The 71,640-nt window shown below is 49.3% G+C and overlaps 2 protein-coding genes across 2 annotated transcripts in view; one reads left to right on the top strand and one right to left on the bottom strand.

Moving 5' to 3' along the window:
• The first annotated feature begins 17,177 nt into the window (after window positions 1–17,177).
• FAT2 (FAT atypical cadherin 2) lies at window positions 17,178–63,157 on the top strand. The gene is given in 26 exon segments (XM_086621817.1): window positions 17,178–20,442; window positions 20,865–21,179; window positions 28,315–28,376; window positions 29,239–29,550; window positions 30,208–30,418; window positions 32,847–32,986; window positions 34,760–35,035; window positions 35,495–35,705; window positions 36,707–40,759; window positions 42,947–43,143; window positions 43,775–43,928; window positions 44,694–44,927; window positions 45,735–46,124; window positions 47,461–47,675; window positions 48,310–48,447; window positions 49,058–49,201; window positions 49,897–49,969; window positions 49,972–50,016; window positions 50,019–50,092; window positions 51,178–51,985; window positions 52,769–52,914; window positions 56,253–56,694; window positions 59,200–59,353; window positions 61,200–61,731; window positions 61,733–61,793; window positions 62,625–63,157. Coding segments are annotated over 26 exon segments (13,185 nt in total).
• Window positions 63,158–70,052: 6,895 nt separating this feature from the next.
• Window positions 70,053–71,640, bottom strand: part of LOC104381561 (proton-coupled amino acid transporter 1) — a 16,178-nt gene continuing 14,590 nt past the window's right edge. The window contains exon 10 of the mRNA XM_009989307.2: window positions 70,053–70,321. Within this exon, the coding sequence (XP_009987609.2) occupies window positions 70,053–70,321 (269 nt within the window). The remainder of the gene's footprint in view (window positions 70,322–71,640) is intronic.

Raw genomic sequence — 71,640 nt, 5'->3', positions numbered from 1 at the left:
CCAGCCTCTATCCCCAAAACTAAGTATGATGGGTGGCCTGAGTCAAACCCACCCATCAATGGGCTCCTCTTGGATCTCAGGCCAGCTTAACCTGGAGCTGCTCTAAGGAAATCCCAGTTCAAATTTGTATTGGGTAAAAAGGAGGATGAGTCTGAAGAGTGAGAATCAGGTTTGCACCCAGAGATGTGGTTCAGGGCTTTTGGTTGCCACCTGGAGTGTCCACTGCAAAGGGAGAGATGGATCCACCCTGTGCCCCTTGGGAGGCTTCCAGAGAGATGCAACCCGCCTGTCCCTCTCTGCAGACAGCACCCACCTCGCTCCCCCCGCATGCTCTGCCCGGCTGGGAGCTGCACGGTGGTTTGCAGGCTCCACGGGAACGATCCTGATTCATCGGAGCAGCTTCACGGAGGGTCCTTATCAGCGCCGGTCATGAGGTTGCGGTGCACACACAGGCACAAGGAGCTGATTCCTGCGCAGGGCTGGATCCTCCCCTCCCCCAGAACACACGCTCCCGCTTGTTGGGGAAAACGCGGCTGTTGTTCCCGGCAGATAATCGCCCCTTCCCTTGCAAGTCCCTGCACGCTCCCGTGCAAACATACCCACGGAGCGCTTCAGCGCAGCCCGTGCTGGGGCTCGAGGGCCGGACCTGCAGGTCGGCCCTGCTTTGGCAAAGGGGAAACAAAAGCTGCCTGTCCCTGAGGGAGGCAATTCTCTGCCTGCCTCGGCTCTGCCACGGGGCTGGTCAGATCCCAGCACACCGGTGCGGGGACGTTTGCTGTGGGTTTGGAGGTGTCCTGATAAATCAGGTATCGTGGGAGAGCAGCAGGAGCTGGGGCTGCTTAGGAGGTACCCGCCATGGGCTGGCATGCCCACCCTCGCCGCAGTGGCTGGAGCACTGCAGTTCCCGGCTGGGCAGTGCCAAACCCTCGACAGGGGGATAGAGGGGGTGGCACCATCACGTCTGTTTCTGAGGGCGGGAGGGTTTGGAGAAATACCCCGGCGCCACATCTCAACAGCACTGCCACAACCTCCTGATCCACGGAGGCACTGCTCCAGTGGGGCCAGCTGCAAGCGCCGGCCAAGAAGGGCACACGCTCAGGATAAGCTGGAAGATGGGCCTGCAGGTATGTCTTCAGGAGGCGAGCAGAGCTGGTCGCCAGGGCAGCCAGCGGGTACCGCCATTGGCAGCCCAGCCTCTGTGTTTCTTGTTGGTCCAGAGAGGCCCCTGGTGATTTCCCGTCCCTGGCCTGAACATGCTGCTTCTCTGCAAAACTCTTTGCATGCAGCTAACCCACAGCAGAACGTCTTGACTTTATCAAATGGAGATCTTGGGCGGAACCAGGAAATGAAATCTCTCCCCATGATTAGGGAGAAAGGAGTGTCCTTTCCAGCCAAGTGATGGATGGAACATTCCCCGTGCCCTGGAAAAAAGGGTCCATTGCATCTGACGGGGTGAGATCCTGGCAGCAGGACATGGTGGCAAGAAGTATTGGCACCAGCTTATAGAGTTTTGGGGGCTTGTTTGATTGACTGAGCAGCATGAAACAGCACACAGGGCAAAGACAGGCATCATGAACAGCTCCATTTTCCTTTTTTCTTTCCTCCTGGCGCAGGTCCCTCAGCCAGGCCAATCCTCTCTGCTTGCAATTGCAGGTAATTCTGCAACCCATCCCTTTCTGCAGGAGCAGGAGTTGCTCCTTGGGTCTAACATGACACTTTTCTTCCCATCCAGACCGACTTCAAGTTGAGAAGGAGAGCTGAGAAGGCAGAGAGACAGAGAGACAGTTTTACCAGTCCCAAGCTCTCACCATTGTTAGAGAATTAACAGCTGGACCTCAGGAGAAGTTCTCTTGTGCTTTCCCTTCTTGGATCACTGGGATAGTAACTGATCCAAATGGGCTCCAAGAGCCCATGTTTGCCTTTGAATGGAAGACAAGAGTACATCTTAGCGTCCTAGCCAATTATAGTCTGAGGATTTGGGGTCTCTCTCCACAGCTAGAGTGCTGCTCACCCTGATGTGATGATTTAATCAGAAAATAAGTAATTTTTGTTGAACCATCTGCTACATCTGGAAAAATAGGCAGACTTTCAAAGAATCAAGTCCTCCTTCACTCATGTCCCCAAAAAGCCTATTTTTTTTTTTTCCAACTACACCTGTTTGGCTAATGTGATGTTTCTCTGCTCCATAGCCAGGGAGCAAAGTCTTCTCTAAGAACTGGAACTAAGTCCCCTGTAGCCACCTGCAGCCAACAAGACTGGTACCACACTCTGCCACTGCTGTGGAAAGGAAGATCCAGCATCACAATCTGCTAGCACAAGGTAGAGCCTTTCACAGAATCATAGAATGGTTTGGGTTGGAAGGGGACCTTAAAGACCATCTAGTTCAGCCCCCTGCCACAGGCAGGGACACCTTCCACTAGATCAGGTTGCTCAAAGCTTCATCCATTTGTATGTGTTTTGTAAGGGCATCAGGTAATAACCACCCTTAGCTTATGTCCAACCTTTCTTCTGCAGGGTCTGCCTGATACATGGCTCCTCCATGAGCACCAGCTTCCTCAAACAGCATTTCATTAGCAAAGCACGGTGAAGAAAAGGGACTGAAAGGGTCCTCTGTGACCACTTGGAAGAGCAAGGAGACAGTGGAAAAAGGACAGCTGTCTTATGGGTGGCATGTTAGTCCCTTGCCTTGCTGAAGATCAGCACTGCTAGCCTTGCTACCTGAGAGTTCACACCTTTGCTACACTAGATGAGATCAAGTCCCCAGATTCAATGTCTCCAGGGTTACCCACTGCTTCAGATGCAGGCAGAAGGAGCAAGGCACCTGGCCAGTTGTGAAAGGCTCCAAAGGCAGGGAAATGCTGGTTCTTGTAGCAATCAGCTGATGCCCTGAAGCCAGAGGTTTGCTCACTTGTACCTCGGTATGTCTAAATATAATACAAGCATTGTTCTGAACCGTTCCTCAGCCCCATTGAAATCCAGCCACCAATACCTGATTTTCTCGCCTTCCACGGCTGTGAGAGATGCAGCTGCGTGAGGGAACTTTTCCTTTCGTTCCTCCCAAGTGTGACTCCCATTGCCATTACTGACCAATCACCTGGCCTCCTTTCATGAGACATCTTAAAGAGGAGGATCTGATTTACAATTTCAAGGTATTATTACTTCTGCTATCACTTTTGTATTCCTCAAAACTTCCCTTCAAGTTCCCCTACAAGCCATCTGACCATACCAGCTGGAAAAACAGACAAGCTGCACATGTAAATTCAACTAGATTGATGCCCTCATTCAGTTCAAACTACTTCTGAAAGGCCATGATGAACTTGAAATCAAAGTCATTTTCCAAGTGGAGTCAAGATGCTGTGAGGAGAGCACCCAACATGAACATTTGTAGCACAGGAGCTAGCAGATTAGTTCCCAGCCCAGCACTGTCCCAGGGTGACCCCAGGACATCATTCAGTCTCACCATGCCATGCAAATTTCCTCTCTCATTCTTGGTACTAACTGTTTACTAGATTTAATCTAAAATGCTGAACAATTTTCATTCCATCAAAATGGCATTTTTCTGGTGAATTTACCAGATTGCTCTCACTCACCTCACCAACAACCCCAAATAGTCCAACATATCATGGGTCAACTTCTTCACATCTTTTTAGATTTGCACCATGAAATCACATGGATTTTCACTGTGATTTAACTCAGCAGCATCTAGTTTGAGACAATTTCCAGTCAAAGCTGTCTGTGTATGTGGCTGAAGGATTCATAACCTGCTGTCCTGGGGGATTTGCCGGTAACTAGTAAGGTGCAAGTTTGCACCAATGTCTTCTCCCCAAACAGGACATTAATGAGGTCTGTCTCTCTTCTGTACCCGCTCCTGTGCTTGCTTCCGTCATTGTCATCTGCATGGAGCTTCAAAAGGACCAGTAAGGCATCTATTCTGACTGTTTAAAATTCAAATTGTCCAGTTTTCACATTTGTTACTTGTTTTCATTTTCCTAAAACTATACAGAAAGCTGTCTGGTCATTTCCTCTGCAAAAACACACCACAGCGGGGAAAAGCTTCACCTGAACATTAATTTCCCACATTGAGACCTACTCCTACACCCGTTCAAACTCCACTGCAATCTAAAGGGGGTTTGTTACTATTCACTGAGAGTTGGGGGGAAAAGGAGGAAGGGAGGAGGAAGGGGGCTGGGACAAAGAGGACCGAAGCTATGAGCAGACTTCCCATGCTCTAGCCAATGTGACAAGGAACACCCACAGAAGGGTCCGTGTCCCTTCCCTTTGGTCCAGCCCTCTGTAGCATCCCCAGAGCCAGGATGCTCTTTCTTTGCCAAGAAAAATCCCCCAAAGCTCTGGTATGACGTTTAGTCTCCCTGTGCTGCCATTTCTCCTCGCTGCCTCCCTCTCTTTTTCTCCACCTTGTGCTTTTCAGGACAGGGACCACCTTTCATCCTCTGCCTGTACAGCGCCGAGCACCCTGGGGCTTATTGGCGGTTTCTGGGGGCTCCCCCAACACAAACAACAACAACCTTCAAAGTGCCTCTCTGCACGCAGCTGCTCTGAGGGCAGATTCAGGTTTCCCCCACCCCCTTCTCCCCATCCCTCCTTGCAACACCCACCTGGCAGCTAGTTAAAAACAATCTGTGGGGTTTTTCAGGTGTGTTGGAGGGATTTACCTGACATATTCCCCCCCACACTCCCTCCTTGCAGTTGAAGTCCTGAATTTCATGGCAATGCTCGTTAGTCTAACAGTAAAAAGCTCTGCAATTATTTGGCTCTAAGGCTTGGGTCCTTGCCCAGCTCTGACACACACACAAGTTCACTTCTCCAGCGAGGGAGTGGGCGATGCCTCTCCTCTTCCTCCTCCTCCAGTCTGTCACGGAAGGGCTGGCTCTTCAGCGAGGGAGTTCCACCTCCTGCAACTTTCTCCCTGGCTGCTCTCAACCTGTGCTGCCGGAGTTTCAGCCAGCAAAATCCCTTCTCGCAGGAATTTCTCTGAACCCTGTCCTCTGATTCACAAGTGCCATGGACCCCCGGCAGCCGGCGAGGTGCTGCTGCGGGAGAGGATTTTCAGCGGTGAGAGCAGAGAGGCAGTAAACTTCAGGAGAGGTCTCTCTCCTGTTGCAACAGGTAAGGCACGCTGCTCGCTGGTGTGGGAAGGTGAAGTGACTCAGGGAGCGGTCTGTACAGCATGGATGGAGGAAGGCATGGAGGATGGAGAGGTTTAGTCATGAAACTGCTTTGCATGTGAGTAACTTTTGCTGGAAACAACCTTATCCTAAAGATAGGGTTTTGGGTTGCCTGTTGTCTTTTCCTCCTTCTGGCAGCTCTAGCATGGGGGGTTATGGAAGGAGCCAGGAGAAGCTTCAGACTTTTTTGCATGGAGTTTGAGTCCTGGTCTTAGCTGGGAAACTTAATCACACCACAACCAGTGCAAGCAGGTGGGCTCCAGGTAGCAAACACAAATGCCACACTGAGTGGCACAGGTGAGGAGGGACTGAGCAGAGAAGTGCTTCAGGTGTCTGCACGGGGCAGGATTCCTGCAAGGAGCATGATTGTGCTGGAGTAAATGGATGCGCGGCTGCAGGAGCAGAGATGGCGCCCGGCCGTAGACTCAGATGTACAACCTCACTAACCAGGGTGAGGCGGTACCACTCAGAGATCTGTCTCCTTGTTTCCCATTAAGCTGCTTCCATTGTCAGCTTGAACTTGGCTGTGTCGTGGGTATCCCGGTACATAGATGTGGTGCTGGCATTTCCCAGCCCTACTTCCCTGTGCAATCAGGCAAGAGCTCCTGCCCTGGTCCCGCTCCACGACGGGCAGCAGAAGCGAGAGCCACCATCCCTGCTTCGCACAGGAGCGCACGTATCAACATACGTGCATGGGCATCTGCACAACTTGTTCACCATCCAGTGCCCGATGGCAAAAGGAGATGAAATTCCAGAGAAAATCAAGTCCGAGTTCAGGGCGCGCAGGAATTATTTCACCTGTACGTGTGCGGCGCTGAGAAAAGAGCTGAAAATACGGATAGGGAGGTCTGGGGACTTGGAGCAAACGGGCCCTTCCAAACAGCAGTTATCAGCTAATCAGCCTCCCGGGGGAATTAAAAGCAGACTCAGTAGAGTGCAGCACTCCAGAGGGGCAAAGATCAGCTGTCACACGACAAGGGTTGCTTCAGACAAAACTCTTAAAGAAGCTGGTGCTTACTTGGGTTTGCTGCTGAGAGCTTCCAGGACACGTGGAAAGTCAGGCTGCAGTGGCCAGAGCTGGACAGGCTCTGCCAGGGCAGGCAGGGATGCGGCCGACAGGCTCCTGCTTCGCTGAGGTTGCCCTGGATCTGGGCAGGAGGGCACAGAGCCTGCCGTGTCCTCTGCCCCGGCACTCAGAGGGGCAAAGAGCGGGCATGGGACACACAGGGAGCTGCCGTATGTCTCCAGGCTGGCAGCCAGAGAGACCTGGGAGGTTATCGGAGCCTCGGGAAGGAAAGCAAACAGTCTGTATCGGGCTCCTGAGGAAGGCTGGGCTGTCTGGGTATTCGGGGAGGCAAAAATTTCTGGGCTTGGTATTGTGCACCCTTATCATCTCCTAATATGCAGCGCACCTCAGCTTATCGGGAACGGTTCAGGGACATCCGCCTGTCTGATAAGTGGTCGGGGTTCCTGGGGGACTGAGCAGGCAAGAGGTTCTGAACCCAGCCAGGGGCTTCAGTCTCTCTGCTTCTCCCCATCTGCTTGTCGTGTTCTAACGTGCTCCGTAAGGTTGTAAAAGGGAACCCAACCGCAGCAGGATCAGCTCCTCTCCCGAGCCTTTCCCTTAGCTACAGCTTGCACCACGTATGCGTTTCAAATCCCAACACTCTCAGAAACCAGCGCGTCTCCCAGCCCTCCAAACAAACAAGCAGCGTTCATGCACGAAGGGAGAGTTCAAAGGAGGCGTAACACCTGGAATCAAACATCTGTTAGACACTAATGCATTTTGCATCCTACGCTCCTGCCAACTGCTCCAAGGCAAGTCCTAGAGGATCGTTCCAGCTACCTCCGTGCTACAGAAATGGCATTCCCTGCTCCGCGCTCCTCGCTTTGTTTTTTTGCCACGTGCGGAGCACGCAAGTGCAGCTGCATCTCGAGCAGTAGTGGCTTTCTTCTGTATCGTGCACAAGCATAAGAGGATTAAATGCCCTAGCCCTTTTTTTTTTTTTTCTCCTTTTAAACTGGGTTGGCAACACTGATGCTCCATTGTCTATTAGCAAGCTGATTTGCTGAGCAAGCATTTTTTCTCTCAGCTGCACTTTTTCCTTGGCAATGGGGCAGGTACTGGTTTATTAGCAAAGAAACTTTCTTTCCTAATTCTTGGAAGGAGCTCCAGGGAGGGGCAGGCTGCAAGGGCTGTTAGGAAGGTTTGTAGCTCAGAAAGGAACAAGCAGCAGGTTTGAAACAAACCAAAGGAAGTATTTCTTTTTCCGCACAGAGGGCATAATTAAATTCTAGAACACATTGCCACAGGATATTGCAGAGGCCAGGAGTGTACTTGGCTTCGAACAAGGTTTCGATCCATTTGGGATGGATAGCTCCAGTGGAGGTTACTAAACACAACGGCCCAAGAACAGCCGTGTACTCGCACTGATGCTGGAAAGTGGGAAAAGGAGCATGTTACGTGTGTCTTGTTTCTTACGCTCCTCCACTAACTGGCCATTTTGGAAGAGAGATTACAGAGAGATGGCCAAGCGTGACTATTTTGGTATTCTTATGTTGTGGGACTGTTTTGGACTGACCAGGTTGTACCTTGGATGCATGCCGTGCTTCAGGCAGCCTGGGATATGCTGGTTATGCCATGAATAGATGCTCCATATGGCTCAGGTTGACAGGGACATCGTGTGCCCAGGCTGGTATCTCACTGTTGCAGGTGCTGCGATCAGCACCCGCACACAGCTGCCTGCTCTGCAGAGGTGTTGCAATGGCAAGAGCCTTCAGAAAAGCGTTTCCAGCAGACAGTCCAGAGTGGGAGTCAGCGCCCTTACAAGGACACACTGTGGCAATGAGACCAGCCTGGGCAAACATGCCTGTCTCAGGGGTTAATCTTTTCTCTGGTGAAACCCTGAGCTCCCTAGGCCAGGGACTGGCTTTGCATCAGCTCATATGGCTCAGGGCATGCAGCAGAGGAGGTGGGCTGCTCTAGGAAGACTTCCTGAGGGCAGGCAGGTCTGGGAGCTGAAGGTTTTCCATCAGCTTGCAGGTATCTCTTTGCATTCAATAAATGTCTGCTGCTGGGAATTTCTGTGGCATAGCTACCTGCATCCTCGCCAGCTATCTTTTTATGAGAGAGGATCATGCCCTGAACAACTCATTCATTCTCTGTCCTCTGTGTCCTTACGCTGCCTTGGAACACGGCAGAGATGGGAAGGAGCAGCGCAAGGCAGACAGATGGCAACAGAGTGAAAGAGGCTGCAGGCAGAGTGGAAAGCTGCTCTCTGTGCTCACCTTCAGGCACCAGAAGGGAAAAACCAGCAGGGTGCTGGGCAGGGGAATGAGAAGAACTTCATATCAGTGCAGGGCCAGGTCTGCAGTGAATGAGAATTGCCTGGTAGGAGAGAAAAAATGGTGAGGGAGGAGGTATGGTGGTCAGGGCTGTGCTGCAAGGCAGAGCGAAGCTGAGCAGTCCATGTCCCGCCAAATGCCCAGGCTCCTCAACTGCATCCAGCCAGGCACGTGGTTCCTTGCCCAGCTTTTCATGCCAAGATGCTCTTGGACTCCTTTCCAACAAATTTTATAACAATCATAGGAGAACATGTATGTTGCCCACAGGGAATCACAGAAAGGGCATTGGAGGGCTACTGACACTCAGGTGATGCAGCCAGTGTCCTCCTTGCAAACATCCAGGTCGAGTTAAGGTGCAGATGAGGACTCCTAGGGTCAAACAGCTCAGGGTTAGAGCCCCTTCAAACACTGGGCAGAGTTTCTCCTCTCTCCAGGCTGGGGAGGGAGCTGAGCCCCATCCGGATTCACAGCTCAGGTGGGTCAGATGGGAGTTGTGTACTGGGATCCCAGAAAGGATCTCACAGGCTTTGGAGCACCTAAATAAACAGCTGTTTTGCGAGCAGCAGAATTCATGAAGCTTGGTTGCCTGGGGCGCTCTCTCTTGTGTGGATTCTCTGATGTCTAATAATCGGGTTGGGCTCACATTAGAGCCTTTTCTTCCATCTGGGAGTCCTAATTTGGATTTTTCTCCTCTCTCCTGCTGTTTTTCACAAGTTTATGCAAACCTAACTCATTTCAGGTCTTTACCTATCTGGTTAAGTTCCGCTGAAACTGGCCAGTAGATCCAAAAAGTAGCAGGGAGGACTGACAACACAGTCCCACACACCAGCCTCCCTCAGCACTCTACAGGCAGGGCAGTGATTATCAATGCAAGATAATTTACAATCCCAAACATGAGGAAAATGTGAAAGGCTCACTATGAATTTTGGCAGGAGAAAGCAATCCAGAAAGAGCCCAGGATCCCTTGTGGGCTCTCGCAGCCTGTGCTGGTGGTCACAGCACGCCTGCTCAGCCAGCTAGTTTGCAGTGACCAAGGTATGTGGCCCTTGGCACTAACAGCCTCCATGGGAGCTGAGTCCCAGAGAGCGAGGTGCACAGTCCCAGCAGCAGCAGAGTTGGGGAACGCTCACGTGAGTACCTGGCACGCTACGCTGGCTCTTGTGCCAACACGTTTGGGTTGCTGCACCGTGATGCCCAGCCCCTGGGCCCCTCGCACCTTGCCCGGTAAGCAGCTCCCACCGAGCCCCCTTCCCACCTGCACTGCCCATCTCCAGCCCCTGGGACTCTTTCTTTTCATGGGCAACAGGTACCTTGATCCCAGAGCCACCTCCCGGCTGTCCGAGCTGCCGTCCTTCACCAAGGAGATAGTCACCAGCCCCCAGCACCTCCCTGGTTATCTGTGCAATGGCAGCTTCTGGACCACAGGCAGGATTTACCCCCCTGCTGCCAATAACTGGGGAGAGCAGGAAGGGATCACTGAGGAGAGAAAAGCAGCTGATCTTTTCAGCTGAGAGCAGAGGAAGGGGAGTAGGAATAATGCATAAGGATGCTTCCCCCGGCCCTTGGCACAAGCAAGTCAACCTCCCTGATGTCACACTCTCTCTGGGACAGGAGCCAACAGTAAGGCAGTTGGTAGTTGGAACTGCAAGGTTCCCTCACCCCCCAGGCCCCCGCCAGCAACCCCAGACCCCCACCAAGGGCTCCACAGCTCCCAAGCTGCATGATTAACTCTTGCTCTAGAATGATGTTGCAATGCCAAGACAGATAAAGATCACTGACCCTTATAACTCTACGGGGAATTCAAGCCTGTTCAAGTTCTCCTGTGCCTAGTAAACGAGCTCCTGGAGGCTTACTACAATGACAGAGAAAGCTCAGCTATGTGACATATCTGAGGCAGGCTTAGGTGCTGGTAGCAGTACAAAATCAGGCTCTCCCCGAGTTCCTCACAGAGCATTGGACTGGAGGAGGCCACAATAAATGTCATGGAGGAAAGTGCCTTTAGAGTCAGTCCGGATCTGAGCATCCCACTTGTGAACAGCCTGCATGGTGACAAAGGTGGCAAAAGTGTTCAGCTGTATGGGGAAAGGAGGAGCTGGACAGAGTAATTAAACACTTCCCAGCCTCCCTGCCCATGTGGAAGACCATCCCACTCAACTAACTCATGTCTTCCACATCTCCCTTCACCACACCAGGGACAGTGTCCCACCATGCTCCTGCCATCAGCCCTGAACGGTGGTCCTAGCAGGACCTCTCACAGGTTGGCTGGCTCCAGCAGACTAGACCCAGGGAAGTTAGCACTGTCTCAGACTGAAGGATTTTTTAACAACTCCTGCATCAATGCAGCCTGACTAGAGAATAAGGGTGTCCCAGCACCATGCAGCTCAACCAGCCTGCAGCCCAGATTGTCCCACACAAGTAAATGACTCACAGGCTTCCCCCAGACTCCATCAAGAGAGTCTCTCTTCCTCCAACATCCCTTGGAGGCTGCCAGTCCAAGCTCCCCTGGCCCAGCTGGCAGATGATGGGAGGAGCACCTCCGAGGTGCTCATAGGACTGTACCCTTTCTGCTCATGGACCTGGGTATGACCCCCTGCCACATTGAGCAGTCCAAGCAAGAGTCACTGCTCCACACACCAGCATGATTGCTCATTAATGCCATGGCTTTCCATGGCTCCAAAAAGCCCCTGGTGCAGCCCACCCCATCAGCACACAGCCACTTACCACCAGGAACGGAGCTGAACCATGATATCGTTACGGCGCGGGGTGCGGGCACTGCCCACGGGCCACTCGCTGTGTGACAGGAGCAGCGTTTCACAGGTCACTCTGAGCAAGGGCAGCCCTCGGTCATAAAAGGCATGTGCACCAGGTTTAAACAATCAGCTGCCTTGCTCCAGGCTGTCTAGCAATCCGGAAACAATTTTCAAAGGTCTGTTCAAGCCATTCGGAGATTGGAAAGTCAAGATGTGGAAGGAACAGCCCAACTCTGCCCTGGTGGAATCTGCAAGTCCAGCAGAAAGCTGCACCCACACTGACACAGCCCCCAAGCAGGCTGGTGCAAAACATGGTTCGGCAAACATCAGCCGTAAGAAAACCATCCACAGGCACTGGAAAACCCCTAGATACTTTGAGGAAGGAAATACCATAACTTCAGGGAGTCTTTTCATTAGTTTTCTAGCTTTGTGTAGTACCTCCAGGACGTATTTCTTCTGCTTTGCTGCAAAACCAAGCCGAGACTGCACAACAGAATGCAGGAGCAGGATTTCCAAGGACAGCACCAGCCGCTAGCCGGGATTCAGCATCCCATTCAGAGAAACACTGACGAGATCGTGGCAACAGCTCCATGCCATGGCTTGGGAAGGGATGGGTTGGTTTGTTTTTCAAAGAGCAAGAAAACAGCTCAAAAAATACCTCTTTCCCTACAGAATTCAAACCCCACAGGCCTGGCTGTGTGAGCGACTGGCAGGGAACTCACCAAAACTGAGCAAGGCACCAAATGGAAAAGAATCTAATTCCCATCAGCATTGCTGCGGCAGAGGAGAGGGCAAACATTAACCAAGGAGCCCAGCCCCCACACAGGGTGTACATGGGTTATTTCAGCTCTGGGAATCAAAACATCTCACAGACATGGCTCAACACGTGTACAAGAAGCGTACTTTTTAATCTGTGACTTTCCAACATTAATAACCCAGGGACTGCTTTCTGGTTGATCCTATTGGGCAGGTGGCTATAAGGGTATTGCCCCAACCATGGCTAAACCCCTTCTGCTCAGCTACCACCCAAGCTAGGAGAAGACAGAATCCCAACTCCTATTCACTTTCCCAAAGCCTTGTACCCACCATCTTATATGATTTGCTTCCTTTGTTTTCTGTCTCTATTCCCCAATGACCACTGAAATTCAGACCCACCATTGAACTGCCCCATCATTGACTATTTGAACAACTTCCTTCTCCTCCCCAGCTCCTTGTGCTTGTAGCCTCCAACAAAGATGTTGATGTGCTTGGGGATGGTTTGATCAGTACCATATCAGGGGGGAGACTGTTTCTTGTAGTGAAGAAAAAAACGGGGGCAGGAGAGAGAAAAAGAGAGAGAATGGAAGAGGAAAAAAAAGAAAGTTTGGGATGTGTGCTGTCAAAAAAGCAATAAGGGAAGAGTTGTCCATATTTTCCCATTAAAATGATGATTTTTCTCTAATCCTCTGATCTCAAAGCTTTGGGCCAAGCCCCCACCACAGCTAACGAGGGGAACATTGCTCTTGGTGCACTCAGCACTCATCTTGTTTTGTGTTTTGGGTTTCTATTGCCTTTAAATACTTCTCTTGAAGGGAATCAAAAGGTGGGGCTGGGGCCACACATGTTTCCTGGCAGGCTGCAGCACTTTTCTGCAGTATGGCTGACAACCACAGCAGCCCATACATCACAGGAGACCCCCAGAGGACCCCCCACTCCACCCCAGGCCATGCCCCAGCCACTCACCCCAGCCTGCCAGCGTAGCCATGCCCTGCACCAATCCCCCCCCAAATTACCCATCTCCACAGCCTCCCCACGCACACACTTTGAACCTCAGTGCTATGTTTGTTCCTTCATTTCAAACCAACAGATTTGGACATGCCTTTGACGGAGGATCACAATTTGGATGTTAAATTTAGACGCGCGCTTAGGCTCCGATTAGAGATACACCGAGTGTTTACTTACTCTGCAGGGAGTTTGCATCTACAGGGCTGAGGGCGAAGCCCCTCGAGGCTCTCTGATCCTGGTGATTAGAAGAGGAGACTGAATCACCACATAATGATGCCCTGGTATTTCCCTCAGTCGGGAGCATGCCTTACCTTCCTCACTCCATCCCACCGATGGGCTTTCTCCAACACATCTGCCTCCCCACGTGCAACTAGCTCCAGGAGAGCATCTGTGCCCAGGGGAGCCATGAAAAAGAGAAACAGAGAGCTTCCGGGAGTAGAAATAACTGATCCCATGAGATGAGGGATGAGAGGCAGGTGAGGGTGTTTAAGCATTTAATGGTTGCAGCTGATCTGACAGCCCTGAAGTGGGTAAGGCCCTTGCCATGGGTCCCATGGATCATGCACTAATTACTGTCAGCACAAGGACATGGGATAATGGCACAGATCAGAAAACCAGGAAAAATGGTTTTTTTTAATCTACAGGAAAAATCTGTCGCAGGCACAGTTGATTTCACCCAGTTTCAACATGGAGATCCCTGAACACTATTGCAAGGACCCTGGAGCTCGGCAGCGTTGCCCCTCCTTGGCAGCCATCCACACATGGGATTTTATGGGCTAGTAATTAGATTTTATGCCGTTTTCACATTATACACAGCTTTCCCACCCACAGTACAAGAATCATAGAAACCCACCTCATTTCTGATAGTTCATTGCTGACACCTTCCAGGAGTGGATCCAACGGGGCTTTCCCTGGAGCTGAGCCAAGGCAGTAGTTAACCAGATTTGCCCTCTGTTCAGAGCGCTGTGCCCCATTTTTACGTTGAGCTTCACCAAGGCCTTTGGAAATGTCCCAGTCCCACTTCTGGATGGTTTTGCATTGTGAATGTGGTGTAAATGATCCTAGAAGCAGGAGACAGAGCAGGAGCTGCACAGTTATTTCCTGGGAGATCTAGTACTCTTTAAATTACATTAAGACCATACTGGAGAAAGAGAAACAAGACATCCAGCACGTCATTGTTTCCCAGTGCAACCTACTAAAGAAGAAATTCCAGGCTACAAATAGGTGATGGTTTCCAGTCCTAGGATGGGAAGTTGCGAGCTCTCTTGGGAGCCCCAGGAAACTCAACTGGAATAGGCCAACTCTTGAAGGACACTAGTGTCACCAACCATCTCCATGTCATCCTTTTACCAAAGGATAAAATGAGAGGACGTACATGGGCTTGTGTGGCACTGCTCCAACAGTGCTAGGATTTCCCAGTAATATTGGTATAGCAACTGTCCAAGCAGATGCACGTGCAGTAATAAAGGTGATGAAATAGCATGACTCAGAGCACAGGCAGTTGTCAGGGAACACGATGGGCTCTCTGTGCTAATACTGGGGCTTTGGGCATGGGTCCTGCCACAAAGGAAAAAATATTAGACTTCAGACACTGATAGTGATGCCTCCTAGAAAATTCTCACTAAGTTTTGGCTGTGCCTGTCAAAGTTTCAGATCATTTCCAGAGGAAATGAGGCTTCTGCTTCATGCCCCATGTGTGTCGTTCCTCTTCATCCCTCGTAATAACTGCTGAAGCCATTGATTGCTTTCAGCCTAGCTTGTAATTGAGAGCAAAGCTCTCAGAAATATGAGGTCATGACAGCTTTTGCAAAATAATTAGCTGGACAGAGGAGTAAAACCCTGCTAATACCCCCACAGAGGGAAAAAGAGCATTGTAAGTGAAGCTCTTCTTAGAGGTCAGGAAATCTACAGGCAAGAGTGAGGTTAAGGACATTGCAGGAGAGATTCAGAAGAAAGTTTGCATCTTGTTAAATGCCAGAAAACCCACTCCTTGCTCAAGGTTATCCTCCCATATTGAATTGCTGGTGCCCAAGAAGGCATGTGCTCTAGCTCCAGCTTTTCTTGTGGTTGTGGAGTTCATAACGTCTCTGCCTTGTGGGTTCTCTGATGTCTTATAAGAGATGAGTTCACATTGCCATTTCAGTACAATTCAATTAAAAAGTCAATTAGCCCAGATACAAAGTGATCGGCTTCATTAATTCTGCTGTTCATGGAACAGCACTGGTTTTTGTTGCTGTTTTATTCTGCTGTCTTATTCTACTCTGAATTGTATGTGACTTTTCCTGCTCCACCGTCCTAGTAGACACACGCGCGCGCAGCATGCATACATCTTCTCTCCAGGTTCAGCAGTTGAGAATGTTGGAAGGGAGCAGCTCTAGGCAAGTCCCTACATGCTGCAAAACTCTTAAGCGTTGTTAAGAAACAAGCAGAGCTTTTAAGAACACGGTTTTCAGCTTCTCAGAAGGAACCACACACCTTTCTGGATCACCTAGCCCTGTCCTCCAAGATTTTCTTTTACTTGCCGTGCATTTGAGACTGTGTTGTATTTCCTAGAAGTGAAATGATGTCATAAAAAAAGATGAGTCTGAATTTTGTCAAATGGAAATTGTGTTGACTTCTCTACAAATTCTGGTAGTTTCACTTCAGCTTCAGATCATTTGTTTCAAAAAGGAATGACCACAGCAGGGAGACTGTTGGATGGTTGGCATCTATTTACCAAGGGAAAAGGGATTCAAAGGAAGTATGAATTTTACAACTTTGTATTTATCAGTAATTAGATATCTCAGTGAGAGAATGTGACACATATTGTTAGTTAGACTCCAATAATTTGTTCTTAACATTCAACTTGACATATAAATTGAACTAGTTCTGGCTTTTAAAGAGATGAGTCTTGAAAAAGTGTCTGGAAAAACAAGTCTTCCCTGTTTAAATTAGGAATGTGCCAAATGACTGGCAGGTACTTGATATATAATTTAAATTTAAAAGAGGAAGAAACAGTTCTAGATAATGATCTCCTGGGATATCTAGGGGAAATATATGCACCTATATTTAGCTTATCCCTGGTTTCAACCCCTAAATGCACACACAGCAGCACACACTTAGCTTTTGAAAGGAACAGGCCTTGATCCTTTAACAAGCTCCACAAAACTCACTAATAAAGTTACATCCTTGTTAATCACATACGTGCTCCACAGTTCCTTATAGGATACACCTTGTTCACAGAGATAAATCATGGAGCCGCAGATGTTCTGGAGTCGTTAGAGAAGGAAGTTGATGGCAGGTGGTCATGGATGGCAGATCCTCCACAGGAATCCTGACCCTGGGGCTTTGCCGTGAGAAGGGAGGAACCAGAGAGATTACTCAATGGCTGAGGGTGACATGGTCAAAGTGTCTTCCTAGAAATATGTCCTTTCAAACAACGCAAAGCAGGCAGGCAGGGTCAGACCTGCAAGTTAGAAGAGCTTTGCAGCACCTGAGATGCAACTTGACTAGGGCCCGAGCTAAAGCTGTTGAGAAGGCCACATTGTAGACCTGGCTGTTCAGAAGGAGTTTGCACAACGTAGCAGGACGTCTCTTCTGGTGAAGGAGAACAGATTGCTGTAGCGGGGGGAGAGGAAAGGAAAGACAAGCCATAGGGGAGACACATCAAATCACAGTCTATATATTGACTCTCAAAAAGACTTTGCAAGAACTTGTGTGGAGAGAGAAGTTAAGATAGAGAAGGAAGGATGGAGAAACAAAACAGACGTGAGGTTTGGATTGAGAGTGGAGAGTTCAAATATGCTGTTTGACTAGGGAGAAGCCAGAATGAAGGGATAGGCTTCGCAGAATACAAGCCAGCCTCATCAGAACATTGTGCATGGCTTTTCACATTTTGTCCTCTACAAGGGCAAAAACTGAAGGAGAGAAAGCGAATGGATCTGAGCCAGCATGGGGATGTGGGAGGACAGGTCTCTCACTGGGACAAAGGGAAGAAGAGCTGAGCTAACAACTGCATCAGCAAAGGCCAGGGTAGAGAGAGCAGAGAGGTGAGGCTGAGCCCATGGGGACTTCTACTCTAACACACCCGCCTTATTAGAAATTACCAATGTTCTTCCTTTGACGTTTGCAGTACCGAAGGAGACACCACACCATGGAAGTCACTATCAGGAGGCACGTCCTGAGTTTTGCTGTTTTCCTGTTGCACTGTGTGGTCCGCAAGGCAAGCTGTGAGAAAGGCAACACTTCCCCTCTGCACTTCACCCACTTCTTCTACAATGCCACCATCTACGAGAATTCAGCCCCCAAGACCTACGTGGAGAGCTATGTCAAAATGGGTATTTACAAGACAGATCCTGAGTGGGACATCAGATACAGAATAGCCTCTGGAGACAGCACTGGTCTCTTTAAAACAGAGGAGCACGTGATTGGGGATTTCTGTTTCTTAAGAATAAGAACCAGGAGCAGTAACACAGCACTTTTAAATCGGGAGGTCAAAGACAATTATATGTTAATAATCAAGGCCACAGAGAGCACCTTTGCCTATGAAGCCTGGGCCAAGGTCTTGATCCACATTCTGGACAGAAATGACTTGAAACCTCTCTTTTCACCTCCCTCCTACAAAGTGTTCATCAGAGAAGATACTCCTCTGAAGACGGTGGTCAGCACGCTCAGTGCTACTGATGCTGATGCTGGCCAGAACGCCGAGTTCTACTATGCCCTCAACACCAAGTCCGACCTATTCACCGTTCACCCCACCACAGGAGCAGTTATGACCACAGGTAGGCTGAACAGCACCCATCAAGGCAGGCATCACCTCCAGGTTTTGGCTGTAGACAGAATGAGAAAGATCACGGAGGGGAATGGCTTTGGGAACTTGGCTAGTCTCATGATCCAAGTGGAGCCATCTGCCAGGAAACCCCCCTCTATCTCCTCGGTGAAGGTGACACCACCTGACTCTGCCGAAGACTTTCTCTGTGCAATTCTGTCTGTAGAAAGTGGTGACTCAGAAGCAGGGATAGATTCAGTTGACTTTGTGGATGGAGATCCAGGAAGACACTTCAAAGCCATCAAATCCTACTTTGGGAGCACCGAGTTCATGATTGTGTCAACCAAAGAGATCAACTGGCTACTTTACCCATTTGGTTTCAACCTCAGTCTGCAAGCCAAGGACAAGAGCAAGCCACCACTGTTCTCTCCTATTAGAGTTATCCATATACCTCCCTCCAAGTATGTCTCTGCCAAGTTTGAGAAAGAAGTGTACCGGGTCCAGCTCAGTGAATTTTCCCCAGTCGGAAGCCAAGTTGTTATGGTGAAGATCACACCAGTCTTCCCAAATCTTAAATATATTTTGAAACCTACTCCTAACAGCACAAGCTTTAAAATCAATCCTCACACTGGACTGATAACTACAGTCAGAGCCATGGACTTCCGTGAGCAGTCTCACTTTGAACTTGAAGTTACAACCATTAACAGTTACGCATCCACGATTGTTGTCGTTGACATCACTGACTGCAACAATCATGCTCCAAGTTTTAGTCAGTCTTCATACCGCGGGGCCTTTGATGAAAATGTTCCTCCTGGTACTAGTGTCTTAACAGTAAGGGCTACAGATGAAGATGAAGGAGACAACGGCTTTGTCACCTACACCATAGCCAACCAGAAATCGGTTCCCTTTGTCATTGACCCTTATTCTGGCATCATTTCCACCTCCAAGACAATGGACTATGAGTTGATGCAGAGATGGTATCATTTGCGAGTGTGGGCATCAGATTGGGGCTCACCCTTCCGCCATGAAACAGAGGTGTACGTCTCCCTCATGCTGAGCAATGTCAATGACAATGCTCCAGTGTTTGAGAAGGCAAGCTGCAGTGGCACCATCCCACGGGACTTTCCTGTTGGGAATCCTGTGGCCACAGTTTCTGCAATCGACAGTGATGAGCTGCAACATATCAAGTACGAAATCAAGTCTGGCAACGAGTTACGCCATTTTGAACTGAATCCCATCTCTGGAGTAATATCCCTTAGAATATCTCTGCGAGATCTTCCTTTGGAACAGCCACTTTTCTACTCTTTGAAAATAACTGCAACAGATGGAGAGAACTACGCTTTGCCAACATCTGTAAATATCACTGTGGTCAGCCAAGGTCTCCCCATCAAAATGCAGTGTGAGGAAACAGGAGTCTTGAAACAACTGACAGAAACTATCATACACTCCATTGAGTCTCAGTCTCAAGGCCACGGGCAGGATGATGAAACATCTCCGAACTTGCATCTTGTAAATCATAATGCTCCAAAGTTTGATGACAGCTTTCCACGATCTATTGATATCATAGAGAATGTTCCCATCAACTCAACTATCGCTGATCTTTCAGCTATTGATCCTGATACTGGTTTTAATGGAAAATTGGTCTATGTGATCTCGGATGGAAATGATGACAGTTGCTTTACCATTGACCTGGAACTGGGTCTCCTTCAAGTGCTTTCTCCTCTAGATCATGAACGAACCAGCTTCTACATTCTTAACATTACTGTGTACGACCTTGGCACACCACAAAAATCATCCTGGAAACTCTTGGCTGTGAATGTGTTGGATACCAATGATAACACTCCTAAATTCCCACAAGGTGCCTACTGGGTGGCTATATCAGAACATGTAGCAACAGGGACAACAATAGCTCAAATGAAAGCCGAAGATGCTGATACAGATGACAATGGTAGAGTAAAATATTCTCTCCTAACCCCCACTGATAAGTTTGCCATTAACAGTGTCACTGGAGAAGTGACAGTTACAGGTGCCCTGGACAGAGAATTGTGGCCTTGCTATGTGCTGAAAATAGAAGCTAGGGATCAGGCCAAAACAGGCTACCAGCTGTTCTCCGTTACGGATCTCATTGTGACTCTGGAGGATGTAAATGACAACACCCCGCAATGCCTCCCAGCCCTCAACAGTGTGAAGGTCCCAGAGGACCTACCTGTGGGTACAATTCTCCTGTTTCTGGAGGCATTTGACCCAGACACGGGTTCTGCGGGTGAGGTGAGGTACAGCCTCATTAACGACGAGGAGATGATGTTTCATGTGGATAAGCTGACTGGGGCACTCCGGTTGGAGAAGGAGCTGGACTATGAGAAGAAGGACTCTTACAATCTAACCGTGCAGGTCAGTGACGGTGGGAAGCCCTTCTCTCGCTCTTCCCTCTGCCACCTGGAAGTGAACATCCTTGATGTCAACGAAAACTTGCACCCACCACGCTTTGCCTCCTTTGTCTTCAAAGGCTGGGTGCAGGAGAACAGCCCTGAGGGCACGTCAGTGATGATGGTCACAGCAAAAGATATCGATAAGGGGAAAGATGGAGAGGTTCAATATTTCCTCCGAGAGGGCACCGGCCTGTCCGTCTTCCGCATTGAAAAGGACACAGGTAATGACAGCTTACTTTAATGATGTTCCTTAAAGGCTTAAACTATGTGCTGTGTTTGGCCTGACTTTTTGACCCAATAGTACATTTCTGTATTCTCTCTGTTTACAAAGTTTCAGGCATTCAAATCTTTCTTGCTTGTGCAGGGATGTACAATGTGCATCCCTGTATCTGGGAAGGAGCAAGCAGGGTTTGTCTCCTTAATGGAAAATCAATGTCTGTCCTCCCCCAAAATACTAAGGTCTTCCCTTTCGCTTGTGTACCAAATTACTTTCAGCCCAAGTAAAACCTTACCTTCCATACAATCTCACAGCCAGAGTTTATATCTGCAGTCAAGATCAGGAAGCAGACTAGAGATGGGCATTAAGCACAAAGTGGTATGAGTTCCTTAAATCCCTCACAAGCACTTTCTGTCATTCTTCTAGGCACCATCCAGACCATAGGACCACTTGACCGAGAAGCAGCATCTCACTACTGGCTGACAGTGCTAGCTGTTGACCTGGGAACAATTCCTCTGTCTTCTGTGACTGAAATTTATATTGAAGTCACCGATACCAATGACAACCCACCGCAGATGTCCAGACCTGTCTTCTATGCCTCTGTGATGGAGAATTCCCCACCAAACACATCTGTCCTTCAGCTTGATGCCTTAGATCCAGACTCTAGCTCAGAGGGAAAACTAACTTTTCACATCCTCACTGGAAATCCTCAAGGACTCTTCACCATTAACCTCATTACAGGTAAGACTGACTCAACTCAGCATCTGTTCTTGAGGCTTCCAAGTGCCCAGAGGATGTTACATATTCAACATAAACAGCCTCACAGCTGCCTTTGTCACACCCTCCTTCTGCAGCAAAAGTCCCAGTCTCCAAATACACTGTGTGGGGAGGCTAAAGATTGAAACCCTCAACCTGAGGGCTGTTATTTGCATCCAGATGGCTGTTAGAACGGCACAAATGCGCTACTTTCAAAGCCCTAAACAGAACCGAGCAGTTGCTTTTAATCTTCCCCCTTATAAACAACGGCCCTATTGCACAGCCTGAGCCAGGAAACACCTTTCTGGAGGTGACGATCTGTTCCTGAGACAGACCAAGGCAGGATTAATAAAAGTAAATCACACTGCTTTTAAAGGCTCCACCCATTCTCCAGCACTATTAATGTAGTAAGAGTAGTAAGCCTCTTCTGCCATCTTCCTAGACTGTATCTTTCATCTGAGGATTAATTACCAGATCTTTCAGAGCCATCAAAAACTCGCTGATGTTTTGTGTAAACAGCTTCCTCAAACTATCCCAGCAGAGCTGACATTGGGCCAGTCTGGCAAGGAAAGCTGTGCCGAGCCCTCCATGCCATCAGCTCCTGGGAGAAGAGGGAAGGTAGGGCACAGAGCCCGAGTATGGGAGAGGATTAATTGCATGGCTTTGATCTCCTGCAGATGATAAAAGCAGTTCACCTACTGCAGCGGGATAGAAACCTGCTCTCTGATGAGAGAGGAGCTGGGTGCCTCGAAAAAGGCTAGTGCGGCTCTCAATTACGTGTTGCCTGTGGGGTAAGGGCTCTCTGGCACTCCGCCACAGCTGGCCAACAGTGGGATGTTTAGAAAGAAATTGTTATGCTGAAACACTTAAATCCTTCTGGTTGCATGAGATTCATAGGGTGTCTCTACGTGACACCGTATAGATAGACCTGGAGAGGTCAGCTAACTGGGACCACTGCTACTCCCAGTTGTAGCTGTCTCCACTGTCAGAAGCTTTTTAGCCAGGTCAGGGCATTGCTCTGCATCCAACTTTCTCACATAGTCCAAACAGCTATGCGCAACTCAGCCCCATGGATAGCCTGGACAAACCCTGGGTCCCATGGAAAGGTGCCTTCAGAGGCTTTATTTTAGAAGCCTATTGTCTTTTCGATGGGATGTGGACCCGAAGCAGCTGTCAGGACACCAGGCTACCTCCGCTCATCTGCAGAGCTTCAGCTTGCACCCGTGCACCCTGCTCTGTGCTGCAGGCAGGAGGCAGAACTTCCACCCCAGTGTGAGTACAGCCCTACAAAGCCATGCTCCAAGGCTGTCAGGTTTTATGGTAAAATAAGCTACACCAGCAAAAAAATCAGATCGTTTTCCAATGAGACATCTCACCTCTAAGCTAACCCTTTAATTCCCATTTTAGACAAAAAAATCTCTCAGGTGTGACTCATCTCCTATCCATCTCTCTCTACAGTCAGGTAATTTGCATGTGAAGAGTGAGAAGTTTGTCAGTCCTGTAAGAAACCCACGAGCTGATCTTATCTCTTGGACAGTTGCTGAAGGTCTCTTCTTTAAACCCTGAGCTTGGAGGTTGTTTAAGGACCTGCTTCCAAGCCTGATGAGGATTCATCTATCTGTTGTTTTACTTGCATGTCACCCAAAAGAACAAATAATTACCTGCAAACATTGGCATAAACCGAGCAGTTCCTATCCTCATGCTTACGGTATCTAAAGAGAAGTCATCTGCTACTACTGCCAGAAGGAATATCACAGCTTGTCTAAATCTCAGGGTTGTAGACAGCTTGTTGGAAACCCTGTGATATTTTCATTCTGCAGACAAGGGCATGCTAGTTGCTCCATTAAGTAGAATAAAACTATAATCTTTGGTCTCAGCCTGGTAGTGCAGCATTGGAAGATGAACTGCTGGTCTTTCAGTTGCTGGTCATTCACATCAGTGCAAGGCTGTATTAAAAAAAGGGTTATCCCAGTGCAGTGCAAATCAAATGACTTACATTTGAACAGGAGAAGAGAGAAAACACTGCAAGGATCTGTGCTACTAGACCACTGATGTTTATTCTGGATTTTTAGTTAGGATATATCCTTTGTTTTTCAAATGTATCTCTTCTTTCACTACCTAGAGGAAACTATCACAAAAAGACTCAGAAACATTGCAGTTCTTGAAATGCCAGAGATATATATGATCCAGATTGCCAATACTCCTTCTGTGGTCAATCCCAAATCCTATGACAGCAAAAGAGTTTGAGTAGGCAAAGGTACTTATCTGTGATGAAGCTGAATCTCTGTCACAATGACAAACATTGACGTCTCAAGAGAAAACCATAGAGGCTGCTGCTCTTAGTCATACGATTTGAGCAAAGGACAGGATAATCTGCCTGTGTCAGAAGTTCCTCCAGCACCCAGGTCAGAAGGGGGGCTCCTGCATGCGGAGAAGACTGTGATCGAGTCCTCTCCTCTTCTTCTATCCCACACTGTCATCAAAAGGCAAATAAGTCACATTGGCACTGAAATAAGCCAGAGCAAGAGAGGGTCAGAGGTCAGTCTGGCTCTCTCCTAGGCAAGGCACTCCTGGCCAAAGCCCCTTGGCAGAGGGAGAGGAGGAGGAGGCTTGTTCTCATCCTGTGCTACACCCAGAATAACCCGGCAGAATAGCCCTGGATAATTATTCAGGGCACAGTGCCACACTATTGCAAGTAACCTATTTCTGATCCTGGAGCAGGCTTGTTCTGCATGATGCAGTGTCTCGACACGAGAGTGGGTTGGCCGGTGCAGACATACCCAGCAAGGCCCCTTGACTTCTCCTCCTGAGGCTTTGCAAGGAGACAGGAACAGCCGTGATAACTGTCCCTCGGCAGGGCTGCCTCCTCCAGCATCCCTGAACTACCTCAGAAGGGCTCTAAGCTCTTCCAGCTCTCAGTTCCCCGAAGAGGGTGGAGAAAAAAAGAGGGGAAATAAATGAAAGGCTAATGAGAAGAGGGAATAAAACTGCACAGTGAGATGAAAGCTTTCTGCCATCGGCGATGGAATCTCTCCAGCCCAGCCTGGCAGCTGGTGCAGAGCTGTGTTTGTGGGAGACAGAGAGATAGATAGATACGTGGAGAGATGGGGAGATAGCAGGGTTTGGGGTGTTCTTTTGCTGGAAAGGTTTTCAGCTTGTTTTGTGCAAGGTTTGCAGTCCCTGATGTGAAGTGGATCTCAGTCCAGACAGTCCCGGGAGGAATTGGGAGGCTGTAGCAGGAAGAGTCAGGATGAAGCCATTCATCCCACTGAAAGCCTGTTTGAAGAATCCTTTTACCTTGGACTATTCATCTCCAGCTGTTACTTGGTGCTTGTTCTTCTGTTGCTTCTCCTGCTGTGCCAGTGTCCATGGGTTTCCCCAGGATGCCTGTGATTCCCTGCATTTGTCTGCATGGAAGTACACTCAGACACAGCCTGCTCTTTAAATATGAGGAATGACTGCACCACTGCTCCCCAAGCCAATGTAGTACCACCAGCTCCAGCTAAGGATGGAGCAGCGCAAAGCAGGGTTAGAACAAGAGGGGAGGTGGTAGGAGGAGAAGAAAAGAGAAAGTGAAATGGAAGCAACAGTGGGACAACAGAAAGAGGACTTCAGGAGAACCACCTCTTCCCTTCTCAGGCTCTTTTGAAAGACCAAGTGCCTGCAAACCTGATTCTGGCTATTTTAACTATCTTAGATTTTCCTCCCTGCAGCAAGGGCAAGGGGCCAGCAACCTCCACCCCAGCCTTGCTCTTGCCAGCAGAAGTTATTATTATTTTTCATTCCCTGACAACAATGCACTGTTAATTTTGCTGCTCCTGTTCCAACATGACCCGCTTTCTTCTCTCCCCTTTCCAGGCAGCAAAAGGGAGAATTACAGACAATCCTTTCCCATTACTGTGTGCAGATAGGCAGCAAGAGCAGAGCTTGTGCCTGTCCGTGTGTAAGCAACAGAAGGGACGTTTTCTGGACCTTCAGGTGAACATAGAGCTTGGCTAATTGGCCAAGTGCAATTAGGACCTTTGACAGTTTTGTTCAGTCCCTAAGACTCAGCAGAGAACTTCAGGGCCACGTACAAGTACACAAATGAAGGAGACCCACTTGATCACAAGTCCCATGGGACAGGCTGGCTGGCGTTTCCAGAGAGGCAGGGACCACATGGATAACTCACACATGTGCACACAAAACACTTTCATTAAAAATTAAACGTGCACTTCCCAGGTCCTTGTAGGGGGCAATGGAAAGAACCAAGGAACTCTTTCCCTAGACCACAAAAGCTGATGGCAGTTCCCCTTTAATAGTAGTTTCCACATCCATTTTAGCCCTCTGGCTTCACAGGCTGTATAACCAAGTAGCAACAAATAAAAATATGCATTAATTCCAGCTGGCTTCTCTCGAGTACCACGTTCGATCCCCGTCTCCCTGTCTCTGGGTGCTCAGCTGCCGTGTGAACACTGCTGGCAGTTCGTGCGTCTTGGCAGCCGCGCAGCACCATGGCTCTGTACGGGAATTAGAGTGATTAACTGCTAACCACGAGAGCTTTCTGATCTCAAGGCAGAGTGGTAACTGGCTCTGGAGAGGGCAACTGGAAGCCACGACTGAGCACAGGGTAAGGGACAGAGGGAGTTTGCCTGGGGTCAGGAGGAGAAGCCAACCCTTTGACTTGTGACTCAACAGATATGAAGCTAAACCCAAAAATGCCATCCATTAAGACTCTCAGCTAGAATATGGCACAGGTTTGTGATAGAGACTAGAGTCAGCTCATACTCCTCAGGAGATCTGAGCATGTTAAGTGGTACAGGTGTTCAAGATAGTCATTAAGTTCCAGTTCATCTGCCTTCACTACAGTCCTTCTTCTCCAGCTCTAGAAAGCTCAGCTATGATCCTGTTTTATTTCATTTTTGTCATGAGGTCGTGAAAGAATTTCAGGGTGTGGCCAGGCAAATCCAAATAATCACTTCAGAGTGGTTTAAGTTACCTTCCATCAGCTGGCATGCAGTAACCAAGTGCAAACAAAGTATTGGTCTCCTGCAACTGAATTTTGCAATCCAATAGACTAGAAATATCCCCAGTGTGCACACAGGTATTGGGTGGCTCCATTGTCAATATCTAGCTATGCGTCCTATGGGCTTGTTAGGCCATAATTATCATAGAATCATAGAATCATAGAATCGTTAGGGCTGGAAGGGACCTTCAAAGGTCATCTAGTCCAACCCCCCTGCAAGGAACAGGGATATCTCCAACTAGATCAGGTTGCTCAGGGCCTCAATTATGAACCATCCCCTGAAGTAGCTGGAGTTTTAGGCTTTTGTCCCCTGTTCCATCCAGCCTATCAGCAACACGGTCAGGAGCATCAGAGATCTCAGTGAACCACTGCTGCAATTCCTTCTTTAGGGTCCTGTTAAAAGAGCATTTCCATGCATATCAAGGGGTTTGCTGCTATTGGAGCCCTACAGCCTCCTGTGAGCTCGGGATGGATTCAAAAAGCTCCTCAGCCAGTGTGTTCTCAGGCCACCACTGAGTCCTCTTCACCTGCCGACATGTCAAAAGGAAGATTAGGGAGAAAGAAAAAAAAAAAGCATGACATACATGCAAACAGAGTCTTTCAAATCATCTTGTCATAACACATTAAGGAGTGTTGATTTATCATTGTAAAGGCATCAAATAAATGTTTAGTGCAGTGGCTGGTGCCAAATATGAATAATCCCAGAGAACAAGTGGAAACGGTTAACAATAGTCTTGTTCCAACCAGCTGCTCTGCACTCCCTCCTTCAGCTGCCCAGTGTTTCCTGCAGCCATTTCAAATTTTTCTCCTGCCTATCATGCTCAGACAGCAATACCCCAAAGAAGTATGATACAACTGAAAACAGTACTATTAATTAAAACTGTTTGGCTTTGGACCAGAAATGAGAGTTGAGATGGGTTCACACAAGTCTGATGCATAAGTCTTTCAGGATGCACAAGTGCACGTGCTCACACCACTGCCCATGCACGCTGCCTCCCCTGCAAAGCATTTCCCAGCGTAGCACAAGCCTGTATCGCTGCCTGTGGTGGTCAGGAAAATTCACCCTGTCTTTCATTTGTGTGAAGAAGCAGGAATTCCCTTTGCGGGGAATAAACTCCATGATAACAACGACCTGGGAGCAGAAGATTCGGGGAATGGACAAAAACACTCACAGCTGTCAGACTCAACGACTCTCAGAAAATCATGTATTATATATACAATTTCTATCATCTGTAAAGCAGTTGTGAAAATGGTCTAAAGCTGCTTTTTGCCGAAGGTGAAGAGTCAAGGCACTTGATGAGGACTATTATCAAACCAGACATGGAAACACAAGCCTCAACTCCATCCTTTCCACGCTTGCATCTGCCCAGCTTAGTCATTGGGAGGCCAAAAAGAGGCAATTACAAGGATTTTGTTTAAATTCTAGTGTATTACAGCCACAATTCCTCCCTCCTGCATCCAACCTATTCTCTGTGGTTAAACTAGTGTGTATTTTTCAGAAATCCCTCAAATCTTGCAATTGTTAGAGGATTCACCCTGTCTCTCAGCAAGGCTTAAATAATTTACCATTATTATCAATGGTGTACCTTATTTTTAGCCTGAATGCATTTGTTCTGGTGGTAGAATAGAGTGTATTTCCCAAGATAGAAGACAAAACTTTTGTCAAAACACTGTAAATTACAAAGAGCAAGGTTCAACATGGGGAAAATAGGAGTCGAGACTTGTTAAGAGGCCAAACTTGTGCCAGCACATGCAGAATGTTTTCTTACTTAGAGGCATAAGAAAAGTTTTGTTTTCGCGGTCCTGCAGCCTTTCTCACCAAATGCCTCACCGCATGGCTTGGACAACCCTCAGCTGAGGTAGGCAGCTGGTAGATGTCCCCCCTTCCTCTGCGGTCTCTGTAATCAGAAGAGTGAGAGCAGCACCTCCCCACAAGGGCTCACACTGGAAGTGGACAACTTGTCCTCTGCGGGTATTCATCTTTCTCCTCTGATCACAAAGGGAACCTGAAAGAGGACGGGCAGGCAGGCTCACCTGGGGCACAGGGGCATTTGATCAGCCCTGGCTTTCCTTGGACACTAAGTCTTGGAGCTCAAAGGGTTTCTTTCTTGGCAGGTCTGATTTCTACGACTTCACGGCAGCTGGATCGAGAATACAAGGCTGAACATATCCTAGAGGTGGGTAATGATGATTGTAATTAGCTTTATTTACCTGCAAGTGTATTAAGTCCTCAAAGAGCTTTCCTTGCAAGTTGGAGCACAGAGAAAGAATCTCATGCCATCAGCTCCCAACTGCTGGGAAACTTAATTAAATGGTGTGTGTTGCCCTAAGAGACAGCTGCAGCAGTTCTGCAGGGTTTATTATTTCCTTACTGAAGACTGGAGCAAACGGCCTCTTCTAGAAGCTGTGGGAATGCAGGAAGAGGACTGGAATTGTCCTCTAGCGGGATGGATAATAAGTTATGGGGGAAAGAGCAAGGCAGAGAAATCCACCCTCGTTTATCTCGCTGAATCAGACACTGCTATGAAGCTTTGCCCCCATCCTTAGCTGCTCCAAGCTAGAGGGATCTTGAGGTGTTGCAGTCTATCAGGGTGATTGAGGAGAATACATTTCTCTCTGCGATGCAACAAGCTGGGAGCATGCACAGGCACAGCGAAGTGAGGATGGGTGATAACTTGCTAAGCCCTTGCAATACAAATGTTTTCAGTGTGTGACCCCTAATGACCAAGAGTCTGACCTAGCAGTGGGATCTGACCCACTGCCCTGAGCAACGACTAGCAGGAGCCCTGCAGGCATGTCTCCCTGTGCATGCCCAAGCCTTGCACAGCATCAGCTACAGCCACAACATTTTACCCCACAGAAAGGAGCAACGTCTCTGAAGACGTTGACCTACAAACGCAGATGCGCTCAAACCCCTAGTTTAGTCATCGCCCATCAGGATGAAGGCTGCTACTCCCATCTTGGGAGCAGCTTTGTCATCTCCCATCTTGGGATCAGCAACAAGCAACTTTGTCATCTGCTCCCTTTGCTTGCTGGCAGGTGGCTGTTTCTGACAACGGAGAGCCAGCCCTGAAGTCCACCAGCAGAGTCGTGATACAAGTCCTGGATGCCAACGACAGTCCTCCCAGTTTCCCCCACAAGCTCTTCATGGTGCAGCTCCCTGAGAGAGATGCCTCGGAGACGCTGCTGCCAGTCTACAGGCTGATCGCTTCGGACCGTGACCAGGGCCAGAACAGCCAGATCACCTACACCATCGAGGAGGAAGAGGAAGGGATATTCACCATCAACCCCACAACTGGCATGGTGTTGTCCAGGAAAGCTTTTCCTGCCTCTGAATACAACATACTCACGGTGAGAGGAGACAGAAACAGAGAGAGCCAGTGGGAAGAGATAGGTGGAAAGGGAAAGAGAGGAAAGGCTGCAGAAACAGAAAAGATAAAAGAAGGAAAGAGATGGAGAAAACGCAGCAGTGAGAGGAGAGATTGAATGAGACAGAATTGGGTTACGGGGAGAGAAACTGGGAGGGAATGATGGGTAAGGAAATGCAAAAGGTAAGAAGCTATTAAAAATGGAGGATAAATTTAAAATTAACTGTCCAACCCTCAGAGATGAACACATTGATCCACGATCCCATATGGATGTGGACCCAAACCTGAACAGTTTTTGGGTTTCAGCAGTGCCTCCATTTGGCAGTTGGATCAGGCCATGGGGCTTGGATACAGATTTAAACCTCTCCACCACTACGTGGGTCTTTGCAACAAGGCTTGTGATCCAGGTCTGTGATGTGGATTGATCTTGGCAGATTTGCTTGATGGTCAAGAACAATTTGGGTTGCACAGCTCTGCCTTGGAAGTAGCAAGAGCATGGGCCACTGGGTCAGGATTTGTTTTGTGGGATTTTGGGTGCACTCAGACCTGAAACTCCTGGTGGGTGGGAGAAGCAGCTTCCCATGGGGCTTCCACGGGCTAAACCAGCCTCCTCCCTGACTGCACGTCCATTTCCCGGCAGGTCAAGGCAACAGACGGTGGCAGCCCACCGCTTTCCTCCCACGTGCGTCTTCACATCAGCTGGGTCGCCCGGCCCAGCCCTTCCTCGGAGCCGCTAGCTTTTGATGAACCCCATTTTAACTTTGCCGTGATGGAAACAGATCCTGTAAACCACATGGTGGGAGTGATCAGCATCGAAATGGGCCCCAGCCAAGTGTGGTTTAATATCACAGGTGAGACACAGAAATTAAAGGCGGGCAGCGGTGTCTGGGAGCGCTCGCCCCAGCTCCCTTGGCTTTCAGCACTCACATGCCTGAGCTAATGAAGTTGTTTGCTTAAAGTGTAGGTGAGCTGCAGGGAAAGCTTTCTCACAGACACCAGAAGGTTTAAACAGCAATAGACAAAGCCTCCCATCCAAAGGATCCGGTGCCAAGTGCAATTATCTGAACACACTTTTTTAATGACATTCTTGGGACTTGCCAGTGTCTGAGGTGTTCTCCGATGTCGCATGAAAGGCAGGACATGCCAACCCCAGCTCCTCCTCGGAATCAAGTGACACTGCTGGTTGTGGTAAAACAGCCTGTGAGGATCCAGGTGTCTGGCTGGGACTTGCCTCCGCCCCCACTCTCCCGTTCCCTGCTGAGCCCATGGTCCCACTTCCTCAAAGTGCTGGTCTGACCTGACTGGTGGGGTTCTCCCACCTCATGGCATCCCAGGGATGACTTAGTAATGAAGATGCTCTAGGGCCTCCCCAAAGACACACGATGCCAAGGCAGAGGGGACGTGAGCTCTCACCCCGGGGGACTCCTCAGGCAGCGCGTGTGCAGAACTGGTCCTACAAACGAGGGCCAATTGTGCTCATGTAATTCGGTGTTTTGAAGTGATGCCCCAATCTGTCTTGCAGAGCTTTTCCCTGACACTGCCTGCAGGGCTTGCCCTAGTCAGGCAAAGTCTTAATGGGCAAGTAAATAGTTTTTCCCATTACTATGTTAGGGCAGGGATAATGGTGTGTAAATACAATTAAGCAACAAGAGATACAACACTACAAGGAGCAGACAGTATCAGTGAAATCCTTATCTGACATCAGTAGTGCCTGCTTGGGTTTGCAGAATTAACGGTATATTCCTCTGAACGTTATCCCATCGTTTCCCTGCTGAGTGCTTGCCTGTATGCTTGACCTCATCTTTACCAGTTTCTAGTGCACCAAGTGCTATTCGGGCTCTCTTGGTTTCTATACTGGTGGAAAAGAACAGGATTTCATTCATTTTCCCTGCTAGGGAAGCAAAGCATCACAGTAGCTGACAACCAAGTGGGTGATGCACGGATCCAGGAGCCTTCAGCATCTCATTCAAAATCTCGCCCTTCCCAGTCCACAAAGGCTCTGGGGTTGATGGTGTCTGCAAAAACTCTTGACAAAGCAGCATCTTTCTTCATCTCTTTCCATTCCTGTGCTTCCTCTTTCCCTCTGGCACCGTGCAAAGGGAGCCCTTCTCTCTTCTCAGGCAAAGGCATCCACAGGTTTCTCTTTTTCCTCTGTCTCTACTTCTTTCTGCCTCCTTCTCAGCAGGAAAGTGGTGGTCCAGATGGCTGGCAACCACCGCGTTTCTCCCGCAAGATTTTCTCCCACCAGCCAAAATTTTCCCATCTGGTAAGAGAAGAAAGCAAAATCCAGACCATTCAGTAGCTGGGAAGGGAGAAGTTGAGACCTGGGACAAATCGTAGAAAAGTGCTTCTACCTGTCCACGTCTCAGAAGAGCGTAGCAGGGTTTCATGTGTGATAGAGAGCTAACAGGACACCCGCAAGCGAGGCACGGGAAAGGAGCTGCCACGCCAGGGCTGTGCAGCGATGGTGTGAGGGACAGCCTTCTGCTGCTGAGCTGCTCAGGCCTGCGGTCCCCCACACTACACAGCCATCTGGGTTGGAGGCAACAGGCTCTGCTCACCCTGGAAGCACCGTCTGCCTCCCCAACTGTTCAAGCATTGGGCTTCTTCAGGTAGCTCACAGGCTCCCAACCGTGGCAGTGAAGACCATTGCTGATAATGCCCACAGTGTGACCTTGAATTGGAAGCCAGCAGGAACATTGTTCAGCCCTGCAGGTCCCTCATCCATGCTAAGCTGGAGACCTTGTGCAAATAAATCAATGCTCAAATGTGACTGTTGCAAATCTAGCCAGGACATCATGTGCATATGTGCATCCTTTCCTCTTCTTTCCTCCCCCTCATTTTCTCTAATTCCCCTCATCTTCCCTCTCATACTCCTTTGTCACAATCTGTGACCACCTTTTTGCCCAGCTTCTCCATGTCCTCCCTGTCTCCTGTGTCCATCTATCACATTTTGTGTTTAGTTTCTAGATTGTGGGGAAACCTCACCTATGGCACTGTCCCTAGTCTAGCTGTGGCCAAAGAGGTACAGCTAGAATGAATGTCTATACATCCCCATTCAAGGTATATTGCCTGGCGTGCCACATCCGTGGCTGGGCATGAGCTCCTTTTGTGGTTTGTGTATGGGATCTGGAGAGGAGATCCTTGTCCTTTGGATCTTCAGGCAGGTCCTAGAATCTCTTCCCCTGCAGAGGCTGCCAGCACCTGCAGCTTGCTCCAGACAAAAATCTAACTGTAACTGCTCCCCTATTTAATTTTCTCATCTCTTCCTTATCCCAGGTGGTGATGATGACATGGATTTTGACATTGAAAAGAGCACAGGCAGCATGGTCATTGCGAGAGCCCTGGATGCAAGGAAGAAGTCAAGCTATAACCTGACAGTAGAAGTCACTGATGGGTCCACTACCATCAAAACCCAGGTAATGCTTTTTTCTTTAGTAGAGACCCCATCTAGAGTGACTGTATGCCAAAAGGAATCTTTCTTCTGCCTCCACTGAGCTCTGGATCAGGGGCTAGGCACAAGAATCTCCTTGCACTGTGATCTTACAGTACGCAGTGACCCAAGTCCCTCCTAAGTACCAAGCTAAGATTTTTTTAGTGTTGCTGGTAACACAAATGGTCTAGGGAAGCCTGGGCATTTCCTGTTGATCACAGCCAGCACACAAGGGCACATCTACACCACCAGCCAAGCTGGGGTGGCAGTTCACACTCTCAGACCTCTTCTTGCTCTCAGCTGCTCAGGCTGAACTACAACATGGCTGGGACAACGCCCTAAGACATAAGGGAAATGCATAGGCAGTTAGATCAGGCTTGGGACTGTGGCACCATGTCAAGGGATGCTCCTGGGACTTTCTAGCCTATGTAAAGCCAGCACAGACACATCTGCAAGAGGTGAGGTCAGGCCCTGCCCTGTGCTGCTCCAAGTGCATGAAGCATTGATAACGTATCAACACTCAGGTCCAAGGGGCTGAGGCAACTGCAGAGATGCTATGTTCTCTGAGCTGCCACATGAAAACCAAGTACTGGTGAAAGGAGGCACTTTGCTCTCAGGCATGTCCCGAGTCCCAGTTAAAATGTCTGCTGAGATTTGCCCATCTTTACTTACCCTCAAAAGGGGTATTCAGGGCTTGACCTTTCATCAACTGTTTTCTCCATGCACAAGGAGCAGCCAAAACTCCAGCCCTCACTGCACAGGAAGACCTAGAACATGAGTCACCTGTCAGTGATGCTTATTGTGGGAAATTCACCGTGGAGGTTTGCAGAGGATGATGAGTGAAGAACATTACTGTTCCTGTGAAACGCAATGCTAACAGATGGCTATCTATCTCAACTATCTTCAAGTATTGTTCCAAACAAACAAACAAAGCCCCACCTTGCCTGGTGTGCATTCTCTGCCACCTTGCATCTCATCCCTACATTTATTTTGGCACTTGAGGCCGCGAGCAGATGTCAAAAAACCTGCTTGTGCAAAACACCCGTGGCATGTTCAGGTCTGCTAGAGGAAGCAAATTATTACACTTGGTTGGGACTTTCTAAGATGCAGGCAACACATCAGTAGGGGGGTCTGGACACTCAGCGTAGGAGACCAAATAGAAGAAAATAGGTGACTTTGCAGGCAGGATTCAGGCAGGCCATCCACAGGGGTTTGCCTTTAAATGCAGAGATTTATCTGAAGAGTGTAGACCACAAACTTTGCTTCTGCGTACTTTCTCCACACATGTGCTGCTCTTGAGATAGACCAGTCCCTCCCTCCCTTAACCAAATACCCCCTCTCTGTCAGCTTTCTGGCTTGTAATTAATGAGCACTGGTGTGGAGGCACCCGCCAGCAGAGCTGGCACAGTGACTGAGCGGCTGCTGCTTCTCGAAGCAGGCAGTGATGGTTTCAGCGTGTGCCAAGTGCAGGCACGTTCAGTCTGAACAGCTTGCCAGATTGGAGAGATTAAAAAAAAACGAGAGGAAGCAAACTGAAAATCACTAAGGGAAGGCACAGCAGGATTTCCTCGGGGAGAAGGACAAAAGGGCTCCCAGTCACCATGGATGGCAAAGCCACAAGGGTTGGAGAGCTGTGATGGTTACAGGGCTCAGAGCGTTGCTACACCCAAGAGGCATTGGTGGCTGAGATTTTACACAGCTGCATAAGTCAGGTTGCTCCCACATCTCTACTGCCCTCACTGTGCTGCCTCCTCCACAGGCCTTTATCCATGTGATTGATATCAACCAGCACCGTCCCCAGTTCCTGGAGAGCCATTACGAGGTGACAATTCCTGAAGACACCCCCTCGGGGAGAGAAATCCTTCAAGTCAGTGCAACAGACAAGGACAAAGGCAAGGGGCTCATCTACACCATCCATGGCAGCATGGACCCCAAAAGCACACGGCTTTTCCAGTTGGATCCGAGCAGCGGGGTCCTCACAACAGCAGAAGGCTTCAGTTCCCAGTCCATACCACAACACACCCTAACAGTGATGGTGAGTCCTAGCCAAACTCTGCTGAATTCATCAGCTTCTCTGGGATATATGAGTGGCTGGAGAAATTCAGACCAGTTCTTGTCTTTGGGGGAGGATTCGTCTAGAACAGCAGGGAAGAGAAACACAGGATGTTAACCTTCACTGTATAACCATCCTGGATAAATCTAGGTAACACCCTGCTTTCCTCTAACCATGTGCTGAGCCCATCACCTACTAATTTCATTAGAGGGCCACTGGATTCTTATACAAGAAAGCACAGTGAATAATTGTTAATATTTGTTTTCAAGCCCAAGGCTGAGCTTTGGTGCTGAAACTTACAGGATCATTCCCACCCAAGAGGTTGGTACCGCTGAAACAGACCACCCTCTCTAGGAGTCCTGATGAGCTACTGGAAGCCTGGTGCAGGAAAGGCTGCCTGCTCCCTGATGTGACCACACTTGCTCTTCCTCTGTCTTTCAGGTACGGGACCAGGAGGTCCCCATCAAGAGGAACTTTGTTCGGGTCATCATTCACGTGGAGAGCTGCAACCTTCACCCTCCGCAGTTCAGCAGTATCCATTATGAAGCAGAAGTGCTGGACTCAGCAGTGGTGAGCACTGAAGTTATACAAGTCAGAGCCCTTGATCAGGACCAAGGAGCCAACGCTGAAATCCACTACTCCCTTCAGGCAGGTGAGAGCCATGCAACAAGGCAGTTTTGGTTATGAACAGGCCTCCATTTCCATTCTCTAGCTGGTGGCCAGACAGTTGACCAGCTTTCTCTAGCTGTTACGGAGAACTGTAAGGGCTGCACATTGCTGAAATGTGAATTTTTTCCTATTCAGAAAAAATCAGGAGCAAGCAGGTAATTTCCATATTATGGAAATTTCCATATTATTGGAAAAAGATCCTTCCTTAGGAAGATGGTTCGATGTTGAGTCACTGGTCTAAGAAAAAATATGACTGGACACATTAGATCAACCTAAAATCTGCTCTTCCCTTCTATGGGAACTGTGGGCGAGATCGCTGTCTCGTTGTTAGGCAAAGGTACTCCCATTCCCACAGCAGACATCATAACTTCCACCAGTTCTACCAAGAAATACATCCTCGAGGAAAGGTGAGCATCCTCTAGGCATTGGTTGATGCTCTTTTTGGGTCATACAAGCTCAGCAGGCAAGTATTTATCACTCACCTTAAAGGGTAAAACGTAAATATTTATGGCTCTGCCACATCGCCTATTTAGCAGGTAAATTCTTTGCAGGAGACAAGCCATCCTTTGCTCCATCTTTCTCACTGCAATTTAGATCAAGTACTGAGGAATTTAAATGCTCCTGAAGTATTGGTAATTATAAGCATGACAGGGCTTGAAGCAACTAGTACAGTCCATGCTACCATGTTCTGCATACGAGGCAAAAGCTTCAAGCACAAGCTCTGCCACCACTAAATATGCTCAAATTAGAAGGGTATTTATCTCTAATTTATATTTTGATTGATTTAAAAGTTAGCTTGTAGATCTCAATGGGTTCATTGTTCTTAGAATGAAAATTATTCGGAAATTAATGAAGGTCGTCTCTCAGTGAAAGAAACAGATGTTAATTAGGTCTGAAATCAGGAGCATCTACGGAAGAGAGGTTCAGAAAACCAAAATCAATAGGGTGTCTGCATTCTTCACTTTGTAATTTCTCTTCTTGCAGGTAACGGGGAAGGTTTCTTCAGCATCGACCCATATTCTGGAATTATTACAGTTGCCCGGAAACTGGACTCATCCAGGCAGGAGCGATTTACTCTCATTGTAAAGGCAGAAGATCAGGGGTTCCCCCAGCTTAAAGATTCTGCTACTGTACACGTCCGCATTAGACCCTCTGACCGAACCCCTCCAAAATTTCCAGAGGCTGAATACATCACAGAGATCAGCGAATCCACTGCTGTTGGCTCTCCTCTGATCCAGGTTTCAGCCACAAGCTTGTCACCAGTCAGCTATGAAATAAAAGATGGAAATGGAGATGGAGTGTTCTCCATGAACTATCAGTCAGGCCTTATTTCCACTCAGAAGAGCTTAGATTTTGAGCAGGTATCTTTTTACCAGTTGAAAGTCCGTGGCACCAACATGGCTGGAGCATTTATGGACACAATGGTACATATCTATGTCATAGATGAGAATGACAATGTCCCCGTCTTTGTTAAGCCTTCCTTTGTTGGCTGGATCATGGAGAATGCTCCATCACAAAGCATGGTTCTGGATGAAAGCAATGCTCCCCTTGTGACCCATGCAACAGATGCTGATCAAGACTCCAATGGTCTGCTGGTCTATGAGATTTTGGAACCGGAGGCACTGAAATATTTTACAGTAGATCCCAGCACAGGGACGCTTACCAGTCGTGCTGATATAGACTATGAGCTCACCCCAGTTTTCCACTTCAGTGTCCATGCGCATGACAGTGGAAGTCCCAGCTTATTTGCATCCAAGCCAGCTAAGGTCACAATCCATGTTAAAGACGTGAATGATTCACCTCCAGTCTTCTTCAAAGACACTTACGAGCATTCTGTCTTGCTACCTGCTCACCCAGGGATGGAGCTTTTGTCAGTGCAGGCAAAAGATGCAGATTCAGAGGTGACCTACAGCATCATGGAAGGGAACCTTGATAATGCTTTCTACATTCATCCACTCACAGGTCTCATCTCCATTCTTAATGCTACTGGCCTGGGAAGCTATCGTGAACTCACGGTCAGAGCTGGTGATGGCTTATATAAGAGTACTGCTCTGGTTAAGCTAAATTTAACTCAAGCACAAGGTACTGGCTTAAAATTTGATCAAGATGTGTATACAGCAACTGTGATGGAGAACTCCACAGATGAGAAGACTCTCACTGTTCTTGGGGTCAAGGGGTATCAGCTAAATGAACCACTTTTCTATTCGCTTTTGAATGGAAAGGAAAGATTCAGAATGATCCAGGCGTCTGGAGTACTCCAGACCAAGGGTGCTAAATTTGACCGTGAAGAACAAGACATGCACGAGGTAGCTGTGGAAGTGAAGGACAACAGGAAACCACCACGAGTGTCCCAAGCCACAGTCAAGGTTTATGTAGAGGATGTCAATGACAATGCACCGCAGTTTGAGAACGTGCCATATTACACCTCGGTGCAGGAAGGCACAGAGCCAGGTGACGTACTTTTTCAGGTGTCGGCAACAGACAAAGACATAGGGGATAATGGAGCCATTACCTACTCGTTTGTAGAGGACTACAAATATTTTTGGATTGACCCCTACCTAGGAGACATCTCACTTAAGAAACCTCTTGATTATCAGGCTTTAAATAAATACAACCTCCGAGTCATTGCTAAGGACAAAGGCGAGCCTCCCCTCCGTGCTGAAGAAGAGGTTGTGGTCAGCGTGAGGAACAAATCCAACCCTCTGTTCCAAAGTTTGTACTACCGAGTGAAGGTGCCAGAAAACATCCCCCTGTACACATCTATCCTCCACATACAGGCTCGCAGTCCTGAAGGCTTGCGCCTCATCTACAACATTGTGGAAGAAGACTCCCTGAAACTGTTCAGCACTGACTTCAAAACTGGTGTACTTACTGTTACAGGTCAGCTGGACTACGAGATAGAGACAAAGCACATGTTCACCGTTAGAGCCACAGACACAGCACTAGGATCTTTTTCAGAAGCCAGAGTAGAGGTGGAGGTAGAGGACATTAATGACAACCCCCCCATTTTTTCTCAGATGATCTACATGGCATCTGTCTCAGAGAGTTTGCCAGCACAGACCCCAGTTGTCCAGCTCTCTGCTTCTGATAAGGATTCAGGCAGAAACAAAGTGGTCTCCTATCAGATCTTGGATGATGGTTCAGATGCTACCAAGTTCTTTACCATTGATGCCAGCACAGGGCAAATAACAACAGCTCAAGCACTTGATTATGAAAAAAATCAGCAGTTTCGCATGAAAGTAAGAGCTGCAGATCATGGGATGCCTCCGCTTAGCAGCGATGCCCTGGTAATAGTAGATGTGACAGACATCAATGACAATCCCCCTGAGTTCAGCCAGCTGCAGTATGAAGCCAAGGTAAGTGAAATGGCTACGTGTGGGCACATCGTGATAAAAGTCCAGGCCCTGGACCCCGATAGCGGAGACACCACCCGACTGGAATACGTGATACTCTCAGGCAATGACAACAGGCATTTCACTATCAACAGCACTTCTGGAATAATATCCATGTTCAACCGCTGCAAAAAGGACTTGGAGCCATCTTACAATCTCAGAGTTTCTGCTTCAGATGGCGTTTTCAAGAGCACCGTGCCTGTGTATATCAATACTACAAATGCCAACAAGTACAGCCCCTCTTTTCAGCAGAACGTGTACGAGGCAGAGCTGGCAGAAAATGCTGAGATAGGTACCAAAGTGATTGAGCTGCTGGCTGTTGACCCAGATGGTGGCCCATATGGCACCGTAGACTATACCATCATAAATAAACTCGCCCATGAGAAGTTCTCCATAGACAATAAAGGTCGTATTGCCACACTGCAAAAACTGGACAGGGAAAATTCAACAGAGAGAGTCATTGCCATAAAAGTCATGGCCAAGGACGGGGGTGGGAAGGTGGCGTTCTGCACTGTCAAAATAATCCTTACAGATGAGAATGACAACCCACCACAGTTCAAAGCCTCTGAATATACTCTGTCCATCCAGTCCAATGTAAGCAAAGGCTCCCCTGTCATCCAGGTACTGGCCTATGATGCTGATGAAGGTGCAAATGCAGATGTCATTTACTCCGTTGACTCCGTGGAAGATGTGGCAGAAGACCTTGTTGAGATCAATGCTGCCACTGGAGTTGTTAAGGTCAAGGAGAGCCTTATTGGTTTAGAAAACAGAGCCTTTAACTTCAAGGTGAAAGCTGAAGACGGCAGACCCCCTCACTGGAACTCCCTTGTCCCAGTGAATCTTCAGATAGTCCCCAGGGAGGTGACATTGCCAAGGTTTTCTGAGCCCCTTTATACATTCTCTGCATCTGAGGATCTTCCGGAGGGATCAGAAATAGGGTCAGTCAAAGCTTTTGCAGAGGATCCTATCATATACAGCCTGGTGAAGGGAACCACTACAGAAAGTAACAAAGATGAGGTGTTTACACTGGACGAACAAACCGGGGCTTTGAAAATCAAAAAGGCAATGGATCATGAGACCACCAAGTGGTACCAGATTGATGTTATGGCTCACTGCTCACATCAGGAGACTGAGCTGGTCTCCCTGGTCTCTGTGAATATCCAAGTGCAGGACGTCAATGACAACAGACCTGTTTTTGAGGCAGATCCCTACAAAGCTTTTGTCATGGAGAACATGCCATCAGGAACCACAGTCATACAAGTGACAGCTAACGACCAGGACATGGGAAGTGATGGACAGGTGACTTATAGTCTGGAAGCAGAATCTGGCAACCTCCGAGGACTCTTCACCATTGATGGTGAGAGTGGATGGATCACCACACTAAAAGAGCTGGACTGCGAAGCTCAGGAGATCTATCGGTTTTATGTGGTGGCCACCGACCATGGCAGGAAAGTCCAGCTCTCTTCACAAACCCTAGTGGAGGTCACTGTCTCTGATGAAAATGATAATGCTCCACAGTTCACCTCAGACTTCTATAAAGGATCGGTAATCGAGAACGCAGAGCCAGGGCAGGTTGTTGTCACACTGAGTACCATCGATGCAGACATCTCTGAGCAGAACCGGCGAGTCACATGCTACATAACTGGTGAGTTTTTCATTACTTTAAATCTTCAGGGATCAAGAATAGAGTATCATCTCAAAGTGAGGATCTGATACCTTGTCTTATAGAATATTAATACAGAAATAGTTTTATACTGACAGTCCCATGCGAAGCAGGAGATGAAGCCCAAGCTCTGTCATGAGCTGGACTCTAGTTAAATGAGTCTGGGGTATCCCAGACTCTTTAGTAACTAACTGTAGTGAGTGGAATTATCCTTATAATAACTATCCCACTGCTGAATCACCCTATTTATTTGCAAAAAATAAATAAATGAAATACAGATAAGTAATTACTCAGTACTGTAGATATATTTATTTACACTTTCTTAACAGAGGAATAATTAAGACAGCAATATCTATTGAAAGGACAGAAGCAGAGGTGCAACAGAATGGAAGGTTTTTCTCCCATAGATCCTGTGATCTATATTTAAGGTCTTTGATGCAGCTTTTTCTCCTGCAAACAGTGGCAGTCAGTTTACACATCTCACATGTAGCCTGCCTGTATTTTTTAATAACTATATATACGCATATAGGATGCGTATAACTTTGTGGCATTAAATGTGTTTCCTATGAAGCCACTTCATAGGTTGGTTAACTGCAGCCTTGTGAGGTCTACTTGTTTGCTAAGTGACTCTGCAGACTGGTGGATATGAGACTGTCATGTTGATCTTAGTGAAGGTTTTGGCTAACAAGAAACACTAAAGATGACTCTTGCATCCCTGAAACATCTAGTTGTGCCAAGTAAAATTAACCACTGCATAACACAACAAAAAAAAAGTTATACTGGAATGTTTGCTGTACATCTGCACAAGTAGAAGCTTGATTTTATGGTACTTTTTGACCCCAAAGGGTCTTTCTCAGGCCTGGAACAGATACTTCAAATTAAAATGTTTGTTCGAACTCAAATGAGGATCCTTCAGGGTCAAAACACTTAGCCAGATCGTGCTGCAGCCTGTTATCTACTATTGTAACCATTCAAAACAGGAGAGGAATGCTGATACTTTCAATTGGCTTATGGCATGCCTAGGTGTTTGCAAGCCTTTGGGAGGAAAGATTAAATCCATTTATGTATTCACATTTCTGCCATCTTAAATGTAGTAGTAACTTACAACTACTTTAAACCTGAGAGAATGCATGCTTATGTTAGCGGTGAATAAAGCATGTTCTCTCTGTTTTCTTCTTACAAGCACCGGTCAAACTCTACCCATAAATGTATCGATACAACTGCAGTTTAGCACTACAGCAAAAGAGAGGAGAAGATGAACAGAGCCTTCACATGCACATTGATTTCAAACACAGAAACTAAATCTGAGCATGGGCTGGAGTCTGCCAGTACCAGGAGAAGGGTTAGGAGAGGTCTCATCATGCCTCTAGATTCATAACCCCATCACTGCAGTGCAAGTGAAAGCAGAAAGACAGCAAATTTAATTCGCCCAGCTGTGCAAGGCCCCTCAGAGTCTAACACAACCAAGCCCTGCAGCCAGCTCTCTTCATTGCCCCCTCCCTCCTTCTGCCCAACGGTGCGGGTTCAGCAGAGGACATCAGCTCCCTGCCAGAAGCGAGGGATTCTCCAGGGGCAGCATCCATCCTCTGAGCAGCATGAATCTGGTGGACCAGAGAGCCTACCCAGTGTGGATTTACCTCTTATAATTTAGTTCTTACAGAATCAAAAAGTAGCCCCAGAACACACAGCTATATATTAAACGCAACCATAGGTTAAAAGGAAATACAACTATACATGGTACTGTATCTGTAAGATCCAACCAATGTCTCCAGGGTGTTTGCAACTCTCAGATCCCTTTAGGAACATGCACCAAGAAAGACTGACACGCTTTAGGAAGGTGAGACAATGTGGTTTTGAGGCAATGAATATGCACGTCTGCAGAACATTGCCGAGACATTTTTCCTATCAGGAGTTGTTTCCTCCTTCCAGTGTAACGTGCAGGCAGTAAATAAAAAATCAGGCAGAGTATTTGTCAGTTGTGCAGTGAGGCAGACCAAACACTCCTCACCCGCCTGACACGACACTGATGCCCTCTCTGCGTCACCACTGCGAGCTCTTCAGCTCTCCTAAGGGACCAGCAGTGGACATATCTATATCCTCTCCCCTTGTAACTTCTGGTTTTCAGCACTCAGCAAATGCCCATTTTCCTTGCCTTCTGCCCCCTTCTAGAAGGAGATGTACTAGGACAGTTCACAGTTAACCAAATTGAGGGAGAATGGACTATTTCTTCCAAGAAGCCTCTGGACAGAGAAGATACAGAGAAATACCTCCTCAAGGTTATGGCCTCTGATGGGAAATTTCAGGCTACTACTGAAGTGGAAATTTTTGTTCTGGATATCAATGACAACAGCCCTGAGTGTGGCCAGGTAAGACATCTGTCCTGGGACATCCAGGGCCCTGGGGGAGTGCCTGGGAAGGCGAGAACACAATAGCAAGGAAGAAAGAACAGAAAGAGCATGTTACGAGGGTTTGGCTTGTCATAATTCTTCTCACACAATCCTGTTGCTTTGATTATGCTTAGCAATTTTAATTAAGCTGCATGTCAAGTAAGAACATTAAATCTAGCCTCCAAGCATGTTTGCCAGCAGTAAGTGAGAGTCTAAGCGTTATGAAGGATAATTTTTGGAGATAAACAATGCCAGGAAGCCTCCTGGGTAGGGGCATGTAAATTGCCGAGTTTTATATCCTGCTAAGCTGAGAGATTCCCATCAGGAGGTTTGTTACTGTAGAGAGCTGATCGCTGGTGTGGATGTTACCCATGGTGAGAAAGAACAGGGGTGGTTGCTTCCCAAAGGAGATTCAAAGGCTTGTGTGCAATGAGCTCACTGGTCCCAGTCCACACCCCAGCAGCCAGCAATGTGAGGCGCATTGTGTTCCCCTATAAACCATATGGTTTATCCTTTTCCACGAAGATTCTGCTAGTCCATTCCTCCCCATATGGGATGAAGGTATTTTGGAGATGGCTCAGATGCCAATGACACCTTCTGTCCTTTCTAGATATTCTACACTGGGAGAGTCTCTGAAGACGCTCCACCGGGTCTTTTTATTTTGAAAATATCAGCAACCGACCCCGATATCGGCAGCAACGCCCAGATAACGTACAGCCTCCACGGCCCTGGCGCAGAGGAGTTCCGGCTGGGCCCACATACAGGTGAGAGCTGAGCGATGGGATGCTTTTATCCTCTTCCTCACCCACTCCCAAGAAACGCCAGCTGCTGACGCAGCTCAACACTTATCTCCTCTTGAGCAAACAAAAGGACTGTTCATTCCAGCTCTCCCAAGCTAGGAGGGAATGGCAAACAGGCAGCTATATTGCAATACTGTACAGGGGAAAGTAAGCTCTGCATCTTCCTGCTAGCTTTCTCTACAAATGTTGGCATTAGCATTGGTAACATGAAGGGCAGACACTATTGCTAACAGCCAGGTTTCAAGGAGGAGAGATCAGCAAGCATTTGGCTTGAGCCAAAGACCCAAGTTCTAAACTCTAAAAAATGTCTTATCGGGTCTTGGGCAGTATATTTGCCCAAACAGACATGATGATCATTCTAGAGATCACTTGGGGTTCATTATGTTGCAGAAAGCTTAATGCAGTGGGGTTTATAAGGGTGTTTAGAAGTACAATTTATTTATGAGGACTTTTATCCCATGACGACATCCCTTGCATGAAGTTCAGCCCGAGTTGCGGGACTCCTTGTGCCAAGCTCTGCCAGGGCACTGTCTGGCAGTGATCCGAGAATAGCCCTGAGCAATGTGGTGTGGACACATCACCGCTATTAGCTGGATTATAAACAGTGTTCAAACCCAGTCTGTTGTCTCCCACGGTTCACCAGGGAAGGCAGCGTGCTTGAACCTCTCTGAGCTCTCGTAAGCTGCAGCTGTTGCAGGAGACAAGACCATCTCCTGTTCTTTCCAACAGGAGAACTGACCACGGCTGCGCCTCTTGATCGTGAGCAGAAACCTACGTACCACCTTGTTGCCAAAGCCACTGATGGCGGAGGCCGTTCCTGCCAGGCAGATATAACGCTGATTGTAGAGGACACGAATGACAATGCACCGAGATTCTTCCCCAGTCACTGCACCGTGGCTGTTTTTGACAACACCACAACAAAGACACCCATTGCCGTGGTTGCTGCCCGGGACCTTGATGAAGGTGAGTCAGAATGGGTTTTACTTTTTAGTTGAGTTCATCTTTCATCCCGAATAGAAAACTTTGAAACCTAGGGACGGGGTGCAGCGATGGGCATAGATGAGTGAATCTTGGCGAAGATGTGCCTGGATCTCATCGCTGACATGTTCTTGACTAGCAGGCTGGCATCAGCATTTTTGTGACCCTGTAGAAAGTGCAATATCTGCAGAAACATGCAAAGACAAACTTCAAGGACGTGCTCAGTAACTGTAACCGTGATGCACAGCACAAACTGTGACACACACAGTTTGTCTGGGATCCAAACCGGACAGAAATTTTACCAAAGATGGAGATCGAGAATGAGCATAATAAGGAAAAAAGGATCTTTAGCTATGGATGGGGTAGATGATTTGGATGGAGAGGTCCTGGAAACATGAAGATTCTCAGAAATATAGGTAAGGCTCCTTAGAAAGGATCTTTCAATAAACCTCTCCAACAGAGACTGAATTTACAATGACAGAGAGGCAAGATCATGTTTATCTACTTTGGAAGCAGACATAAAGGGAAATCATGTTTGAAAACAAGGGAATTAGAAATGGGAAGCTCTAGTAACTACTGACAGGTGATGCTGATTGATGATGGTGAGGGTGGCTAGATGTCTGAGCCTGCAGATGGACAGAGCGCACTTGATGTTCGTATGGCCTCCATGTTGCCTGGGAATTTAAGGTCATTTAGGTACACATGGTCCTAATGGATTAAAAAAAAAAAAAAAGATAAAACCAGCAGCATTCCTACCCATGAATTAGTGCAGACTGTCCCTTATCCTTCCAGGTCTCAACGCTGAAGTGGTCTACTCTCTCTCTGACTCTGCCAATGGACACTTTTCAATTGAGGAAACCACAGGGGTGATCCGTCTGGAAAAGCCTCTGAAGGATTCACAGCATTCAGCATTTGAGCTGACAGTCTATGCCACTGACCGGGGCACCCCAGAGCCTCTCTCTGCTCTCGGCACTGTCACGGTCTCTGTTGTGGATCTAAATGAATATCTGCCTGTTTTCCTGGCCCCTGAATACGTGGCCATGGTAAAAGAAGACGTGGCTGTGGGTACAGAGGTCCTCAACTTGTCAGCCTTGACAAGGGACAATGCAGAAAACACAGAGATCAAGTATGAAATTGTGAATGGCAATGACCATGGGAAATTTCAGCTCAACTCAAACACAGGTAAGACAATCTCATGCCCAAGCAGGTCCAGGCTGACCCAACAGCAAAGGCTGTCCTTGTATGCATCTTCTCTGGATCTTCTTCATTTGGCTTGCACTTCTGCTCCCCTCTGTCTTCAGCCAGCACAAGGGTAGGGAATACAGTCTTCTCTTCTACCTTAATTTTTGCCAGCCCAGACCCTCAAGAAGTGATCCAAATCTTACTGAAATTATTGGAAAGCTTCCTGGTATACACCTGGACAAGTCCATGGGAATGACAAATACATGGAGAGCAGGACTCTGAAATCTTTCCACTTCAAAATGCAGGAGAAGGTGGTTTCATTTTAAAAGTCTCTCCGTCCTGATCCCACAAGGAACCTGCAGCCCAGGGTAACAGCTTTATTATGTAGCACTCAACAAACATGGATGATACCAATCTGTTAACCATGAGCAGGTGTTGAGCCAGCTTTACTGGCCAAATAAAGCACTACTCTGTTTGCACAGTGATCTGATAAGAGCTGTTATCAGAAGGCCAATGTTAACTCTCTGAAACAAGCCCTTGGCTGCATCACCAATGGCCTTCTGCCCTTGGCTGTAACATCCTCATCCACGGCACCTTCCTCAGCTTCTCTGTCCCCAAGGCTCTCACTAAATTTTCCACACCAATCTTCTTATTAGTTTGTAAACCTTAAAAGACATAGAACAGTGTCATGTCCAGGGAATGATTTTGTGACAGTTTCAGTGCTGAACCCAGGAAATCATTGAAGTACACAGGCACATTCTGTACCTCCTTTTTTTTTTTTTCCGTTTTCGCTTTACGTCTTCAGTCTGTGTTCCTCACTCATTTTTTGAGATTAACAGCCTCCTGCTTCTTTCTATGTTGCATCTCAAGCCTCACTTGACAAATAACAGCATCTTGCTGTGCACCTTTTTCTCCTGTACAACTCTGCACCTACATCTCACACCTTTTCATCCTGCCTGTGACATTTCAGTGATGCTCTGCTACTGCCTTGGTCACAGCTTTCAATAGCACTGTTGGATTCTTATCCTATTTTGTCACAGATCTCCTCCAATAGAGATTCCTGGAGATCTTCCAGAATTAAAGTTTATTTCACCTCTTCAAACACTTGATACCAAAATAAGGCAGGTTATGGCAGAATCAGTTCAATTAAAATTTGTTTTATGTGATGCCATGACCTTCAGTATCCTGATTTAACCAGAAAAAGTCAAAGTTAGGTCAATAGCGCCTATTCAGCTGGCAGTTTGGCAATCATCTCGGTATACCTCCAAGTATTCCAAGAAACCTTGTGCCATTCATTCAAAGTATCTTCTGTTGTTTTCTCCATCTGCCAATGCAGGTGCCTTATACATAAACGGGAGCTTGGACTTTGAAGCAAGTCACGAGTATTACTTATCCATCGAGGGCACGAGGAAGGGCTCAGCTTCTCTCAGTGATGTGACCATGGTGGTGATCAACATAACAGACATCAATGACCATGCACCAGAATTCATCCAAGACCCTTACTTCGCTGATATCCGAGAGGATGCTGCAGTTGGAGAAATCATCCTCACGGTAGGATTATGAACCAGACCAGCTTTCTTTAGCTATCCTTTTACTTGTGTTATGCATTATTTACTCTTCTTTTGCACTTTACTTTGCCTTGGACACAGCCACCTCAGTGGGTTTGTGACATTCAACATCTAAGATTTAAGCATGACTTTAAAAAAGGATGATTGTCAGAATTCCTGACACTCCAAAGGGAGCACTTTGCCTTATAAGACATCTTCAACTGAAAGCTTGAAATACCTAAGGGGATCTCAGAAGCTTTGAGGACCTCCCAAGAGAGCTAAAATGCCTGCAGAAGGCCAATACCCTTGTGACTTGGGGAAGGCAGAGGCTTTCCTGGGCAGAATAGAAGAGCCCAAGGTATTTCCATGGGGAGTTCCCTGCCCAGCTTGTTACCATCACAGGAGTGGTAAAGTCAGGAAAGGGACAAGGAGAAAGCCACTGTTGTAGCTGCGTTGAGTTTTGTCTTGAAAAAACTAATGAATGACACTTACATAAACCACCTTCCTTCCTCCTCCTCATTTGAGGCAATCGCAAATCAATACCCTTAAATGATAAGGAGGTCCTGCTCCCCCGCCTCTATTCCCCCATGGCAAGGCCTTTTTGAGCCAGGGGTACTAGCTCTTTTTCCTCCTAACAGGTTTCAGCTGATGACTTGGATGGAGCAATGAACAATCAGATCACATATTCAATCGTGGGAGGGAACCCGCTGGGACACTTCGCCATTCAACCCAAAAGCGGTCAAATCAGCATCGCCAAGCACCTGGACAGGGAGGAGGTGAGTTCAAGACAAGGGGAACAGGAAGGTGAAAACAGATATGCCCCAAAAGACTGAGGGAGCACAGTATATTCAGCTGCCTCCTGTTTTCTGAACGATCTACTCATAATACTGTAAGCAGACAGCAAGTTTTTCATTCATTCATTTTCTAGACTCACAGATACTGCAGTAGGAAGGCTGGGCTTTAGGGAGGGTGATAGAGCCTTCAGTGGTCACAACTCTGGGCTTTGGTTTCTTTGGTTGGTTTCTGCTTCTCTGCGTCAGAGCATTATAGAAAATAGGTATGAGGAGGAGATGGAAAGGTTGTCTGGACAACCTCACATTCATCAAACAGCAGCAGCTCAAACCACTATTGACAGATGTTTGCCCAGTTTAGTCTCATCCACCTTTGGCAAGATGTTTCCCTTCTCTGCAACTATTGTGAGGCTGATTTTCTTTAGCAATGTGCTTGAGATTTATGGATGGAGAGCCTTAGCCAAGGGCAAAGCTATTGTTATGGTGCAATGCATGGCCTCAAGTATTTCAACAAGCTGCGACAGAGTAAAACTCAATGTGAAGAAGCCAACATTCCTCAGTTTCTCCAAGTAATTGTACACTACAAATCCTCCAGATCCCCAGTTATTCCCTGACAGTTCGAGCCATGGACAACGGCCACCCTGCTCAGTTCAGTGACGTTGCTGTGCATGTCCATGTGTCTGATGTCAATGACAACCCTCCTCGGTTCTTCCAGCTCAACTACAGCGTGGTGGTGCAGGTAAGCCAGGAGGTGGTTTGTCCTCCCAGTCCATCTCAGGGTGCTACGGGCATGGGCTGCTGTTGGAGCAGAGGGGACAGACAGCCACGAAGCATGCTGTTGCTTTGTGCTCGTTGCCACAAAGAACTGATAGCATCCACAGGGCAAATATTCTGCCGACAAATGCCATTTTCTCTTTCCAATAACTTCAGGCACCTCCTGTCCTTTCAGTACAGAAAGCATAGAACCTTTCACGCTTTCCAAGCCTGACTTGTAGCCCCTTTCTCCCTTGCAATCATCCATGTCCACACCACAAGATAAAGAGCAGATCCAAGCACATAGTCAAGCATCATCATGTCTGCTGGATGCAGCCCAGATGTCGCTTGGACTCAAAACACCTATACATACTTAGAAAGAAACATAGACAAAACATGCTTTCATCTGCTCTTGTGCTGACATGACTTAAGGGGAAACCAAAGGCATTAGCTCAACTGTCTACGCTTAGCTGCCACATATGTCATGCCATGAAAGAGAGTCCCTTGCCGCCACCGGGTCTCTGCCATTGCTGGCAAGAGTCTCAGTCTGCGTGTACTAGAGAGATGCACATGGCATGTGGGATTTGTTTCCCTGATCCAGCAGCTCTAGGGGCACTGTGGGTTCCCCTGGGCCTTTTCTCTTTGCTCGCCTTTCTCCACTAGCGTCTTTCCCCATTTCAGGAGAATGCTCCCGTGGGTACAAGCGTCCTGGAGCTGATTATGAGCGATAGAGACTCCCCAGAAAATGGACCGCCGTATCATTCCAGATCACCCAAGGCAATGATGGGAAGGCTTTTGATGTCACCCAAATGGTCTGCTGGTGACATCATCCGTCCTCAACAGAAGAACGAAAGAACAGTACCTATTACAAGTCCAGGTAGAGCCTGCCTTACTGTCCTGGTATCTGAAGTCCCCAGTCAGATTAAGTAGCAACAAAATGAGATTAGGATGGCACAGCTGGATGGAAACATCTCTGGCTTTGGAGAAATCCAGTCCAGCCACAAATTGTGCAGCTTGGAGCCAGCTCCAGAACTCAGTTCTCCACACAGTCCACCCACAAGAAATGGGGGCCAGCTTCTGCATTGATAAAATCAGATAATATGATCATGAGAAACACTCTGTCAGCAGTTTCCTTAGACAGATGTTTTTCCCAGCATCATTCTAATGACTTCCAGTTTAAAGTGAGACCTGGATCTCTTCCTACAAACTTTCTCCAAGTATCCTTGTCATTTAAGAAGTGGTTTAAGTTACTCTTCAAAGAGGATTTCTATTGTTGCAGAGCAAATTAATTAATTTTCAATGTTATCAGTAAGGATAGTCCATTACAAACAAAAGGATAACAACATGTAAAGTACATACCCTCAGCAATGGTAGCTGTTCTAAAAGCTAGGTATCATATTACAAACCTCAACCACTAACTGTTAAGATTAGGGAGAAACTTATGCTATAATCTGATTATTCACATTTTTCTATTTTGAGGTTCCTTGACTCATGCTAGGCAGACATTGTCAGAGGTGGGACACGGGCTTAAATAGTCCGGAAGGTGAGCAAATGTGTTGATGCCCGTAACTGCTTTAATATCTTTGTACACTCAGTTACGCACGGAACCCCAAAGACTGGCAACATCTCTAAAGGTGACTAATCCTCAGGAAATCAGAGCCACTGAGGTGTGCCTCAGCTGCTGATGAGCACACACGGAAATGAGAGCAACCCCACCACTAACAGAAGGTCTTAGTCGATCTCCATGCTGCCATTTCCCTGGGGCCATCTCCAGGCAGAGGTCCAACATTGCTGCCAATTTTTCCAATTCCTTCTTCATTCCCAACCCACTGCCTGACAGCTTCTACCCATTGCTGCCTGCAAGGCGCTCTCCTTCACAAGACCTTATCAGCCCATCCACTTAGGTGAAGCAACAGTAAGTCAGCATGTGGCCATAATGGATCCTTCTGTTTTCCTTGACAGGTCTCTGACAGCGGTATCCCTCCCCTGTCCTCATCTGCATTTATAAATATCCAAGTGACTGAGCAGAGCCAGTATGCTCCCTCAGCCCTTCCTCTGGAAATATTCATCACCACCAATGAGGAAGCCTTCCGAGGTGGTGTTCTGGGCAAGATCCATGCCACGGATCGAGACCCCCATGACACGCTGGTGTACACTTTGGTGGCAGAAGTGCCCCAGGAGGGCCTTTTCTCTGTTGGGGCTGCAGATGGAAAGATCATTGCTGGAGACAAGCTTCCCCACGGCCACTATCTTTTGAACGTGACAGTCAGCGATGGTACGTTCACAGCCACCACCAGTGTCAATGTCCACGTGTGGTGTTTCACGCAGGAGGCCTTGGACAAGGCGGTGGTGCTACATTTCCGCCACCTCTCCCCTGAGGAGTTTGTGGGGGACCATTGGCGCAACTTGCAGAGATTTCTGGGAAACATCCTGGTCACCCGGCGCCAAAACATCCACATGGCCAGCTTACAGCCTGCCGCTACCTCTGATGGAGTGGACCTGCTCTTGGCTGTCGGAGAGCCACACGGCTCCTTGTATGAGCCTCGGGTCCTTGCAAATAAGATCACTGTGTCAGCTGGGGAGATGGACCAACTCGTGGGTCTCCGGATGAAGAAAGCAATTCATGTGCCGTGTCACGGGTCAGATTGCGCCCACCGTGTCTGCAAGGAAACCATTCAGCTGGATCCAGGCTTGATGTCTACTTACAGCACTGCCCGACTCAGCGTCCTCACCCCACGGCACAGCTTGGAGCAAATCTGTTCTTGCAACGGTGAGCAATCCTTCCTGGTAGCGTCCCACCCTACAAACCTGAGCGTATTGTGTTTTCCTTCAGTACACAAAAGGCATCTGAACTTTCCATGGAATTAGGTTGCCCAATGATCGACAACTCTGCCTGCAATTTCAAAGCCAAATCTAGACTCCTAGAGCTTGAAAGTTTCACGTAGTCTTTTTTTTTTTATTAATCTCCTGTAGCACTTAATAGCAGCAACATGTATCTATCTAATTGAGAAAAGTCACTTGTACCTAGCAGATTATGAAGGTCAGTGATCAGAATTTTGATCTCTGAGTTCCTGTGTTGATCCTCGACTCAGGAAAGCACAGACTAACTGATAAATTTGAGGAAAGCCAAATAAAGCATATTTGTTATACTCACTCTACAATACTTAGAGAAATAAAGGGAGGGAGCAGGGATAGAGGTTAGCATCACTAGGGCAGGAATGGTAGGGGGATACCATAGAATAATAGAAAGACTTATTAAGGATGAGGAAATTTAAGGGTGTTGTAGACCACGCCGAGGGCACCTTGAAGGTGCTATAGGAGAGAAACAGCCAGACTGCTATTGAGGGATTGTTTTACAGTTGAGTAAATAGAAGAAACACTGGGAGCTCTAAATGGGAGCTGTGGGAGATGCAGTGCAGTGATCCATGGGTTGCCATGGATGAAGTGTTCCTGGACAGTTATGGTGGCAGGCTGGGAAAAGAGGCAAGGCTTGACATAGTCCATAGTCTCCAAGCGTGACAAAGATAAGATCTTTTGCTCATTCTCCTTCCAGGAACGGCTGTGAGGTTTGGGGGGCACAGCTACATTTGGTATCAGCACTCACAGATCGGCTCCTGGCACATGCACTTTCGCCTGAAGACCCACCAGCTGCACGCTGTCGTGTTCTACGCTAACGGGACTGACCATGCCACTTTGGAGGTACGTACTGCAACGCATGGGGATTTCTTTCCAGTGTGAAAAAAACACCCTTACTGTTTTGAGGAAGAGAATCACAGAAAAGGAATGCAATAATATGTACCCTCAGTAATTCACCTAGCTAAAATATAAGACTTGGGAAGACCAAGTGAGAGTCAAGCACAGTTTGGAAATTGCTGCAACCACAACTAGTGAATCATTTTTTACATCTGTGAATGTGCGTGCTAGTCGCTGTTGTGAAGGCAGCGTACAGCTGTATCATAGATCTACACCATCTTCTTTCCTTACAGTTTGCTTCTCCATCCCTCTCTTATATCACACCTCTCAGGAAAAAGAATTTACCAGGTGGAATTTTCCCCAGACCAATCTGCTCCCACTCTAGCAAAGGGCAAACTTCCCCCCAGACCTTAGGAGCAGAGTCAGACTCCCACTGAACACCCAAACTCTTTGCCAGACCACATTGTGGCTCAGTCCAGCACAGAGGAGGCGACCACATTGGGCTAGCGGGTTGGGGCAACAGGGTAGAGATGAGGAGGGCCAGGTGAGCTCTGAGATCGAGAATGATATCACCAGGCTTTACCTGCAGCAGAGCATATGTCATTCAAGTCATCTATCTGATCAAATGGACCTCAAACTAAAGGTCCTTTACAGTAATGGACAGAACAGACAAAATAGGAGTCTTAAATGCTATTTCTCAACACCTCACTCTTTTCAACCACTTTCCTCAGGTGGTTTCACTGTTTGAGACACCTGCAGAGCAGGAACATTTCAGTCTGATCGCTCTCCTCCCTCTGGCTGCACACTGAATCTACCCAGCATTCAAAGGTCATCTCCCTCTTCCACTTTGGCAACAGAAGGGAAAGCAGCAGATGACCTAAAGAATAGGAGTTTTGTATATTCCTCATCAATTAAATTCAATTAAATTGAAATTAATTGGAGACCAAGATCATAGGACATACTCACCAGCTTACAGAGATTTCTCCGTGAGACTAATCACTTTGAGATCTACACACTGTAACCTACCTGAAAGTGTTCATCCTGTCCCTGAATTCCCTCATCCCTTCTCATGGTTTCACAACCCCATCTTCCTATTTTGAAATAGTTTTTCTTTCCACTGTTATAAAAGACCCACACAAGCAGGGAGCTGCACAGCAGCCAACGCCCAGAGACCTGCCCATAGTACACATTGCAAGCTCCTGCTGCCACAGGCATCGCTCCTCAAGAGCAAAAGCAGAGAAACATCATCCATATGTCCTGTACCCATCTCCAAGAGTGACTTTAAGCTGCATCATAAAGGGCTGATGAGAAAAACTTCTCAAGAAGGGTCTCTAGCTTTCTACCCAGTCCCTGGGAGGAGGGCCACCGAGTAGTTCAGCTGAAGGAGTCCAGCGCTCCAGATGGTGCTCAGAAAGGGTGAGATGGCAGGAAGCCTTACTGAGCCAGGCCTAAAGAGCCAAGAGAGAAAAGACTCATTATTGATGGAGTTCAGTGTGCCCATGATCTGTACCCAGATGTCTCCACAAACTTTACGACAGGAAACATTGATAAAGCCTCCACTGTAAAGTTGCCTGTGAATCATTCTTCTCTGACCCATTTTATTAACAATATCTCAGGATCAAGCCTTTTCTAGACCATCTGGCCTGAAAAAAATGAAGGAATCCCTCAAGATTTTAAGCTTTGTGGACTGCAGTACTCTAAGTACGAGCCAAAGCTTTGAAAGAATCATAACCAATGGTTTGTAGATTTGGTGAAGAGGATGAGTTCTCCCAAGGACATGCGTATCATCACCCTTCCGATCACTAAGCTCTCTTGATGTTCAGAAATAGGGTGCAGCAAGAGGATGGCAAACCGGGCAAGCTGGGAAAGTCTTGGCAGTCTGTCAGTTCTTGCTCCAGGGAATCGAGTTCTCAGCTGTCTCCCAGCCCTAGAAATTGATAAGTCCAATCTACAGACCCATCTGAAGTGAAATCATGTTCCTTAAGATAAAGTGAAGTGACAAAGTTCTCCGGTGCGCTTGCCAGTTGTGCAAAGAGATTTACACACGTTGCCCTGAGGCCCTTCCATGGCGTGTGCCAGCTGCATCTAGTTCTTCCTTCCTTCAGCAGTTGCTCTCTCCTCCCACTGGGATTTCTTTATACCGTGGACTTCTCTAAGAGTTAACAGTTGTCCTGTTCTGCTTCTGACCCCTCCAGAGTAGCCCCATCATATCATATGTAGGTTCAGTTCAACATAGCCCATAATTGCTCCTCCTCTTCTAGCCCCTTCCAATTACCACCACTCCTCGCTCTCTCTAATGCCCCCCATGGAGATCTCTCCCATGGGATAAATTGCTTGATGTTATGTAGCAAGCTCTGCAAGTTTTCTATGAATGTTTTGTTCCATCTTTTTTCTCGTTCTCCATAGGCTCTCGGCTTCTATGAGAGAGAGGTTTTATCAACAAAGCACTGGGAAGAAAAAGGTGAAAGAGGGGGTTATCCCAACTTCACCTGAAACACAGCTAACCTTTCCTTTCCCCTTCATCCATATGAGATTTAAATATGAATCTTGGGCCACAAATAAGAGTTTCTGACATCTCAGTTTAACGCAGAAGACGCTCATGTGGTTCACTTTTAGAAGCTCAATACCTTGTCTCCCTCCCATCTGCTGGAGATCAAAGACTGGATTGCAACACCTATCAGCAGCTTTGGCCTGGCTTTCCAGTGTGCTGGGTGGGAGCTAGGTACAACAGTAATTCCTTTCTCCTCCTTCCAACTCCTCCTTGCCTCCTCCAGAGAAAGCTGCCACGAGCTCCTCCTTCACCCATGCCAAAGGGGGATCTGCTCCAGCACCTTCCCCACTGCCAATGAGTCACTGAGAACAGAACAAAGGCCACATGGCCCAGAACAGGAGTCCATCCATGACTGGCAATGAAGCTATGGATAGTCTGAATACCAGGGCTCTGATTACACTCAGGAAGGGGGAAGGGGTAAGCAGCTGCAGGATTACGATCACATGGCTCTTCACCCCGTTATGTGGAAAGATGAGCTCCCCTCCCTGCACACCAGTCAAAGGTTGAAGGGAAGGACCACAGGTGAAGTTGTGTGAGAGATGATGGTGTTCTGCAAATTAAAGGAGGTTGCAGTCACTTAAACAAGCTTTAATTGATCCATGCAAAGCTTAATATGGGTAAAAGGGCCGGTGTTTGCCTAGCTGGTAATTCTTGGAGTCTGAAGTTTGGGATTCATCTTGACTCTCAGTGCTTAGGCAGGGAGAGAGGGGAGCAAGCGGAAGTGTTGAAAGCCTCTACGAACAGCAGCCACCTGTATCAAAGCTAACCATGACTTCTGGGACATGTTTTGCAGGTGGTTAATGGAGTCCCTCAACTTGGGTACAGCTGCCGGGGGAACTACACTGGGAGCCTCTCCTCCTCACGTTTTGTGAGCGATGGTGAGTGGCACTCGGTCTTCCTGGAAGTAAAGAACACATCTGTCCGCCTGCTCATTGATGGACTGGGAAACGCCTCTCTCCAGCTGCCAGCAACCTGTAGCATCTCCCAGGGCAGACGAGACCTGCTTTTTGGGGGCCTCCAGCAGCCGCTCCAGTCCCAAAGAGTCACACGGGGGTTCAGAGGCTGCCTGGATGTGGTTGCAATCAACGGCAGAGAAGTGGTCCTCCTGCCCGGGAAAGGGCAATCAAAGGAAGTCATGGAGGAGGTGGGGATAAAGCAGTGTTGCTCCCCCACTGGTGCCTGCAGCAGCAACCCATGCCTCAACAACGGGATGTGTTCCGAAACTCATGGAGGAGGTATGTGACTATCTCACGCAGAGCAATAAGCAGTCAGGGGAGGGAAAGGTGCAACCTCTTCATTCATCACTATGCGAGGAGGCTACTCCAGAGAAGAATGAGAGGTCCCTTGTCCCAGGGGACCTCAAGCGATAGCTAACTCAGTGCAGCAGCAGCTGGGAGGTATGAGATCATCATCCTGACTCTCACCAGCAGGCTATGGCCAGGAGGGTGTTTCTAAGGAGTGTGCATGACCTAGGAGAGCGCAGCTTTGCCAAAAACTCAAATGCAAATAGAAATTCCACCCACCCCTCTTTGCTTAAGGAGCCTTTAGTAAGGCTGGAATCAGGCGAGATGGGATCATGCAGTGATGGTATCTGGGCAGAAACAAGCCAAGATCTTAGTCTATTCCCACTGCAGTCAGTGACTCCCTGGGGCTATGGGAAGGGATGTGGGAAAACCATAAACTCAAATCCAAGAGACTCAGGCTAACATGGGGTGCGTGTGCTCAACAGGGGGTTGGTATCAGGCTTTGCCCAAGACAGTCTCACTACCGCCCAGTTCCTCCCGTCACAGGGTGTCCCTGCAGCGAGCAGTATCACAGGGACAGGGCTGGTTTGCAGTGGCCTCAGGAGGAGGAACTGCTCCCAGCAACATCCACCCTTGTGTCACTGCCCTACACCCATATCCCAGCTTCCAGCACAGCAGGGTTGCTCCCCCTAACACCCCGTCCATCGAGATGGATACCATCTATGCGTTGGCCCTTCCTTGGGGCAGAGGGGTGCTTTCCAGGCTGCTGCGTGGGGCAGGAGCTCCTCCCGCAGCTCCGCACTCTTTGGGGCCATTGCCAAAGCCCACACCCTGCCCGGGGAGCAAGCAAGGACGGAGGAGGGAGCACACCTCCTCCTGCCCTGCCTGCAGCCTCTGGGAACAAGATTCCCAGCCCTGTCGACTCAGCAGCTGCCTGGTTCAGGCGAACCTGTTTGACACGAGGTGTATCTGCACCAAACAGTTAGCCTGGCTGGCACTCGTGCCGCAGCCTTACCCTTGAGACCCTCCACACAGAAAACAGCATGGTTTGGAGTCCATGAGGTGAGAACTCATCTCTGCTTTAAGCGAAGGCATCACCCGCCTGCTTTGCAGAGAGCTTACAATGGGAGAGGGAAGAAGGAAAATCACTCCCTCGCTAACAGTCTTACAATCATCCAGTGCCCTTCCCATAGTTTCCTTCTAAGGTGATCAACTTTCCTGCAAATGGCCCAACTGCCCAGGAATGAGCCTATGGGACATGGCCCCAGGCAGAAATGCTCAGGACACGACTGCAGGGAAGGGGTTGCTCAAGGGACGTTTAGTTTATGAGGTTCTCCTGGATGCTTGGCTCCCTTGAGCATCCTGGGCTCGGTCCCGGAGACCACGGGTGTGCAGCATGAGTTTACACAAAGCTCTGCCCAAGGATCTCAGGTGTGGAATTACACGCACAGGCAAAGACAGGTCTGTGCAAGCAAGCCCAGGTAAGCCACGTGGCCACGTGAGAACACATCTGTGCGGAAAGGGTCAAAGCCAGACCAGCCACCACATCAACCACAGTGCTCAGGACCACAGGTGCAAACACATGTGAACTCCCGCATCCAGGAACACATGTGTTTGGGCACACACAGCCCTACCAGCAACGTCCAGCACCTGCCGCACGAGTGTCAGCACGTCCTTGTTGTACAACCACTAACACGCCTGTGGAAACAGGTCTGCATTCATTCACCCTGTGCTCTGAAGCAGGGATGTTTAGCTTGTGGACGAGTAGCTAAGACTTCTCAAGCATGCTGCAAGGTAGAAACTCTGAACTTTCCACATAGCACCACCAGTTGAGTGACTTACAGGAGCTCAGCACAGCCAGGGACATTCCTGTGCTTAAGGCTACACTAAACAGCAGCCAAGAACACAAGCAGCAGCAGCCCCCTCCAAGTCCCCAGGTAAGCCAGGTTTCTCTCTGGCTGCGACCAGACACCTCCTGTAGGCAAGAGAAACCCGACGTGTTGAGACAGGCACTTCATACCACGAGAACTCGCAGGACCAAAGACTTCAGGGAACAATAACTTACAGAGGATTGCATTTAGCAGAGTCAGAAACCATGAATCAGCCAGCCAGGCTCCCTTTCCTTTAACCTGATTTATCTCCCAGCTTCTCTGTGTAATAAAGCTGCACCCTGAACGCATCCCTGGTGGGAGAGGGTCTGTATCAGGAGAGCACAGGCTTGACATGTTGCTTAAGCAGTTCTCTAGTGCCATTGCATTGCCCCAGAGTGGCCACCCAGCCTCCAGCGACTGCTCCAGGTCCTGTAACGTACCCACCAGCCCTCCGTGGATGGTCTGGGTGCCCCACAGCACCGCCAGCAGCAGCAAGTGTCTATGCTTAAGTAGCCGGATCGAGGTCTCTGTGGGTGCCATCAGCACCAGGCACTGCTCCTCCCTGTCCTTGCTAGTTCTTCTGTGCGGATACGGTCTCTGTATGACACTCTCTCACCCTCTCCAGGTTACACCTGCATCTGCCCTGGGCTGTTTTCTGGTGAGCGCTGTGAGCTGGGGGACAGTCCCTGTGAGTCCAAGCCCTGCCTGCACGGCGGAACCTGCACCCCCTCTGCCACTGGCTACTCCTGCCACTGCCCAGACTGGTACCTGGGAGAAAGGTAAGATCTTGGAAGGCTTTGGGCCAGGTGATCTCCCATGCTGGGCTGAAAACACGATTCTACCTCTCTATTGCACATTTCTGGAGCTCACCAGATCCAGACGCTCTGGGATTCATTGCAGATTACATGTACTGGAGCATTGCAGCAGGGAAGCGTCCGAAGGCACAGCTGGGCAGACCAGGACACAAAGAGCTCTGCCATCATGTGGTCATTGCTCCTCTGTGCCCATCTCCTCTGAGCAAGAAGAAAATTTTTTTTTTAAATCCCCCTTTCCTCACAGATGCTTTGAATGCCTGCAGATGTCATGGCCTGGTACGGGCTGAAATCCTCTCCTTGCGAGAGAAGAGTCTCTCCCCACACGCTGCTCCTCCCCAAGGTGTGAGCTGAGCTCGGCCGCGATGGTGGCATCTTCCCTGAGGCCAGAGCTGCCTGGGAGCAGGGCACGGGCCCATACTGTGCTGGGTGCCAGGAGGACACTCAAGGCTGGGGGAGGTTGGCTAGCACAGTTGTGAGCTGTCCCTTCCCTCAATAGCTGGGACACCACCCTGGGTGCTATAGGGGCTGTTTCTGCCCAAGGACCGGCTCTGCAGGGCTCATCCAAGGGGAACTTCTGTCCCAGGTCACAGCCACGATTCACCCAATTCACAGCTCAGTTCAGGACAGGGTGCTACGCTGAAAAGCAGGGCCAGGATGCCATTCCCCCTCTCCTGTCAGGTAGCCAATGAATCCACATTATCACAAGGTGTTGGAGTGTTTGGCTTTGGCCCTGAACCCTACAATTCATATCACCTTCAAGTTCTCACCATCAGTGTTATAGCTTGGATACATTCTTCCCTGCAGCTACGTACCCACTCTGAGCCCCCTGCCCTGCCTCCAGCCCAGCCTGGTGAGAAACGCCCAGCACAGGCTCAAACAGCATCATGTCCTTCTGCCTCAGCCCTTTAGCAAGGACAAACACTGGTCCTTTGAATCAATGCAGCAGCAGAAATTGTTTGTGCAACTCTTGGAATAAAAGTCGGTAGCTGAGCATTAGGTGGCAGTGTAATATCTGAAATCACCCGTTGTCCAGCCGGCAAACATGGGTGCACATTGCACATGTCAGTTCACACATCCCAAAACACTAAGAAACAAGAGGAGCCCAAATCTCACAGAGTTTGTAGGCAAGGAAGGCAAGGAAGGCCAACAAAGCATTGCATATTCCCTCTAGCATGAGGAGATCATTACTGTTGGAAGGAAAGGTCCCCTGAACTGCTGGGGAATGTTTAGGTTGTGTGGGGTTGAGCAGGACAGAGAATCAGAAATTCAGTCTCAGTTCTGCAGATGCTCCATAAGGCGCCAAAAAAACCTCTTACAAGGTTGCCCATTCACCACGTGTCAGGCTAGATGTTCCCCAAATGTTTGCTGCCATCTGCAGCCATCCACAGATCACCCTGAGAGCCACAGAGCCTGGAGGACATGCGAGACTTCATAAGAGGCTAACACATCTCAGAGTGACCCTGGGCTCCCTAATTTACAGTATGGAAGCATCCCTCTATGCAGTGTTAGCCCTAGAAACTCCAAATACTCCTCTGAGGCAGGAAGCTCCCCCGTTTTCATTTGCTGCATATGACTGAAAAACAGAAGCATCCTGTAAAACATAGTCTCCTGAAAAGCATCATTTATTTTATATTCGGAGATCATGGTCCTCTGCCAGGAAGGGCGGGTAGCAGGAGTCTAGCAGGAGAGGGAGAGCAGACCAGGACAGAGCATCCTTGGCTGGTGTACATCAGAGCCCTGAATAGGATGACGCAGTTTTGGCTGCATCCCCAGGCTGACGGTGGTTATCTCCACCCTGTCCCCACTACAGGTGCGAGAAGCTGGCTGAGGAGTGCCAAGACAACCCATGCCGAAACGCCGGGCGCTGCGTGAGCAACCAGGGCTCCGTCCACTGCATCTGCCCATCGGATTACCAGGGGGACTACTGCACACAGCCTATCATCACCCCCGCCATCGTGCCCACACAGTGGGCAGTGGGCCCCGAGGAGATCGCGGAGATCGCAGCCGGCGTGCTGGGGGTGGCCATCCTGGCCGTGGCCTTCGTGCTCATCCGCAAGCGCTACCGCCAGCGGGCCAAGGCACACAAGCCCGTGGCCCGGGAGGACCCCGACCTGCTCTCCAAGAGTGAGTTCTCCAAGAGCGTGGGTGTGGGCACCCAAGCCGTGCCACCCATCGAGCTCAACATCCTCAGCGATACAGTGCACAACAACCTGGACCGGGCCACGCCGGAGCAGCGCAAGCCCACCAGCACCCCCGAGTTCGTCACCTTCAACTCAGCCAACGCCCCAAAGCACCGGGGCACCATCGTGTGCAGCGTGGCACCCAACCTGCCCCCTGCCGCGCCCCCCCTCCAACTCCGACAACGAGTCCTTCATCAAGTGCACCTGGGCCAGGGAGGAGATGGGTCAGTACCACAGCTTTTTCTTTCTCTTACATGTCTCTCTATTCCCCCTTAGTAGATCGAAGGTTTGCAAACATGAGGGACCACAGCGTTGGTAAAAGCCAAGTAAAGTAGCGTCAAATGCTGCCTGAGCTCTGCTATAGGTCCTTTATTGGCTCTTCCCTTCCCACTCACCAGTACATCCCAGTTTTCAGCTTTAACCTGCTCAGTCTCGTACACCATCAGCAGGGAAACCATCCATGCATAGCTTGGTTTCCCACACATCCTGGGTCAAAAGACCCTATAGAAGAGAATAATGAACCCAAGAGGGAAAAAATTAAGATCCTAAAAGTCAGTGTGAGTTCTAGCAGAGTCATTTCCATCAATGTCCCCAGACAGAGGGATCATTCCCTCAGGGAAACCCCTTGCACAGCTCTTGACAGCAGGGTTACTGCTTCCTCCCAGTCCAGGAGTTCATCACCAAAGCACACTGTGAGAAGAGAGTTCATGAGAGTAACTCCAGAGGAAGGGAAAGACCCAGTGGATCACTTGCTCTGCCCCCATCCCTTCATCATGCAAACTTCTTGCATCCAAAAGGCATGATGAAGTGTGTCTTTTGGGTGCTAGAGCAGGTGATGCGTCGGTGGGAACACTGCCCCAGCACAGCCAGGGCTGCTCCCAAGTCCCCTCATTTCCCAAGGCAGCAGATACAGCTTCCCTGTTCCCACATCTTCTCTCTTCCCTGGTCTGCCACATCTCCTGCAGGCTCAAAGCCTACAGAAGGAACTGACAGGATGGCAAGAGAGGGAAAACGTCACCTTGAACTGGAGCTAACACAACTCTGTTTTATTCCAGTCTACCCAGCAGAAACAACCTACTGGCCCCCCCGGTACCTGTCATCAGACGTCCAGGAATATTCCCACTACGAGATCATACAAGGCCCCCCTGCATCCTCCTCCCACCCTCCTCTGCCCCCACCGCCCCCTCCACCAGCGGACACGGAGCCAGTCGCTCTTTACGGGGGCTTTCCCTTCCCACTGGACCAGAGCAACAAGCGAGCCCCCATCCCGCCCCGCTACAGCAACCAGAACCTGGAGGACTTCTTGCCTCTTGGCCCCGTGGACATGGGAGCATCCCAGTGCCAGAATGAATACACAGCCATCAGCTACTACCCAGCCCAGCTGGTGCAGGGCGAGGGTGTCCCGTACCAGCCCGAGCCAGGCTACAAGCGGGTGAGCATGCGCCTGAGCGTGGCCCAGCCCTCCTACGCAGACTGCGAGGTGGGCCACCAGCCCAGCATTCGAGCCCAGCCCCTTCCACCCCCCAACTATGAGGGCTCCGACATGGTGGAGAGCGACTACGGGAGCTGCGAGGAGGTGATGTTTTAATGGGAAGTTCATCCTTGACAAGAGAAGAGAAGCGCATCTCCACGCAGAACAGCGCGCTGGGGGCTGGCACGTGCCACCAAAGGGAGAGTTATGTGTGTCCCCCCAGCTTGTGGCATCTCCCCCTGCACGGCTGGGTTGTAATTTGGCTGGATCTTTCCCCCCACTGCCCTCCATGGTGCTCCTGCTGCAGAGGGGAAATGCTCCAGCCACTGTCAGGACATGGAGGATGCTCCTGGGATGCCAATGACTAACATGCCTCCTTGCCAAGGGGACTTCCTCCAACACTGCGCAGCACCGCAGCGTGCCACCTCCTCCCACTCCAGGCTCTCTGGCCACAGGGATGAGGAGGAGGACGAGGACAAGCACTGCAGGCATGGCAGAAGTCGTGGTGGAGAAGACGTGAACGGACTCGCGATGCGCAGCCTGAGAGTGCCCGAGGTGGGACAGCAGAGGCTCCGTGCCCCCAGCTCTGGCTCCGAGGGCTTGCATTGAGCCAACAGTTTGCCTGATGGAACGGATCAGCTGGTGCAAACCCTCTTCCATGTCTGCTCCCCGATGCAGGGAGAGAGATGAGGGAACGCAGCTGGTCCCATCAGCATGTCCCTCACTTGGCCAACAGAAGTCCAAGAAAAAAAAAAGAGTTCATTTCTGTAGAAAAACCAAGCAACAAGCTTCATCGCACCAGGAACCTCCCACAGACTCAAACCAGTGCAGCTGGCAGCGAAGCAAGACCCCTGCCCAGCCCAGCTGCACTCACCGGAGTAAGGGAGACCCTGCCCCAAGGATGCGAGCACAGACGTGTGCCCGTGGCTGTCGTGGTCCCACGCTGAACGCAGTGGTACATGGTCCTGCCATGGAGCCAGGACTCTGTGGCGTATCCCAGAAAGACTGGCCAGTGCTGCGGGGGCATCTCCTACCCGAGGAGATGAGCGTGGGTTTGCCGGTGTGTCCTTGTGCTTGGAAATGTATCATTTCTTCGTGAGAGGTTTTCTTTGGTTGGTTGATCGACGTAACTTTTTTGTTGTTGATTTTTGGAAAGTATTAAAAGAGTTTGGATTTTTTTACTATTATGATTTTATTCAATAATTCAGGGATTCCCTTGTAAGTAGGACATCCCTGCCTAGCTCTGGCCAAGTCCAGCCCAGAGAATAACAGCTTATTTTGGACACCAGCACCCTCAGCCGCTTAAGTCTTCATAGAGACACCAAGACAGCAAGTTCAACACATCCTTGAGGATTCCATAAGGGACAGAGAACGGAGGCAGATCCAGAGTATCCTGCCTCGCTTCAGTAAGGCACGAGACTCCCAGATCTGTTTGCTCAGAAGCAAAGGGGTTGAAAGGACTCAAATCCCAGCCCTGCCTTGATTCCCACCCCCAACCAAATACACTTGGGAAAACAGAAATTCATCTCATTTCTGGAAGTAAAGCCACAGCCCTTAAGCAGATGACCATCACCCAGTTAACCTGGAAAACACACCTGACTCAAGCATATCTGCAGAGAGGTCCCCAAAATGTCCAGCACAGGCTCTGTGGGACACAGCAGCCAGCCCCAGCAAACCCTGCTCACAGCCCACTCCTCTGCCGGAGCATCCCCTGGGCATCAGGGCCACTTTCCACTCCTCCAGCCCCACAGCCCTCAAAGTGCTGCTTGTTTTACCTCTCAAAGCTCTTTTTTTTCCACCCAAAGTCTTAAATATCCACCACAATCCCACAGTCCAATGTCCCCAACATCATCAGCATTGCAGTTCCCACCAACCCCCTCCCAGAAACCAGCCCCCCAGCGCTTACTGACCCAAGCCTTGACTTTTTGGCTTCCCCTCGACTGCTGGGTGCCTTAGTGCTGAAGTGGCTGAGGGCACACAAGAAAGGACGCAAACATGGGGAGGCTTAGGGTGCCAGAATAGAGACGCTTGGCTCAGGTGACCAGCAGATGTGAAAAGACCTGCTAGTCATATCCCCTCCTGGGACCAAAACTAGGGAAGGGGGATTGAGTTTGGCACACACAGGGACAGTCTCACTGAACAGCCCAGATACAAATGGAAACCAGCCCCACAGCCCCTGGCCCAGGCGCTGAGCTACCCCCAGGTTTGCCAGGAAACACACCCTCCAGTCCCTGCCTGTTTTAGGACTGATATTTCAGCTGTTGGTTTTACTTCGTAAATCCCTCTCAACACCTTCACCCTAAAGAGCACCACCTCTGCACAAGAATTTGGGCACAGCATTTCTAAGCTCAGTCATCAGTAAGGTGTATACAGAAACACAGGAGAGATCCTGGGGAAGATGGGAGAGTAAAAAGAGCTTTTTTTGTAATTCCAGGAGCCGATTAGGCTGAAGAAAGTTGTAGGAGAGACCTCCCAAGGTCCCTACCAGCCTCAATGACCCTACAACCCCAAAGCACTTTGCAGACGGAGCACAGCCATGTCTCTGCCAGGCCCAGGAACGGGGCTGCCTCTGGGCAGGGGCAGCACAAGCAGCATAAGAAGGGGAAACCCATCAGTACAGCAATAGCCCGCTGCTCCGAAACCCCAGCCTGACCACACAACATTTCCACTGCCCCAGCAGCTTGGGCTGCAAATCCTGCCACCAGCTCCGTGTCCCAAGCCAGGGACTCACCTCCACTCCCCCAAACACCCCAGGGATACCACAGCATCCTACCTGCTGGCCTGAGGAGTAGAGGGGTCATCATGCAGAGGGGCTGAGAAGAGAATAGCAGAACAACCTCCCTCCTGCCTGAACCACCAACTGCAAGACAAGCATCACCTGGCACGGCCAGACCTCCCACCCCAGCCCTCTTACCCCACCACAGCTGCAGTTAATAACAAATTAAAGCCGGGGGCAGGAGTACTTGGCTGCACTTGTGCAGGTCCCCAGCTCGGCCTTCCTCTGCCAGGATGGGATTGTGAGCTTTGCAGTTCCCTGTGGCTGAAAGAAGGGAGATTTTGATTAGATCTAAGGAAGAAATCTGTTACAACGAGGGTGGTGAGGCACTGGAACAGGTTGCCCAGAGAAGCTGTGGATGCCCCATCCCTGGAGGTGTTCAAGGCCAGGCTGGATGAGACTTTGAGCAACCTGGTGTAGTGGAAGGTGTCCCTGCCCATGGCAGGGGGGCTGGTACTAGATGATCTTTGAGGTCCCTTTCAACCCAAACCATTCTATAATTCTATTTTTAGTAAAACTCTAAATGCAGACAGGTCTCCACAGCAGGCTCATCCCCCTGCGTGGTGATGGGACATTGTGAAGAGTAGTGTGCTGAGTGACACCTGGGAAGGGGACACCTTAGCAAAGCCATTTCATGGAAAGGGTCCAGCCCTGCAGCACCCAACCCTTGGAAGAAAGGATGGCCGTGAATCCAGCTGTGGTGACTCTCCACAGTCAGAAATACCCCGACCACCAGGAATTGCCTGTGCTCAGCTGCTCCTCCTGCCCTGGGGAGCAGGTGGCCACGGATCCCCATCCACAGACCACATTGCCCATTCATGTACTTTAAGGAGACTTTTCTCCCACAGCTTCAAGTGATTAACTTTTTTTAGCACTAATTTCCCAAATAGCCTCACTAACACCACAACACACTGCAATGGTATTCATTATTCAGCAGCATGAGCATAAGATGAGGTGCAGCCACGCTGGCACAGCGCCCAGCTGTCTCCAAGCGTGGGCTGGATTTTGCTTCTTTGATCTCTCAAGCAGATCAGCAGCAGCTCGGCATCCACCGTGCTGTCGCCATCGGCACACGCCTGGCTCTTTTTTTAGCTGCAGTCCTGCTTTTGGCATAAAGCAGGCTGCCAGCTCCCAGGACACGGCCAAGAAGCCAAGGTGCAGCTTTGGTGGGGCAGAGAGAGGGGCCAAGCCCAGCCAGGCTCTGCCCACAACCTACTTGCACAAATGCATTCAGAAGAAAAAGTATAATTTTCAAAGCAGAAACACTTTATTTTATATCCTCAGCAGAGGGAGGAGTCTCGTGTGCTCCTATGGGGCTGAGAAAAGCACAGGGTCTGCCCCCCCCATCCCCAAGCCCTTCTACTTGGGTGGTATCTGCAAAAACAAAACAAAAGAAGAGGTGGGGGGGGGGGAGGTAAGTCCCCAAAGTTGAAGTATGGCCAATGGCATTAATGTCACACCACTGCCCCATCCAGCCCAGCCCAGCGGAGCCTCCTTGGAGACACCCAGACCTGCTCCACACCTGGCCCAGGCCATGCCAGGCAGTTCTACATCTGCCACGTGGAAGAAAAAACCCACCTCAAACCCCAGAGCCTTTTCACATAAAAAATAGATCGTATTTATTGATTAAAGTAAGATACATAATTCAGGTGCAGCATCAGCTCTTCCACTGGGCAGCTACACATGCTGTACGCTGACAATATCCATAGGCACAAGACACGTACATTAATCACTTCTATATTTACACAATTTCTGTGGTTACAGAGCAGCCTACGATACACAAGTGTCAAGTTTTCGTGTCCCTCAGGTTCTGTGTCAGGTCCTCCTGGCTCGGTAGAGCCCTTCATGACATGTGCCCCACAGGCACAGCCAGACCCATCTCTGAACAGCCCCTGCTCACCCTGATAAATGTGAAAAACTGCAAAAAATGTTTAATGCTGCTGTGATATCCCAGACTACTCAGAAATAAGGTCTTCATCACTGATTGCAAAGTGATTTTGGATGCTAGGAGTGCTGTCAAAAAACCACTGATGCCCAGTGCCAGGCTGGGGACATGCCCTGGCACACAGCTGTTCCCCAAAACACGGCCAGCCTTCTCACAGGGTATTGACAGAGCTGGGGGCATCAGATGTCCCCTGCCCCTCACAGCATGCCCTCTTCTGCCAAGGGGGACATTTCTGCACTCAAACCCCATCCCCAAGGGCCACACCAGGTCAGCACACAGCAATGGACATGAATATTGCACTTTTCCCACCCGCAGTGTGCCCTGGAGCCCCCTCCCGACGGGCTCCCCCTCGCAGACCCAAGTGTTTCCTCTCTAACCCCTCAGTGTCCTCCAGATGGAGGATTTGACTTAAAGCTTTGCTCTGCCCATAACCAAGTAATGCCAGAACACACCGAAACCTTCCTCAGCACAGACTTGGAGGAGACAAGGTGAACCCCAAGAGATGCAGCGAGCAGGCAAGGGGCTGGAAAGCAGCAGCGACACGGCACAGACCCGCCCTGCACCTGGCCGTGGGTCCATGTACCAGCATGGAGCACCCAAAGCAGAGCCAGCACAGGGGACACAGTGCAAGACACCGGAACACCACACATCCAGGAGGGAGGCTGCAGGGACACTGCCCTGCACAGCCTTCTCCTCCCAGAAGCAGGTCAAACACCAAAATTAACCCCAAGCCTCATTCACAATCTGTCAAAGGTGGGAACGCCGCCCACCAGCACTATATTCACACTCCTTTCCTACCACCACCAGCAGCCTTTGGCAACCCCCAGGAGACATGGGGATAATGCTCTCCAAAGGAAGCCACCATGCTGCCGGCATTTGGGAGATGCTGCGTGAGCAGGGGGGGGGGGGGGATTGGCCCAGACAGAGCGTTGCAGAGAGGTGGCTTTCACACCACTAGGAAAAGACATCCCATGGAGGATGTGTTTGCTCTCTTGTCTTAAAAAAAATTTAAATGAATCCAGCAGAAATGCAAGGAAATTCTCCAAGGAGGAAGCCTGGGCTCAAGGAGAGGAAGGCAAAAGCAGCAGCATGGTGGGGACCATCTCCCCCAGGCATGCACCAGCCACGATGCAAGAAGCAACAGGAGCAGTGCCAGAGAGCTGCCTTGTACCAGGGGATGCAGAGCTGGGGCGAAGGCAGAGAATGGCACCAGGGAGGGAGCAGGACAAGGAGAGAAAGGATTAAAAACAAAATATAAAAATATTACAGGGTTTTTGTGTGTGATTTGACATTCAGCAAGAGCCTGCAGAGGCAGCCGGAGTGCGCCAGGGCCAGCTCAGGCACTGTAAACAAGGCGATGTATTTTTGCAGCGTGCGGGCAGCACGTGGGGACCCTCGGGGATATCCCGTCCCACGCAGGGAGAGGCTCCCAGCCAACGGTGTCTGTCTCAGACCCTCGTTACGGCAGAGCCCATTTGCTCTCCACACACGTTGGTTCCTAATCTTTCCCAAAGCCATGCACTAGGAACGTACGCTAGATGGGGAAAAAAAGTGCCACTACTCAAAGTGTGGGTCGGGGTTCAGCAAATCCTCCCAGGGAGGTGCCATGCCCGGTGCCCGGCTCCAGGCCCTGCCCAGCCCTCAAGGCTGCTGGACACAGAGCCAGATCACAGCAGGAGCCAATGCCCATGTCCAGGAATCCCACCGTGGGAGAGCTGGGAGGCCTCGGAATGCTCCGCACCTCGGGCTATGCCCTCCATCCCTGCAGGGCTGGGGTGAGGAGGCAGCTCCACGCTCCCCAACCTGAGCTGAGGTTTCTCTGTTGCTGTAAAAATAAAGTGCTGAGGGAGGAAAGAAAAAAACAACTGGCACAAAAAAGGAGCAGTCCCTGTTCCCTGCCCTGAATGAAGGGACACGGGAAATACAGAAAGGTTGGAATTTAAAAAAAATAAAATTAAATTAAAATCTACATTCCCAGGATTCCTCACCTCTCGAACTGACTTTTTACACAGGTGCCCATGGGGGCTGTTTTGTGGTATCACCTGCCCAAAAAGCCCCCAAGGAAGGCAGCACCCCAGCCCCGGGCCGGATCCCAGCTCCCCAGCTGGGGCCCAGCATGGGACCTGCCGCATCCAGAGATGGGTGGCCATGATGCAGGACAGCCCCATCCTCTCGCAGACCAAACCCACCACATCTCCAAGAGGTGAGACCATTCCCAGGGGACTGGCAGCACCCGGTGCCCGTGTGCCCCCAGCACGGCATCCGGAGGGGCCAGCGGGGCAGAGGGACCGTCACTGCACCACGGCACTGGTGGCATTCACAACAGTGGCGGTACCCTCAGTCAGCTCCACCAGCGCCACGTACGTCCCCAGCACGAAGCCCAGGAAGCCGAAGAGGCTGATGGCGATGTCCTTGACGATGGTGAGGGGGTGCATGCCTTCTGCGTAGTAGGAGGCAATCTCCAGCAGCGGGGGGAAGACGATAGCCAGGGCGCTGCTGCTGACGGAGCCCACCAGCGAGATGACGATGTCCAGGCGTGGGATGAGGATGGCCAACACGCCTGGAGAAGGAGCGGACACGACATTAGCTCCAACAGCAGAAACTCTCCTTCCCCGAGTCAAAGCAAGCAAAAACCCACCGCAGCGATGCCATCTGCTTGAATCATACCTCTGCCCTTTTCCCTGACACAAGAGCTTTGAAGACGTGGCTGCATGTTTTCCAGCAACCCTTCCCCAACAAGCAATTAAGCTGTTGCATCGAGTTAATGAAGCCCAGCACACAGACCAAACCCTTTTGGTCGCCCCGGGCACCACCACAGTGAGCTCCAGGGCTGAGCAGGACCGGTGCCCCAGCAACAGATGCTGCTGGCAGAAGAGGGGGGGTGCTGCCAGCACCCCCATAAGAGCCAGGGCTCCTGCTCCCCACACCTGGGGAGCCATAAAGCCTCAGAAACCCCATAAAAGCAAGAGGCAGGAGGAAGAAGCCATCATCCCCCACCCCGAACAAACCTGTGCGGTTTCCTTGCGTTTAGAGCTGCTCCAGCAGCAGAGCGTGTATGGCACAGCCCGGGGGAAAACATTTGTTAGGTAAAAACTGCAGCCAAGAAAAATCCCCCTGGGAGACTTCTGAGAGCTCACACTGAGCAGCTGCAAACTCTGGCATATTCCTGCTCCCCCTCCTCCTGCTCGGGGCCAGGGGAGGATGGAGGGACAGTGCATTCTCCTTCCAACCCATTCATACCCGCCACTGCCTCTGGGCTCTTCTTGGGACACCACAGTGTGGGTGTCTGGGGAGCACGTTTAAAATAAAGGATCATCAAGGTCCCATTTTGCACCCAGGAGCGGTGCCCTCCAACCAAGCTCCCCATCCACAGCAACCTCAGCACTCAAGAGCATCACTGCTGCTTTTTGGTCAAACAAAGCCTGAGGAAAAGGCAACCTGAGCTTTGTACAACAGAAGAGCATCCTCTGCAAGCCAAGCAGACTTCACTGCTTAATCAAAGTGACCAAGAGAAATAAATTGGTTTACTGCTTTGAAAGCTCTGCTTAAAAATAGGAGATACCTAGAACTGTGGCAGCTACAGTCTTGGTGAAGAAAGGATGTCTCAGGGCTCCTTACAGTGGGGATGTGTTCACTCCCTGGCAATCTGCTACAGGCAGAGGCTGTTGGAAAGATCATCTGCAGCACTGCAGAAGATGGAAGGCTTGGGTGACTGACAGCAGGCAAAAACACAAACAAGAAATGCTCCTGCACATCGTCACCACTCCAGCCCTGCTGTCATCTGGATAAGCCTAGAGACGAACCGTCCCTCCACCGTGGGGAACAGCAGCAAAGGTCTCTGCTGAGCTGACATGAAGTTTGTCCATCCCGGTGCTCAGC

The sequence above is a fragment of the Tauraco erythrolophus genome, chromosome 16 (assembly GCF_009769465.1).
Source record: "Tauraco erythrolophus isolate bTauEry1 chromosome 16, bTauEry1.pri, whole genome shotgun sequence".
NCBI classification, from domain to species: Eukaryota; Metazoa; Chordata; class Aves; order Musophagiformes; family Musophagidae; genus Tauraco; species Tauraco erythrolophus.
The sequence above is the reverse complement of the archived record's forward strand: the minus strand, read 5'-3'. Positions and strand labels throughout refer to the sequence as shown.